The sequence below is a fragment of the Haemorhous mexicanus genome, chromosome 1 (assembly GCF_027477595.1).
Source record: "Haemorhous mexicanus isolate bHaeMex1 chromosome 1, bHaeMex1.pri, whole genome shotgun sequence".
Lineage (NCBI taxonomy): Eukaryota > Metazoa > Chordata > Aves > Passeriformes > Fringillidae > Haemorhous > Haemorhous mexicanus.
In genome coordinates, this window is record NC_082341.1 from 50,762,387 (window position 1) to 50,834,475 (window position 72,089).

Genomic DNA, 72,089 nt, shown 5'->3' on the forward strand with positions numbered 1-72,089 from the left:
TTTTTTTTTTTTGAAACAGTTCCAGGAAATACATGGCCTTAACTTGGAAGTATAGCATTAAATATTTTTATACAGCATGAGTTCTCATTACCTAATCATATGATTTGTAGAACTGAATTGGAAAGTAGGAAATAAACAAAGAAAAATATTCAAGCTATAAAAAATGTGAGTTTAAAATTTTCTTTGTATTTCTGATTAAAACGATGAGGTAGCCAAATGGTCACCCATTATTTTCAAAAGCATCTGGACATAAAAAACGGATCAATTTTGGCGGGACTTGGATGTCCGGTATTCCTGAAAAGCTTTATTTCACTGCTTCCCAAGCCTGATTCAATCCCCTTAAATGCAGCTGTATTTCAGTTGCTCAGTGAAACTGTCCATGTCATGCATATAGTTTACAAATAATCTGCAGAAAAAGCTAGCTAGATTTAAAGATCTTTTTTCTGTAAATGGCCTTCAACTGATTTCTACAAACACACAGCTGGGATTTCTGCTGTCTTCTTCAGGCCACTTCCTGCAGAGACCTCTCCCTTAAATTTGTCTCGTTTTACTAAGAACGCTTCTGGTGATCCAAAGTCAGCACTGGGATTGTCCAACTGCATGGAATTACTGTCTGCTAGAGCTGCACACTGAGGGCTTCTGTGTGCAGCATCATGTGAGCCCTGCTAATGTCACCCTGTTGGTATAAACTGAGCTAAGTGGACCTTAAGGGACAAGATTGTGCACTGATTTTGTAATAGAAATGAGGTACTAAGAAGGAGGCGGGAGGATTTCAATGTTTCTGCCCCCAGCTGAAGCAACACTAAATCTCGGTCCTTATCTGAAAAACAAGGTGAATTAACCCGTTTGGCATTCATATGCCAAAAAGGTCAGTAATACACTCAGAACTGTCAAAAGAGTAACAATTCCAATCATTACTTTCTAAAAAGAATTCATTTGAAGAAGTCAGGAAGACAGATGAAACATGCAAATATCCTACCCTGAGAATCATTCTGTTGATCTGCACAGGTTTCTTATTATATTCCCATCTAATGCATTGGTCATGTGTGCTTGTGATGACACAAATACTTGCAAAGCTTACCAGATAAATCATGTTCTCTTCAAACAGCAAAGCATTTCTTGATGGTTGCACTTGCTAATTCCATTTAGACTCAGTGTTCTTAAAGGTCTTTTCCAACCAAAGTTCCAACCACCATTCTCTAAGTCGCACATCCTGATTGTCCTGGTTTAGGGCTAAATTTGGCAGAAAACCTCACAAAGGGCCACTGCACCCTCCCCCCCACCGAAAGCCCACCCACACAGCCGCTCCCTTCAACTGGTTTGGGGAGAGAAGTGGGAAAAAGCTGTTGATTTAACAGGCAAAGCACTTCCCAGCACAAAAAAATGAACAATACCGGATGACAAAACTCATTTGCCGCACTGAAGAGACGACAAATCAGAAAGTCTCTCCTGTGGGTGCTCACTCTGTTATAAACCCCTCCAGCAATGGGGAAGGCTGCTGCCCAGGGTAGGCCCCAGTAGGCCACAAAGTGCAAGTTCCCAGTGCTTCCCAGGTCCCAGTCCGGAGCAGATTCGAAACGTTCCAAGAAAAGGGAAAGGAAAAAAAAAAACAGTCCAGGGAAAACTCTGCCTCAGCCAGCTAACCCAACTAAAAAGCAAATGCGTGCTCTGTTCTGCTCCGTCAGTGCCCAGACAACACAGTGCAGCGCAGAATGTGGAAGAGTGTTGCTTTTTAAGGAGTGCAGCCTCTGATAAGAAACTCAGTGCTTCTTCTTCTCCCCACCTTTGCTCTCAGAACCAGTCTTGAAGGCAGAGAATATCATATCCAGCATTAAGAGAACAGATGACTGGGGATACAAGCATCATAAAGTCACCCTAGGACACCGCTCCTTTGAGATATGTCACCAGACTATGCTAAGACCAAGTTTTGGAACTGCTCATTAAAATTCTACGCTCACAGTGAAGCTGAGGAGGAAACACAGCTCACTACAGTTACCTTGTGGCATGCCAGTGCTTCCTTTCAATCACAATGGTCTTCGTTTTTAAGTCCCTGACATCACAGGCATCATGAAACATCCTTTGTGCAGGAAGGAAGAAAATATTCTTCTCATTGATGCTGATGGGTTAGCTGACATGCAAAGCAGTTAATTCAAAGTGACAGAGCAATCAAGTCAATAGGAAAACTCACCACAGTTTTGTTTACTCCCCTAAATCCTTACTATCCCAAAATACAAGAACAGCTGTAAAAGCCTTGTGGCTACCTAATTTTTTCCTAGACCTACATGGTGGGGTAAGAGATAAACAATCCCAAACTATGGTAATCCACAACAAAGCATTCTTGACCTCATATTCAGGTTCTGCATAGCGAGCTCTTCCTCCTGATCAAGTTATTCCATCGCAATACTTTGGGGAGTATCTCAGAGGGCTGGCTGTTGTTTGGTTTGAAAGCATCTTGATCATTCAGGAACCCAGTAGCAAGGACAAAGTTTAAAAGAAGATAGTGCTATGCATTGATTTTCATCTAGGACAGAGATATTTCTACAACACAGAAGGCTGACCTAATGCTTCACGACAACGTGGCTGAAGTGGCATCCTGGTCCCCATAGGTTTTTCTCTTTACTTTTAGCTGCTTTCTTACCAGATTAATGAGCTGAACTAGCTCAAAAAAGAATCAGATAAGTGCCAGAGCTTTCAAACAAACAAACAAACAAACAAACAAAAAAAAAAAAACAAAAAAAAACCCCCAAAACAGATGCAAAAGGGTGATTTGTAAGTGCATTTGAAAACAGAAGTTTTTTGTACTTTTCATAGATACATGGCATTCTCTAGAATGATATTGCTCCAATGCTTTGGGTTTGGTTTTGTTTTTGTTTTTTTCCTCAATTCTAAATGTTACACATTCTTTTTTGGCCATTTTAGTAAACTGATTTTCTGATCCATGTGAAAGACAGTCCGAAGTTCCCCTCATTTGCCTCACGACCGTCCCCAGGACAGACATCGGGACCCTGAGGACCCTGACTGGAATGCTGGCATGCCGGTCAGAGAGGAATGCCAGAAATCCTGAGGCCCCTGAGCAGAATTCTGGCCTGCCAAGTGATTGTTGGCAGCTGTGTCTACAGTGACTGCTTCTAGCAGGGCCTGCCAAGGGGCGAGGCGACCTATGGGCCTGCACGTGCTTCGCGACACCAGCCCAGGAATTTTCCCACCTCTTGGCCAGATGAACTTGCTGGGGCAACTGTGGTAGCCGCCCCATGGAAAATCCTTCATCTGCTCCACTACCACCGTGAGGGACGCAGATTGAAGCCCCCCTCCCAAGGACTGAGGCTGAGACGCCCGTAATTCTGATCCAGGGCTGCTGGCTTGACTGAATCAGGATGCCTGCTAAGTGTTGCCTGCAGATGTGTTCGCGGGACCTAGACTGGTTTCCTATAGAAACCAGTCCTGAAACAATAGCTCCCACTCACTGCTGATATTGATATTGACTTCTCCTGCTGAGAACATGGACTGTCTGTACCCGTCTTCAATACCATTTTTCCCCTCAGCAATTTCAATAGACTTGCTCTTTATTGTATCTGCTCCCCCTCAGCCATTTCTAGATCTGTTTCCCCCCTCAGCAATGGACTAGAATAGAACCTTGAGATAACCAGGACTCTGAGATCTCCCCTAGGAGAACTCCATCGGCTGGGCTGCGAGGACTTCATCTCTCTCCATTTGGTAGCTATACTCTCTCTCTCTTTCTCCCCCTCTTTTCTATTCTTTTCCTCTCCCTAATTCCTTGAAGGCATTTGCTGTGGTCATTCTAGAAAGGTGCATTTGTTTGGAGTGATACTGCAATCCCTTTTCCATCTTGTCTTTTGCCCTCCGAGATCAGTTAAGAAAACATCATCCCCCCTTGGTAGGAGCGGATCAGAACAATATGTTCTTTCCAGCTGAAATTGGTTCTAGTCAATAGAAGCACACTGGTAGGTAAAAGTAGACTATAAAAGATAACCTTCAGAATGTATTTCCCATGTCTTCCCACTCAAGCAAGTGAAGAAAGCAGACAGATCTTCAGATAACATGCTATGCGAATTGAAAGGAATCTTCTTGGAGGCAACTGTGAAACTCACGCAATGAAATACAGATGAGAGAGATGAAAGGGTCACATATGATGTCAAATCTATTCTTTTAATGTTTGAATGAAACAAGATTTCTTGAAGTACAATCCTACAAAATGAAGGTGAACTTGCAGAAGCAATTGAACTGGGTCTCCTTTAGAAACACAATGTTTTCTAATTAAACTGAGCATTCAGGAAGGCAACCTTGAAATCAAAAGGATTTAGAAAAATACAAAATACCAAGACTGGCAGTTCGTTATCTTTCACGGTCTCTTTAAGATAAGATTGATTTGAACTTCCACTTGTAGTAGGTCTGAAGACATTAGGAATGATGCAATATGAAAAAACCAAAACAAAACAACTTTCTCAAAAAGCTTTGAGAAACCAGAGAAATGATGATTTTTAGTGGTTAGGTAGTCCTTTAAAATTTGTCTTGGGGGAAAGAGATAAAAAACTGACTGAGATCAAATGACTGTGGAGTATATTCCAAAACAGTAATGAAGAAGGTAAGGGGCAAGAGCCTGTTAGAAAAATACTATGCTGGCTTCATCTGTTGAAAGCATTCCAGAATGGTTGAAATTATGAATCATATCTTGTGGGATTAAAAAAAAAAAAAAAAAAAAAAAAAGAGGAAGAAAACAGAAGGAAAAAAATATTTTGAACATATTTTTCCATTCCAAGATGGTATAATGGCTTTATTTCATTTTGTTCCTATGACCGGTTAATAGCTTATGAAATGTTTAGCAATAGAGAGTGAGAGTCTTCACACTAGCCATACCATTTGGATGTGTCTCTTTTACTTTCTAGAGCAGCAGATATGGTTTAGCACTCCACAATTCAGTCCCCAAAAGTGAGTAAGTGTGGCAGATTTAACCTAACTGCCCAGTCCACCAAAATGCCTAATTATCTTGAAAAATGCTTTGCTCTATCTCATGATCTGGACATGTCTCTCTAGCTCCACTTTGAGCTTCTTGATCTTTCATCTACAGGATGAGATCCAATTTAGCTTAGCAAGGATGTAGCCTTTCCAAACCATATCTTTTACCGTCTGTATTCTTACAAGTACATTTCTACCGCTGGGACCAGTTTGGAAGATCCTAGTTGTTTTATTCCTTAGATTATGTTGCTGCATTAATTAGCTCTTCTTTGAAGTTTTTTCCCTGCTCAAGTATAGGGTCAGTGCTGAAATGATTGTGATGCTAACTCCTTATGATCTATTCTGCAGGCTTACAGAGTATGCAGCAAAGTTTTCTCTTCTTCTGAGGACATTCTACTCTTTTGATGAGAAATGCTGAAGGTCTGACTTCAGTTGCAAAGGTATCTGATTGACAGATTGCAAAATTGTTAAGTCTAGTAACAGCAGGAAAAGCGTGCTCTTGCTCTGTATGTAAATGTCGTGTCAGCTGCTGTTGGGATAAAAAGCATGAGCATAAGCAAAGATATCTGCATGGATAGAAAAGAAACAAAGAAGATATTTGTTGTGATTTCTGCACTAAGGAGCAAGAAGAAGCATGAAGCGCTAATTTCAGTGGCTAAGACAGTATCGTCCTTGGGCCAGTTCTCTTCAACATCTTTTGAACCACTTGGACTCGGCACTTGAAGGAATACTAAGCAAGTTTTCCAGAGACGCTACATTGGGAGGAGCTGTCAACTAACTCCCTTGAGGCCAGTGAGACACTGCAGAGAGATCTTGACAAATAAGAGAGATGGGCAATTATGGCTGGCCGGGAGTCTATGCCCAAATCACGAAAGGGGCGGGACTGCTGGGGAAGGCGTCCCAAGCTGTTGTATTTTCCAGCATCAGTCTCATGACATGCTTATGACAGTGGGAAGATGCCAGCAGCTCACGTCCCCAGCAGCAGAAAAAGAACTTCATGTTACAACTTACTTGAAAAGCTTTTTGACCAATCCCACAAAGCAAAAGCATATTGACAGTAGTTCTTTCCGATCCCTAGAAGCACACAGAACTTTGGTTCAAAGAACGCTTGCTTCTTTTGAATAAAAGACCTGCTTGTAAGCCTTAAGATAGAATGCACAGAGCTCCATTATTAAGCTTAGAACTTCCTAACATCTGGCTAGATCTACTTTGCTGTAGCTTAGGGAGTTCTTCTGATCAAGCTTTAATACACAGGCCATTGTTCTATTTGTCCTTACTTCTCTACTTCTTCTATCATTTTTCTGCTGACAAACCTTATGACTACTGCTTAGCTCCAAGCACAGTTCTGCTGTCTCTGAGGCCTGCCTTTTGCAGCTTTCCCAAAATCCTCTGTTTTCAAGGATTGCCACAGGCAATCCCCAACCTTAGGGAGTTGTGCGATGGCAAGTGCTGGATTCAGCACCTGGAACAGGGCAATCCTGCTGTGTGTGTGTATAGACTAGGGAGCCAGAGGCTGGAGAGAAGCACTGAAGAAAGGAAGCCAGGCTCCTGGCCAATGGCAAGCTAAATGTGCATCAGCAGTGCCCTGGCAGCCAGGAGGGCCAAGCCTGTCCTGGGGTGCATCAGGCACAGTATCGCCAGCTGGGCAAGAGAGGGCATTGTCCTGCTCTGCTCTGCTCTGCTCTGTTCTGGGGCAGCCGGACCTTGAGTGCTTGGGGGCAGTTTTGGGTACCACAATGAAAAAAGACATGAAGGTATCAGAAAGTTCTCCAATGAGGTTTACAAGGACAGAACTGGAGGAAATAGCATGCAGCTGAGTCAGGGGAGGCTCAGGTCCGGTATCAGGAAAAAGTTTTTTAACCAGAGGATGGCTGGGCACTGGAAGAGTCTCTCCAGGGTGTGCTCACAGCATCACACCTATCTTGAGTTCAAGAACCTTTGGGACATTGCTCTCAGGCATCTGGTGTGATTCTTGAGGAAGGTCCCATGCAGGGCCAGAAGTTGGACTTGATGCTCCTGACGGGCCCCTTCCAATTCAACTGATTCTACCACTCTATGATTCTGTCCTGGCCACTCAAGGTATATTGCTTGATCTCACCAGATTTTGACCTGCTCTTGTTGGTCAGAATTTGTCCCTACTGCCTAATGATATTTATCACAAAAGACAAAGTGCCTTTCCTCAATTTTCTCAAGAAAGTTGAACATGCACCCTAGAATCCTAAAAAAGTCTTTTCCTTGAAACAACACTGTCTCCTGCCCAGTATTCTTTCCAGATCTTAAGGAGAAAGAAGGCAAAATCAGGGGATGTATTACAATGAAGCACTGTCAAGTTTCCGGACCTTTAGCAGTATATTTGTACTTCCACTATTCTTTTCTATAAAATCATGGTTTTGTAGAGCATGTCATTTTCTAGCAAGACACATTTTTGCAGCTGAGCCCATCAGTCTCTGTGAGAATATATTGTCAAAAGCACAAAACATATGAATAGGCAGTGGCAAGTGAGGGGAAAAAAAAGTATGGGAAGCAGCTCCGTGATACTACAGTAAGACAAGGAGGAGGAGGTGTTCCAGTTGACAGAGCAAAGAATCCCCCGCAGTCCCTGGAGATATCCTAGTGAAGCAGGTTGTCTCCCAGCAGTCCCTAGAGAACCATGGAGGAACACATACCTACAGTGCAGCTGCTGGAAAGCTCCATGCCACAACAGGTGAAAGTGCCTTGAAGGAAGCTGCAGCTTGTGGAGGGAGGGCCAGAAAACCATCCTTGACCTCTTCTTTAGTGGAAGAGTATGTGCAAATGTTTAACAGCTGCTAACTGGAATCTATCCTCTTTCCAGTTCTTGTCGTAGGTAAGTAGGACAATACAAGAATTAGAAGCCTAAACTGTTTTGCATGAGGCTCCCATTCTCTCTGCCACGCCCTTAAAATTTACTTTGAGATGAAATAAAACTCATGATCAAGTTCCTAAGGCTTGATGGTCAGGCTTCTCAGAAAACAGGCAGTGCAAAGAACTCTTATCACTGTCATTTTTTTTTCATAGAACTAAAAAAGTTAAAGTACTGTTTTCTAAGAACTTACGAAAATCAACTGGTAGAGGTGGTGAGAGTGAAGAGTATAATTAAGCTGGAAAGAGACTATCATGTAGCTACCTCATCTGCATAGAAGTTTTTTTACCAGGAACTCTGGACTTTTAAACAGATTTAGGACACAATAGTTATCTCTGGGAATGTTTTAGTATGTATAGAACATTCATCTTTAAATAGCTCGATCTGTTTTACCGTTATGACTTACGTTTTAAATTTTATTTGAGGAGAAATATTTGCCATTCAGATCATTTCGAGTTCTGAAGCATTTCAGTTGTTGACAGTTTTTGCTGTCTCCTGAGGGCAGGAAAATAGTCCTGGAACCAATACTGAAAGAAACTAGATGGAAAACTTAGTTTTCCTCATTCTTTTCTGTCTATTCTATGAGGCACAAGAGCAAAACCACTGCTATGAGTGAGAGTTGCCTTACCACTCATGGATGACAACCTTGTAGTGAGTAGTCTGTTATTTGCACACATTTCTGATGCTGGTGGTTACCTGTTGTGCAGAAAGATCTGTAAACTATTTTCACGGAAAGACATTCCTGAATTGCTTCACTTATCTCTGAAGCAGAGAACTAAGCTGGCACTCTACTTCGGAGATCTTCCTGTGCTCGCCCCCAAACCCGTTTCCTTCAAATGCAATTTACTTTCAACCAAAGCACTTCATTACTTCATCAGGTAATCTCTTGTTCTTAATGTTCGGGGTAGTGTTCTAAAAGGGTAAGAACATATTCTAGTAAGAAGGTAGAACCTCTTTCTTAAGTAGTAGACATCACTGGGCTTTGGTTCATGCACCAGAACAACAGCAAGGAATGTCGTTTGCAATCAATAGATGGGTTGGGGAAACCGGCCACAAGTTTAGGAATCTTTCTCCAATTAATTATGCTTTAAAATTTGTCTCTTAGCATTTCAAGTGTTTTTTTATTAAAACAATCAACTATTTATTACCTGTTCCACAACGAAGCACAATCAGCAGTGCTTGTGCATCCTTCACCAATTCCAAGAAGAAGAATGGTCTGAGCCTCCAGTATAGCTCATTACCATAAGCTGAAAAAAAGTTCTTGGACAGCTTTCTTTTGCATCCTTCTAAACCTTATGCAGCACTTCCTGGTCAATCTTACATTTTCTTTTCTCCAGGAGATGGTAAGAACTCGAGTACCTTCATGACAACCGTCGCGGGTCGCTTGCTGTGCTGGCAGAGTTCCTTTTTGAGAAAATGCCTGGAAAAGCTTTTCGCTAAGGTCTAGGCGGCAGGAGACGCAGAAGACGGGCATAGGCAGCTGTCCGAAGGTGGGTGCCGGTCCCCGGCGGCTTTCGGCAGAAGCCGCGGTTCGGAGCGCACCGCGACCGGCAGAAAGCTCTGGGCGCGAAAAAGCCGCTTCTTCGCCTCCGGCAGCCGGAGAGCTCGGCCGATGCTGAGACGTCAAGAACGAAGCCGCACAGCACTGGGATTAAGTGAGCAGCTCTCAAACTGAGGGAAAACGATAACTAACCACTTTCCAACAGTTTCAACTTGCATTACCATAGGTAGGGAAAAAGTTCTTGGACAGCTTTCTTTTGCATCCTTCTAAACCTTATGCACCACTTCCTGGCCAATCTTACTTTTTCTTTTCTCCAGGAGATGGGAAGAACTCGAGTACCTTCATGAAAACCGTCGCGGGTCGCTTGCTGTGCTGGCAGAGTTCCTTTTTGAGAAAATGCTTGGAAAAGCTTTTCGCTAAGGTCTAGGCGGCAGGAGACGCAGAAGACGGGCATAGGCAGCTGTCCGAAGGTGGGTGCCGGTCCCCGGCGGCTTTCGGCAGAAGCCGCGGTTCGGAGCGCACCGCGACCGGCAGAAAGCTCTGGGCGCGAAAAAGCCGCTTCTTCGCCTCCGGCAGCCGGAGAGCTCGGCCGATGCTGAGACGTCAAGAACGAAGCCGCACAGCACTGGGATTAAGTGAGCAGCTCTGAAACTGAGGGAAAACGATAACTAACCACTTTCCAACAGTTTCAACTTGCATTACCATAAGTAGGGAAAAAGTTCTTGGACAGCTTTCTTTTGCATCCTTCTAAACCTTATGCAGCACTTCCTGGTCAATCTTACATTTTCTTTTCTCCATGAGATGGGAAGAACTCGAGTACCTTCATGAAAACCGTCGCGGGTCGCTTGCTGTGCTGGCACAGTTCCTTTTAGAGAAAATGCCTGGAAAAGCTTTTCGCTAAGGTCTAGGCGGCAAGAGACGCAGAAAACGGGCATACGCAGCTGTCCGAAGGTAGGTGCCGGTCCCCGGCGGCTTTCGGCGGAAGCCGCGGTTCGGAGCGCACCGCGACCGGCAGAAAGCTCTGGGCGCGAAAAAGCCGCTTCTTCGCCTCCGGCAGCCGGAGAGCTGGGCCGATGCTGAGACGTCAAGAACGAAGCCGCACAGCACTGGGATTAAGTGAGCAGCTCTCAAACTGAGGGAAAACGATAACTAACCACTTTCCAACAGTTTCAACTTGCATTACCATAAGTAGGGAAAAAGTTCTTGGACAGCTTTCTTTTGCATCCTTCTAAACCTTATGCAGCACTTCCTGGCCAATCTCACTTTTTCTTTTCTCCAGGAGATGGTAAGAACTCGACTACCTTCATGACAACCGTCGCGGGTCGCTTGCTGTGCTGGCAGAGTTCCTTTTTGAGATAATGCCTGGAAAAGCTTTTCGCTAAGGTCTAGGCGGCAAGAGACGCAGAAGACGGGCATAGGCAGCTGTCCGAAGGTAGGTGCCGGTCCCCGGCGGCTTTCGGCAGAAGCCGCGGTTCGGAGCGCACCGCGACCGGCAGAAAGCTCTGGGCGCGAAAAAGCCGCTTCTTCGCCTCCGGCAGCCGGAGAGCTCGGCCGATGCTGAGACGTCAAGAACGAAGCCGCACAGCACTGGGATTAAGTGAGCAGCTCTCAAACTGAGGGAAAACGATAACTAACCACTTTCCAACAGTTTCAACTTGCATTACCATAAGTAGGGAAAAAGTTCTTGGACAGCTTTCTTTTGCATCCTTCTAAACCTTATGCAGCACTCTCTGGCCAATCTCACTTTTTCTTTTCTCCAGGAGATGGGAAGAACTCGAGTACCTTCATGAAAACCGTCGCGGGTCGCTTGCTGTGCTGGCAGAGTTCCTTTTAGAGAAAATGGCTGGAAAAGCATTTCGCTAAGGTCTAGGCGGCAAGAGACGCAGAAGACGGGCATACGCAGCTGTCCGAAGGTAGGTGCCGGTCCCCGGCGGCTTTCGGCAGAAGCCGCGGTTCGGAGCGCACCGCGACCGGCAGAAAGCTCTGGGCGCGAAAAAGCCGCTTCTTCGCCTCCGGCAGCCGGAGAGCTCGGCCGATGCTGAGACGTCAAGAACGAAGCCGCACAGCACTGGGATTAAGTGAGCAGCTCTGAAACTGAGGGAAAACGATAACTAACCACTTTCCAACAGTTTCAACTTGCATTACCATAAGTAGGGAAAAAGTTCTTGGACAGCTTTCTTTTGCATCCTTCTAAACCTTATGCAGCACTCTCTGGCCAATCTCACTTTTTCTTTTCTCCAGGAGATGGGAAGAACTCGAGTACCTTCATGAAAACCGTCGCGGGTCGCTTGCTGTGCTGGCAGAGTTCCTTTTTGAGATAATGCCTGGAAAAGCATTTCGCTAAGGTCTAGGCGGCAAGAGACGCAGAAGACGGGCATACGCAGCTGTCCGAAGGTAGGTGCCGGTCCCCGGCGGCTTTCGGCAGAAGCCGCGGTTCGGAGCGCACCGCGACCGGCAGAAAGCTCTGGGCGCGAAAAAGCCGCTTCTTCGCCTCCGGCAGCCGGAGAGCTGGGCCGATGCTGAGACGTCAAGAACGAAGCCGCACAGCACTGGGATTAAGTGAGCAGCTCTGAAACTGAGGGAAAACGATAACTAACCACTTTCCAACAGTTTCAACTTGCATTACCATAAGTAGGGAAAAAGTTCTTGGACAGCTTTCTTTTGCATCCTTCTAAACCTTATGCAGCACTCTCTGGCCAATCTCACTTTTTCTTTTCTCCAGGAGATGGGAAGAACTCGAGTACCTTCATGAAAACCGTCGCGGGTCGCTTGCTGTGCTGGCAGAGTTCCTTTTAGAGAAAATGGCTGGAAAAGCATTTCGCTAAGGTCTAGGCGGCAAGAGACGCAGAAGACGGGCATAGGCAGCTGTCCGAAGGTAGGTGCCGGTCCCCGGCGGCTTTCGGCAGAAGCCGCGGTTCGGAGCGCACCGCGACCGGCAGAAAGCTCTGGGCGCGAAAAAGCCGCTTCTTCGCCTCCGGCAGCCGGAGAGCTCGGCCGATGCTGAGACGTCAAGAACGAAGCCGCACAGCACTGGGATTAAGTGAGCAGCTCTCAAACTGAGGGAAAACGATAACTAACCACTTTCCAACAGTTTCAACTTGCATTACCATAAGTAGGGAAAAAGTTCTTGGACAGCTTTCTTTTGCATCCTTCTAAACCTTATGCAGCACTCTCTGGCCAATCTCACTTTTTCTTTTCTCCAGGAGATGGGAAGAACTCGAGTACCTTCATGACAACCGTCGCGGGTCGCTTGCTGTGCTGGCAGAGTTCCTTTTTGAGATAATGCCTGGAAAAGCATTTCGCTAAGGTCTAGGCGGCAAGAGACGCAGAAGACGGGCATAGGCAGCTGTCCGAAGGTAGGTGCCGGTCCCCGGCGGCTTTCGGCAGAAGCCGCGGTTCGGAGCGCACCGCGACCGGCAGAAAGCTCTGGGCGCGAAAAAGCCGCTTCTTCGCCTCCGGCAGCCGGAGAGCTGGGCCGATGCTGAGACGTCAAGAACGAAGCCGCACAGCACTGGGATTAAGTGAGCAGCTCTCAAACTGAGGGAAAACGATAACTAACCACTTTCCAACAGTTTCAACTTGCATTACCATAAGTAGGGAAAAAGTTCTTGGACAGCTTTCTTTTGCATCCTTCTAAACCTTATGCAGCACTCTCTGGCCAATCTCACTTTTTCTTTTCTCCAGGAGATGGGAAGAACTCGAGTACCTTCATGAAAACCGTCGCGGGTCGCTTGCTGTGCTGGCAGAGTTCCTTTTAGAGAAAATGGCTGGAAAAGCATTTCGCTAAGGTCTAGGCGGCAAGAGACGCAGAAGACGGGCATAGGCAGCTGTCCGAAGGTAGGTGCCGGTCCCCGGCGGCTTTCGGCAGAAGCCGCGGTTCGGAGCGCACCGCGACCGGCAGAAAGCTCTGGGCGCGAAAAAGCCGCTTCTTCGCCTCCGGCAGCCGGAGAGCTCGGCCGATGCTGAGACGTCAAGAACGAAGCCGCACAGCACTGGGATTAAGTGAGCAGCTCTGAAACTGAGGGAAAACGATAACTAACCACTTTCCAACAGTTTCAACTTGCATTACCATAAGTAGGGAAAACGTTCTTGGACAGCTTTCTTTTGCATCCTTCTAAACCTTATGCAGCACTCTCTGGCCAATCTCACTTTTTCTTTTCTCCAGGAGATGGGAAGAACTCGAGTACCTTCATGACAACCGTCGCGGGTCGCTTGCTGTGCTGGCAGAGTTCCTTTTAGAGAAAATGGCTGGAAAAGCATTTCGCTAAGGTCTAGGCGGCAAGAGACGCAGAAGACGGGCATACGCAGCTGTCCGAAGGTAGGTGCCGGTCCCCGGCGGCTTTCGGCAGAAGCCGCGGTTCGGAGCGCACCGCGACCGGCAGAAAGCTCTGGGCGCGAAAAAGCCGCTTCTTCGCCTCCGGCAGCCGGAGAGCTCGGCCGATGCTGAGACGTCAAGAACGAAGCCGCACAGCACTGGGATTAAGTGAGCAGCTCTGAAACTGAGGGAAAACGATAACTAACCACTTTCCAACAGTTTCAACTTGCATTACCATAAGTAGGGAAAACGTTCTTGGACAGCTTTCTTTTGCATCCTTCTAAACCTTATGCAGCACTTCCTGGTCAATCTTACATTTTCTTTTCTCCAGGAGATGGTAAGAACTCGAGTACCTTCATGACAACCGTCGCGGGTCGCTTGCTGTGCTGGCAGAGTTCCTTTTTGAGATAATGCCTGGAAAAGCTTTTCGCTAAGGTCTAGGCGGCAGGAGACGCAGAAGACGGGCATACGCAGCTGTCCGAAGGTAGGTGCCGGTCCCCGGCGGCTTTCGGCAGAAGCCGCGGTTCGGAGCGCACCGCGACCGGCAGAAAGCTCTGGGCGCGAAAAAGCCGCTTCTTCGCCTCCGGCAGCCGGAGAGCTCGGCCGATGCTGAGACGTCAAGAACGAAGCCGCACAGCACTGGGATTAAGTGAGCAGCTCTCAAACTGAGGGAAAACGATAACTAACCACTTTCCAACAGTTTCAACTTGCATTACCCTAAGTAGGGAAAAAGTTCTTGGACAGCTTTCTTTTGCATCCTTCTAAACCTTATGCAGCACTCTCTGGCCAATCTCACTTTTTCTTTTCTCCAGGAGATGGTAAGAACTCGAGTACCTTCATGACAACCGTCGCGGGTCGCTTGCTGTGCTGGCAGAGTTCCTTTTTGAGATAATGCCTGGAAAAGCATTTCGCTAAGGTCTAGGCGGCAAGAGACGCAGAAGACGGGCATACGCAGCTGTCCGAAGGTAGGTGCCGGTCCCCGGCGGCTTTCGGCAGAAGCCGCGGTTCGGAGCGCACCGCGACCGGCAGAAAGCTCTGGGCGCGAAAAAGCCGCTTCTTCGCCTCCGGCAGCCGGAGAGCTCGGCCGATGCTGAGACGTCAAGAACGAAGCCGCACAGCACTGGGATTAAGTGAGCAGCTCTCAAACTGAGGGAAAACGATAACTAACCACTTTCCAACAGTTTCAACTTGCATTACCATAAGTAGGGAAAAAGTTCTTGGACAGCTTTCTTTTCTATCGTTCTTAGCCATTTGCAGCACTTCCTGGTCAATCTTACATTTTCTTTTCTCCAGGAGATGGTAAGAACTCGAGTACCCTCATGACAACCGTCGTGGGACGCTTGCTGTGCTGGCAGAGTTCCTTTTTGAGATAATGCCTGGAAAAGCTTTTCGCTAAGGTCTAGGCGGCAAGAGACGCAGAAGAAGGGCATACGCAGCTCTCCGAAGGTAGGTGCCGGTAGCCGGATTCTTTTAACAGAAGCCGCTCTTCGGCGGGCTCTCTTACCTTCATAATGGGTTTTGCTGGAGGAAGCCGCTTTTTCGTTTCCGGGAATACCTAGAGAGGAACACTAGCTAAAGACGTGATTGGCACCATTATGTCGAGTTTTGCTCGTTCCAGCAGGAATAACTGTGTTCTTCCTTACGCTAGATGGCGCTGCTTATCAAGGTTTGGCTGCTTTTAATCATTTGGGGTGCTGGATGTTCAAACGACTTATCGTAACTTCTTCTATTTTAAGTCAGGTGCTCACTGACGTAGATCCTATTAGATATAGCACACTGCAAATAAGAGCTGAAATAGATTTATTGTTATTAGCACATGGGTACGAGTGTTAGGAATTTTATAAGGAATATGTTGCATGAATCTTTTGGACCATTCTGCAGCCATTCATACGAAACTCACACAAGTACAAGACAATATGAAGAAATTGACTGGGAACGAGTGGGGTTTGCATCAATGGTTTGAGGGATGGGAAAGAACTGGGTGGTTGAAAGATCTCGTAAATGGAGCTTTGTTTTTACCAGTAGTCATGATTTCCTTGCTTTGTGTTATTCCATGCATCGTGAAACTGGTGTGCCTCTTGCTAAAAATGACATTGGAAAAGATCTGGCTGGTGCAAGAAGAAGGGGCAATTGTGACAATGTATCTGAACCGCTTAGACTACGGGCTGCACCAGCCATCCAGCGTGGAACGGTTCTTCTCAGAATTTTCTCAGGGCCCTCTGGAATTCATCAAGACATAAGCCTTGCTAAAACAAGAGAGGAAAAGCTGAGAAACTAAATTCCAAGACCACAAGAACTCCAAATTGGGGGGGGGGGGGGGGGGGGGGCAAAGTACCTGGACTGTAAGGAAACACATCTTCTGAGAGGTGCACGCAGAATGCGTGGACAAGACAAAGGCACCAATAAGAAAAGCGTGACTAGCGTGTGCAGAGAGTCAGAATGAGTAAGTGCATCATGTAAACCATACACGGCTTCTGCTTAATCCTCTTGGTCCATTGTGCAGGAGTCCTGAATTTCCCATAAGGGATACTTACTAAAAGGGTTCTGATTTTAATGCTAGAGTTACTGTCTATACGATGATTCATGGGAATAGTTCTTTCAAGTCCTTCCCTTGCTGACATCAGTCAGTTTCATCTTTTCCTGAATGTACTGCTGGCTATACATAAGTGATGAATAGAAGGGAATGAGTTTTAGGGATATGTTGCAAGGAAATAGATTGGTAGCTCTGCTTCCATTTCCATTGTCTAAGAAGAATTCCCAATATTTTTGGCCCTTTCATAGACCTCTGACTCGATTAGCATCAGCAGGGAGGGACATTTAATTGGTTTTTCTCCTTTTTAGAGAGAAGCTAATGAAAAAGTTTCACCAGAATCAGAACAGGCTGCGTAACAAGAAGAGCGTCATGAAAAGGCACCAATCCTATCCTCTTAGTATTGCTAGTTGTGATTGGACTTCAATGAAATGTGTCAACTCTCTGTTCCTGGGTATCACATCAGTAACAGGTACTTCACCTGCTGTACTTCTCTCCTAAAGCTAAGAACAGAATCCCAAATAATCTTGATTCCAAGGTCTCAATTCACCCTGTGATGCTGACAGGTGAAATAGGAGTGGAAAATGCACCAGTAAATGAACTTGAATAGCCTATCTAAATCAGCGGCCACTGATTTCCTGAAGGCCTTATCAGGTCAGTTGCCCCTATTTTTCTTGGGGTTCTTTTATTCTTTGGTCATGTTTTTCTTGGGATTCTTTGAATCCTTCCCCACCAGTTCAGCCTCTGCTCTCAAATCCTTTGCTGTCATTTAAAGTATCTCAAGAGCCTGGAAACCTGTTGTCTTTATTTATCAACCCATTATTCCCTTCCAAAGGTTGTTTGCCTCAAGTCTCATTCTTGCTGATTTTCTGCCAGTTCATTGTCAGATGGCAGCAGGTGTTCTGTAAGAGCAAGTACACAATCCTATCGCTTGCTTTTCTTTTGATTTGGCCTGTCTAGAAAATGGAATGACTGAACATCTCCAACAGCATTTTCTCTCCCCATTGTGTTTCACCGCAAGGGCAGATGCCAATCCATCTACCTAAACTCTTGGTGGTGAAGAAACTAGTGGTATGCTGTTGCATATAGGTAGAACTTTCCGAAAGGAAGGCCTTGTAAAACCATGGCTGAGGCCCGTTACTTTGGCTAAGTAGAAAATGACTAGGGGAAAGTGAGACAGCTGAATTAGAGGTCGATCAAGAAGTTCTAGAAGCATTGCGTGTTCACAGCGTGGGGTATGACGGTTGGTTGAATTATGTTTGTTGCGGCTTAAAGCTATGCAAGTGATAAAGGCCTGACTGCTTCAAAAGCCTGGCTTTTGCAAGAAAGCGGCTCTCCTTTGCACCTGCCTGGGGACTCTGCGTCACTACGGACCCTCACGCCCAGTTTGCCAAGGAGATGATGAGTAGGAATGTTGCAGAGCTGCTGTGTGCATATGAAAGGAATGGCAGAGAGTGAAGCCATGGACAATTTCTGGGCTTTAGTACAATGCTGCTGCATTGGTGCCAGTTTAGTCGGTTTTCCATCAGTGGCATTTCTGTCTAGAAGTACACTGCCCAGAGTCTTTCTAGCATTTGATGCCATTTCCTTACTGCCATTAATACCTTCCTTCAGTTTCAAGGATGAGAGAATCTTTACAGGATTTTGAAGATCCCTGTTAGGAAACACTATGCCAGAGGAGTCATCACTCCCTTTTCTTTTGCCTCCTTTGTAATTTTTATAGACTCATTTCACATTTCTGCTAATGGCAATAAGAATACTGAGACTACTTAGCAGGGTTGACGCTCTCAGCTGCTTTCCTCTTTCCTACTGCTTCATACCGGATGTGACTTGATGGCCTCGTTTTGCAATCAGCATTTTGCTGTGGTTTGCTAAAACCTGGCATGCACTGCCAACTCACAACTTGTGTGTTGGCATTTCAGGGGCTTTGATGGGTTCCTTTCTGAGATTGCCATGCACTGGACTTTCACAGTCACAAAGACTTCATCCACCATCGGTCAAATTTCAGTATTTAATACTCTTTCCTGGAATGTAGGCAACCTAGCAGCAAGTACTAAATTCGCTGCAAGCCCTGTCTTCCCAAAGGACCATTCAAAAAGTTTGCTTTTCCCCTCTGACCAATCTGACAGTATTTTGATGAAGAATTTGGTACCTTAAATGAACCTCTTGGAAGGGATCTCATCACAGACAATATCTCAGGCTTTCTTGAAATACTGGCTCCTTTGGATTTCAATTCCATTCAGAGTGCATTTAAGATTTTTTCTTTTTTCACTGAAGCCGTTCAACGATGCCTCTTCTCTTATAAAATGTGATGCAGGTGAGAAAGATGGATCCCCATGAAAGGTTATATAGATGCCAAAGTTCATGCCCAATGGACTGTGCTGATGGAAATCCAATACTAGTCTAGTATTTTGAATCCAAATAATTCCTCCCAGTCAGGACCGACAGGATTGTTTGGCTTTGAATCTGAGCACGTGGACAGTAGTGGATGGTCCACAGGTTGAAAACAGTGTAGATTCTCCTCCTTTTTTCATTGATGGCTCAGAGACTGAAAAGGCAGCTACAAAATGGTAAGTACATCCCTCCAGATTCAAAAATTGTTCTTCTTATTTTGCATCTCCACCATAACAACAGATGGTTAGAACTAAATTACCAATGGGAATTTTATAGCTTCTCAGAAATGAAACAGGAACTGGCCAATGGGCCTTAGCAGTAGCTACAAGTTTTTCAGCACAAGGCATCTCAAAAGTATTTTAACCTTACAGTACTTTTCTGTCTTATGCTTTCATCTCACGGATGCAGGCAAAAAAAAAAACAACCCCAAAAAACCAAACCCCCACCAAATAGCTAATAAGCAAAATCAGTGACATATATAGAAGCAGAAGCCATGGTTTTTAACTTCCAACCTTGTCTTCTCAACACACTCTCTAAAATGGAATTGTTTCCCTTTCTGCCTTGAAGCATTTTGCAGCAAAAAACACTCTAAGGTCCTGATAGGTGTTTTGTTCAAAAATCACTTCTGGTTTTCTGTCCATAATCAGAGTAACATGGCTGCGCTGGCAGCTGGCCAAAGGAGGTAGGAAGAGAAATCATCATCCACAACACTGGGGCTAAAGAAATTTCTACAGAAAATTACACGCCCTATTACTTGTTCACGTGTTGGGTTGAACGTTCAGAATCTGTTTCCACTTTTTCCCATTCATAGAATGTTCTATTTCACAGAATGCCAGCCCGTCAAACATCAGTCCTGCCAGAAAAGCCTGCCATAGGGGGCTGTCATATGGGGATCAGCTAATGTCCACTGACTCTTACCAGTATAGTGCTTGTCACCGTTTCAGATCAAGAACTCCTGAATAGTTTGGATTCATGCTCTTTGAGGGGTTGAAAACAAGAAAAGAATGACTAGACATTTCCATGATCAAATCCCCTGATGGAATAAAAATAGGAGCATAATAAATGTATCCATTGTTCTAAGAAGGGAGATGAAGGGTCCAAAAGATTACTTGCATACTTCCTGTTCTAAATCCCTTATTATCCGGCAAATTGCAAAAGATTCCAGGCTTTTGCCAAAATGCAAATCAGATTAAAATGTGAAGCCTTACAGTTTACTGGATATAAAACTTCATCATCCATTTTTAAATCTTTGAGATTGTCATGTACTTCCTATTAATACCCTGAGGTTTAGAGCTGTAATTCAGAGAGATAAGAATGCTATTTTGAATTCATTCTATTAAATCATCTTGTCGGCACTCTCTCCTCTTGGTTTTCACTTCTGAAACTCTGTACGGAAGAGTGCATTAATGCAGAGAGCTCTGCATCAATTCTTTACAACAGTTTCCCCTGTAATTCTTCTTTCAAGGCAAACCTGTAAAAATCCACACTTTCTTACCCCACCACTTCTAAAATTCTATTGAGAAGCAAAAAAAAACCCCATCAAACAATGAAATCTCTGCTCCAAATTGTATTTAAAAAGCAGTCCATTAACTGCTTTCTTAGCAGATACTTTAGCTTGTAATCATACAGCAACCTTTCTTGCTCTTCTAGATTAGAACTAAATTCTTAAAGCGTATAAGGAAACATAGGTTTACTGTATCTGATTCTTTCCAGTTTATTGTATCTGCTCCCCCTCAGCCATTTCTAGATCTGTTTCCCCCCTCAGCAATGGACTATAATAGAACCTTGAGATAACCAGGACTTTGAGATCTCCCCTAGGAAAACTCCATCGGCTGGGCTGCGAGGACTTCATCTCTCTCCATTTGGTAGCTATACTCCCTCTCTCTTTCTCCCCCTCTTTTCTATTCCTTTCCTCTCCCTAATTCCTTGAAGGCATTTGCTGTGGTCATTCTAGAAAGGTGCATTTGTTTGGAGTGATACTGCAATCCCTTTTCCATCTTGTCTTTTGCCCTCCGAGATCAGTTAAGAAAACATCATCCCCCCTTCGTATGAGCGGATCAGAACAATATGTTCTTTCCAGCTGAAATTGGTTCTAGTCAATAGAAGCACACTGGTAGGTAAAAGTAGACTATAAAAGATAACATTCAGAATGTATTTCCCATGTCTTCCCATTAAAGCAAGTGAAGAAAGCAGACAGATCTTCAGATAGCATGCTTTGCGAATGGAAAGGAATCTTCTTGGAGGCAACTGTGAAACTCACGCAATGAAATGCAGTTCCGACAGATGAAAGGGTCACATATGATGTCAAATCTATTCTTTTAATGTTTGAATGAAACAAGATTTCTTGAAGTACAATCCTACAAAATGAAGGTGAATTTGCAGAAGCAATTGAACTGGGTCTCCTTTAGAAACACAATGTTTTCTAATTAAACTGAGCATTCAGGAAGGCAACCTTGAAATCAAAGGGATTTAGAAACATACAAATATTAAGACTGGCAGTTCATTATCTTGAACAGTCTCTTTAAGATAAGATTTATTTGAACTTCCTCTTGTAGTAGGTCTGAGGACATTAGGAATGATGCAATATGAAAAAACCAAAACAAAACAACTTTCTCAAAAAGCTTTGAGAAACCAGAGAAATGATGATTTTTATTGGTTAGGTAGTCCTTTAAAATTTGTCTTGGGGGAAAGAGATAAAAAACTGACTGAGATCAAATGACTGTGGAGTATATTCCAAAACAGTAATGAAGAAGGTAAGGGGCAAGAGCCTGTTAGAAAAATACTATGCTGGCTTCATCTGTTGAAAGTATTCCAGAATGGTTGAAATTATGAATCATATCTTGTGGGATTAAAAAAAAAAAAAAAAAAAAGAAGAAGAAAACAGAAGGAAAAAAATATTTTGAACATATTTTTCCATTCCAAAATGGTATAACGGCTTTATTTCATTTTGTTCCTATGACAGGTTAATAGCTTATGAAGTGTTTAGCAATAGAGAGTGAGTCTTCAAACTAACCATACCATTTGGATGTGTCTCTTTTACTTTCTATAGCAGCAGATATGGTTTAGCACTCCACAATTCAGTCCCCAAAAGTGAGTAAGTGTGGCAGATTTAACCTAACTGCCCAGTCCACCAGAATGCCTAATTATCTTGAAAAGTGCTTTGCTATATCTCATTATCTGGACATGTCTCTCTAGCTCCACTTTGAGCTTCTTGATCTTTCATCTACAGGATGAGGTCCAATTTAGCTTTGCAAGGATATAGCCTTTCCAAACAATATCTTTTACCGTCTGTATTCTTACAAGTACATTTCTACCGCTGGGACCAGTTTGGAAGATCCTAGTTGTTTTATTCCTTAGATTATGTTGCTGCATTAATTAGCTCTTCTTTGAAGTTTTTTCCCTGCTCAAGTATAGGGTCTGTGCCTAAATGATTGTGATGCTAACTCCTTATGATATATTCTGCAGGCTTACAGAGTATGCAGCAAAGTTTTCTCTTCTTCTGAGGACATTCTATTCTTTTGATGAGAAATGCTGAAGGTCTGACTTCAGTTGCAAAGGTATCTGATTGACAGATTGCAAAATTGTTAAGTCTAGTAACAGCAGGAAAAGCGTGCTCTTGCTCTGTATGTAAATGTCGTGTCAGCTGCTGTTGGGATAAAAAGCATGAGCATAAGCAAAGATATCTGCATGGATAGAAAAGAAACAAAGAAGATATTTGTTGTGATTTCTGCACTAAGGAGCAAGAAGAAGCATGAAGCGCTAATTTCAATGGCTAAGACAGTATCATCCTTGGGCCAGTTCTCTTCAACATCTTTTGAACCACTTGGACTCGGCACTTGAAGGAATATTAAGCAAGTTTGCCAGAGACACTACATTGGGAGGAGCTGTCAACTAACTCCCTTGAGGCCAGTGAGACGCTGCCGAGAGATCTTGACAAATAAGAGAGATGGGCAATTATGGCTGGCCGGGAGTCTATGCACAAATCACGAAAGGGGCGGGACTGCTGGGGAAGGCGTCCCAAGCTGTTGTATTTTCCAGCATCAGTCTCATGACATGCTTATGACAGTGGGAAGATGCCAGCAGCTCACGTCCCCAGCAGCAGAAAAAGAACTTCATGTTACAACTTACTTGAAAAGCTTTTTGACCAATCCCACAAAGCAAAAGCATATTGACAGTAGTTCTTTCCGATCCCTAGAAGCACACATAACTTTGGTTCAAAGAACGCTTGCTTCTTTTGAATAAAAGTCCTGCTTGTAAGCCTTAAGATAGAATGCACAGAGCTCCATTATTAAGCTTAGAACTTCCTAACATCTGGCTAGATATACTTTGCTGTAGCTTAGGGAGTTCTTCTGGTCAAGCGTTAATACACAGGCCATTGTTCTATTTGTCCTTACTTCTCTACTTCTTCTATCATTTTTCTGCTGACAAACCTTATGACTACTGCTTAGCTCCAAGCACAGTTCTGCTGTCTCTGAGGCCTGCCTTTTGCAGCTTTCCCAAAATCCTCTGTTTTCAAGGATTGCCACAGGCAATCCCCAACCTTAGGGAGTTGTGCGATGGCAAGTGCTGGATTCAGCACCTGGAACAGGGCAATCCTGCTGTGTGTGTGTATAGACTAGGGAGCCAGAGGCTGGAGAGAAGCACTGCAGAAAGGAAGCCAGGCTCCTGGCCAATGGCAAGCTAAATGTGCATCAGCAGTGCCCTGGCAGCCAGGAGGGCCAAGCCTGTCCTGGGGTGCATCAGGCACAGTATCACCAGCTGGGCAAGAGAGGGCATTGTCCTGCTCTGCTCTGCTCTGCTCTGTACTGGGGCAGCCTGACCTTGAGTGCTTGGGGGCAGTTTTGGGTACCACAATGAAAAAAGACATGAAGGTATCAGAAAGTTCTCCAATGAGGTTTACAAGGACAGAACTGGAGGAAATGGCATGCAGCTGAGTCAGGGGAGGGTCAGGTCCGGTATCAGGAAAAAGCTTTTTAACCAGAGGATGGCTGGGCACTGGAAGAGTCTCTCCAGGGAGTGGTCACAGCATCACACCTATCTTGAGTTCAAGAATCTTTGGGACATTGCTCTCAGGCATCTGGTGTGATTCTTGAGGAAGGTCCCATGCAGGGCCAGAAGTTGGACTTGATGCTCCTGACGGGCCCCTTCCAATTCAACTGATTCTACCACTCTATGATTCTGTCCTGGCCACTCAAGGTGTATTGCTTGATCTCACCAGATTTTGACCTGCTCTTGTTGGTCAGAATTTGTCACTACTGCCTAATGATATTTACCACAAAAGACAAAGTGCCTTTTCTCAATTTTCTCAAGAAAGTTGAACATGCACCCTAGAATCCTAAAAAAGTCTTTTCCTTGAAACAACACTGTCTCCTGCCCAGTATTCTTTCCAGATCTTAAGGAGAAAGAAGGCAAAATGAGGGGATGTATTACAATGAAGCACTGTCAATGTTCCAGACCTTTAGCGGTATATTTGTACTTCCACTATTCTTTCCTATAAAATCATGGTTTTGTAGAGCATGTCATTTTCTAGCAAGACACATTTTTGCAACTGAGCCCATCAGTCTCTGTGAGAATATATTGTCAAAAGCACAAAACATATGAATAGGCAGTGGCAAGTGAGGGGAAAAAGCAGTATGGGAAGCAGCTCCGTGATACTACAGTAAGACAAGAAGGAGGTGGAGGTGTTCCAGTTGACAGAGCAAAGAATCCCCCGCAGTCCCTGGAGACATACATCCTAGTGAAGCAGGTTGTCTCCCAGCAGTCCCTAGAGAACCATGGAGGAACACATATCTACAGTGCAGCTGGTGGAGGGCTCCATGCCACAACAGGTGAAAGTGCCTTGAAGGAAGCTGCAGCTTGTGGAGGGAGGGCCAGAAAACCTTCCTTGACCTCTTCTTTAGCAGAAGAGTATGTGCAAATGTTAAACAGCTGCTAACTCGAATCTATCCTCTTTCCCGTTCTTGTCGTAGGTAAGTAGGACAAAACAAGAATTAGAAGCCTAAATTGTTTTGCTTGAGGCTCCCATTCTCTCTGCTACTCCCTTAAAATTTACTTTGAGATGAAATAAAACTCATGATCAAGTTCCTAAGTCTTGATGGTCAGGCTTCTCAGAAAACAGGGAGTGCAAAGAACTCTTATCACTGTCATTTTTATTCATAGAACTAAAAAAGTTAAATTACTGTTTCCTAAGAACTTACGAAAATCAACTGGTAGAGGTGGTGAGAGTGGAGAGTATAATTAAGCTGGAAAGAGAAAATCATGTAGCTACCTCATCTGCATATAAGTCTTTTACCAGGAACTCTGGACTTTTAAACAGACCTAGGACACAAGAGTTATCTCTGGGAATGTTTTAGTATGTATAGAACATTCATCTTTAAATAACTCGATCTGTTTTACCCTTATGAGTTACATTTTAAATTTTATTTGAGGAGAAATATTTGTGATTCAGATCATTTCGAGTTCTGAAGCATTTCAGTTTTTGAGAGTTTTTGCTGTCTCCTGAAGGCAGGAAAATAGTCCTGGAACCAATACTGAAAGAAAGTAGATGGAAAACTTAGTTTTCTTCATTTTTTTCTGTCTATTCTAAGAGGCACAAGAGCAAAACCACTGCTATGAGTGAGAGTTGCCTTATCACTCATGGATGACAACCTTGTAGTGAGTAGTCTACTATTTGCACACATTTCTGATGCTGGTTGTTACCTGTTGTGCAGAAAGATCTGTAAACTATTTTCACGGAAAGACATTCCTGAATTGCTTCACTTATCTCTGAAGCAGAGAACTAAGCTGGCACTCTACTTCGGAGATCTTCCTGTGCTCGCCCCCAAACCCGTTTCCTTCAAATGCAATTTACTTTCAACCAAAGCACTTCATTACTTCATCAGGTAATCTCTTGTTCTTAATGTTTGGGGGATTGTTTTAAAAGGGTAAGAACATATTCTAGTAAGAAGGTAGAACGTCTGTCTTAAGCAGTAGACATCACTTGGCTTTGGTTCATGCACCATAACAAAAGCAAGGAATGTCATTTACAATCAATAGATGGGTTGGGGAAACCGGCCACAAGTTTAGGAATCTTTCTCCAATTAGTTGTGCTTTAAAATTTGGCTCTTAGCATTTCAAGTGTGTTTTTTTTTAAACAATCAACTATTTATTACCTGTACCACAATGAAGCACAATCGGCAGTGCTTGTGCATCCTTCAACAATTCCAAGAAGAAGAATGGTCTGAGCCTCCAGTGTAGCTCAGGGAGTCTGTCATCAAGCCAGAGTCCTCCAGGCATCTTCTCAACCTGGAGAAGAGCAGACTCTGAGCAAATGTTAGAGCAGTCCTCCAGTATCTGAAGGCAGCCTAGCAAAAGGAGGCAGATGAGCTACACAAGGGCATGGAGCGATAGGAAAAGTGTTGATGGCTTTAAAACCTGAAGAGTATATGTTTCCTTTGGGTATTGGGAAGAAATTCCTTGCCAGGAGGCTGGTGAGACACTGGAACATGGTGTGGGTGACCCATTCCTGGAAGTGTTCAAGGCCAGCTTGAATGGGTCTTTCAGCTTAAGGCAGCCTAGTGGAAGGTGTCCCTGCCAAAGACATGGGGGGGTGAATTTAGGTGAATTTTAAGGTCCCTTTCAATCCCAACCATTCTGTTATTCTGTGGTAATAGTCATTCTGTGCAGTAGCAGTAACTAGCTGAAGATAGAAAAAACAGACTACTGATTCTGAGAAACTGCCATCCAGTTTAACTGTTTTGGACTCACATAGCAGCTCCTTTTAGCATTATTATAAGTAGGTACAGTCTCAGCACTTAAATATCATCCACACAAATATTTTATAATTTTTAAGGATTCGGACATTTGGGAATTTCCTTTCTCTCTTTCTTTCCTTCTTTCTTTCTTTATTTTTCTTTCTTTCTTTTTTCTTCCTTCCTTCCTTCCTTCCTTCCTTTCTTCCTTCCTTCCTTCCTTCCTTCCTTCCTTCCTTCCTTCCTTCCTTCCTTCCTTCCTTCCTTCCTTCCTTCCTTCCTTCCTTCCTTCCTTCCTTCCTTCCTTCCTTCCTTCCTTCCTTCCTTCCTTCCTTCCTTCCTTCCTTCTTCCTTCCTTCCTTCCTTCCTTCCTTCCTTCCTTCCTTCCTTCCTTCCTTCCTTCCTTTCTTTCTTTCTTTCTCTCTTACCCTTTCTTTCTTTCATTCTTTCTCTCTTTCTTTCTTTTTTCTTTCTTTCTCTCTTTCCTTCTTTCTTTCTTTCTTTCTTTCTTTCTTTTCTTCCTCCTTTCCCTTCCTTCCTCCCTCCCTCCCTCCCTCCCTCCTTGCACTGTGATTTCAATTTGTAAAATGTGAAGTAATTTCTGTAATTGACTCTTACCTGAATATCATTTCGAAGCTTAGAAATGGATCAAGAAGAAAATTGTGTAAAGACAGAGCATTTAAAAGATATTACTATGAGATTTAGAGGTAGCTATTGAAAATTCAAAAAGACAACATTGAAATGATGCAACGGATGATTTTAAGGGATTTTTTTTTTTTTGTATTTCTGTGATACCAATTAGGATCTCGGTTTTTTCACCTTCGAAAAATACATCTTGAAAATTGTTACTTTGAAAACCAAAAATATTTCCAAAACAAGGAAATGGATTGATGCAGATGAAAATATCATCTTCTAAATAGTCATCATCTAGTCCAAAGGATTCTCCTCACACAGTAAGCTTTATGGAGGTTTCTATTCTCACACAAACACAGAAGAATTTTTCAACTGACTAGAAAATCTGTAAAAACAAATGAACCTTGGAAAAAAAAGTTCAATAAAGAGCAGGAAATTATATGCATCCACCCTTATGATATGTTGGTTACTAAATATTGCCTCTGGTTTGTGGGTGAGTACACTTCCCATTCACACACACAGATACACCTCCCCCCACCACACACAAATGTCTGATAATGGGTCTCAAAGAAGGGATTATCTTTTTCCTATTCAATAGGCATTGTTTCTAAAACTCAAGGCGTATTCTTCTGGGATTCTCCTACTGCCTGGATTTAATACCTACAAGATAATATGCCGGTGTCTATTGGCATGGGGTGGGAGGGGACATGGAGAGCGCGGATTGGAAAACAACTAAGAGCTTAAATAAAAAAGAAGAGTACTTCAGGAATCCATACAAAGGCAAAATAGGAGGCCATAATCAGGGGCAGTTTGCTGTGCTGGGACAGTTTCTTTTGGAGAGAATTTGCGGAAAAGCTTTTCGCTAAGATGCGGACGTCAAGAGACACAGAAGACGGGCGTACGCAGCTCTCCGAAGGTAGGTGCCGATCCCGGGCGGCTTTTGGCAGAAGCCGCCCTCCAGAGGGCACTGCGTCCGGCGCAATGCTGCATGGGCGAAAAAGCCGCTTCTTCGCCTCCGGTTGCCGGAGAGCTCGGCAGATGGTGAGACTCCAAGAACGAAGCCGTAGAGCACAGGGATGAAGTGCGATGCTCTCAAACTGAGAGAAGACGATAATTAACCACTTTCCAACAGTTTAAACTTACATTACCATAAATAGGGAAAAAGTTCTTGGACAACTTTCTTTTGCATCCTTCTAAACCTTATGCAGCACTCCCTGGCCAATCTTACTTTTTCTTTTCTCCAGGAGATGGGAAGAACTCTACTACCTTCATGAAAAACGTCAGAGGACGCTTGCTGTTTTGGAACAGTTTCTTTTTGAGAAAATGCATTGAAAAACTTTTTCGCTACGGTGTAGGCGGCAAGAGACGCAGAAGACGGGCATGCGCAGCTCTCCGAAGGTAGGTGCCGGTCCCGGGCGACATCCGGCCGAAGCCGCGGTCCGGAGCGCACCGCGACCGGCAGAAAGCTCTGTGCGCGAAAATGCCGCTTCTTCGCCTCCGGGAGCCGGAGAGCTCGGCCGATGCTGAGACGCCAAGAACGAGGCCGTAGAGCACAGGGATGAAGTGCGAAGCTCTCAAACTGAGAGAAGACGATGATTAACCATTTTCCAACAGTTTAAACTTTCATTACCATAAATAGGGAAAAAGTTCTTGGACAACTCTCTTTTGCATCCTTCTATACCTTTTGCAGCACTCCCTGGACAATCTTACTTTTTCTTTTCTCCAGAAGATGGGAAGAACTCGACTACCTTCATGAAACACGTCAGAGGACGCTTGCTGTTTTGGGACAGTCTCTTTATGAGAAAATGCATTGAAAATTTTTTTGCTAAGGTGTAGGCGGCAAGAGACGCAGAAGACGCGCACACGCAGCTCTCCGAAGGTAGGTGCTGGTCCCGGGCGACATTCAGCCGAAGCCGCGGTCCGGAGCGCACCGCGACCGGCAGAAAGCTCTGTGCGCGAAAAAGCCGCTTCTTCGCCTCCGGTTGCCGGAGAGCTCGGCAGATGCTGAGAGGCCAAGAACGAAGCCGTAGAGCACAGGGATGAAGTGCGATGCTCTCAAACTGAGAGAAGACGATAATTAACCACTTTCCAACAGTTTAAACTTACATTACCATAAATAGGGAAAAAGTTCTTGGACAACTTTCTTTTGCATCCTTCTAAACCTTATGCAGCACTCCCTGGCCAATCTTACTTTTTCTTTTCTCCAGGAGATGGGAAGAACTCTACTACCTTCATGAAAAACGTCAGAGGACGCTTGCTGTTTTGGAACAGTTTCTTTTTGAGAAAGTGCGTTGAAACACTATTTCGCTACGGTGTAGGCGGCCAGAGACGCAGAAGACGGGCAAACGCAGCTCTCCGAAGGTAGGTGCCGGTCCCGGGCGACATTCGGCCGAAGCCGCGGTCCGGAGCCCACCGCGACCGGCAGAAAGCTCTGTGCGCGAAAAAGCCGCTTCTTCGCCTCCGGCAGCCGGAGAGCTCGGCAGATGCTGAGACGTCAAGAACGAAGCCGTAGAGCACAGGGATGAAGTGCGATGCTCTCAAACTGAGAGAAGACGATAATTAACCACTTTCCAACAGTTTAAACTTACATTACCATAAATAGGGAAAAAGTTTTGCACAACTCTCTTTTGCATCCTTCTATACCTTTTGCAGCACTCCTCTTACAATCTTACTTTTTCTTTTCTCCAGAAGATGGGAAGAACTCGACTACCTTCATGAAACACGTCAGAGGACACTTGCTGTTTTGGAACAGTTTCTTTATGAGAAAATGCGAGGAAAATTTTTTCGCTATGGTGTAGGCGGCAAGAGACGCAGAAGACGCGCACACGCAGCTTTCCGAAGGTAGGTGCTGGTCCCGGGCGACATTCGGCAGAAGCCGCGGTCCGGAGCGCACCGCGACCGGCAGAAAGCTCTGTGCGCGAAAAAGCCGCTTCTTCGCCTCCGGGAGCCGGAGAGCTCGGCAGATGCTGAGACGCCAAGAATGAAGCGGCACAGAAGCAAAATTGAGTACGCAGCACTCAAACTGAGAGAAGAATAATTAACCACTTCCCAAAAGTTGAAACTTACATTACCATTAGTAGGGAAAAAGTTCTTGCACAACTCTCTTTTGCATCCTTCTAAACCTTATGCAGCACTCCCTGGCCAATCTTACTTTTTTTTTTCTCCAGGAGATGGTAAGAACTCTACTACCTTCATGAAAAACGTCAGAGGACGCTTGCTGTTTTGGAACAGTTTCTTTTTGAGAAAGTGCGTTGAAACACTATTTCGCTACGATGTAGGCGGCCAGAGACGCAGAAGACGGGCATACGCAGCTGTCCGAAGGTAGGTGCCGGTCCCGGGCGACATCCAGCCGAAGCCGCGGTCCGGAGCGCACCGCGACCGGCAGAAAGCTCTGTGAGCGAAAATGCCGCTTCTTCGCCTCCGGTTGCCGGAGAGCTCGGCAGATGCTGAGAGGCCAAGAACGAAGCCGTAGAGCACAGGGATGAAGTGCGAAGCTCTCAAACTGAGAGAAGACGATAATTAACCACTTTCCAACAGTTTAAACTTACATTACCATAACTAGGGAAAAAGTTTTGCACAACTCTCTTTTGCATCCTTCTATACCTTTTGCAGCACTCCTCTGACAATCTTACTTTTTCTTTTCTCCAGGAGATGGGAAGAACTCGACTACTTTCATGAAACACGTCAGAGGACGCTTGCTGTATTGGGACAGTTTCTTTATGAGAAAATGCGAGGAAAATTTTTTCGCTAAGGTGTAGGCGGCAAGAGACGCAGAAGACGCGCACACGCAGCTCTCCGAGGGTTGGTGCTGGTCCCGGGCGACATTCGGCAGAAGCCGCGGTCCGGAGCCCACCGCGACCGGCAGAAAGCTCTGTGTGCGAAAAAGCCGCTGCTTCGCCTCCGGGAGCCGGAGAGCTCGGCAGATGCTGAGACGCCAAGAACGAGGCCGTAGAGCACAGGGATGAAGTGCGAAGCTCTCAAACTGAGAGAAGACGATGATTAACCATTTTCCAACAGTTTAAACTTTCATTACCATAAATAGGGAAAAAGTTCTTGCACAACTCTCTTTTGCATCCTTCTATACCTTTTGCAGCACTCCTCTGACAATCTTACTTTTTCTTTTCTCCAGAAGATGGGAAGAACTCGACTACCTTCATGAAACACGTCAGAGGACTCTTGCTGTTTTGGGACAGTCTCTTTATGAGAAAATGCGAGGATAATCTTTTCGCTAAGGTCTAGGCGGCAAGAGACGCAGAAGACGGGCACACGCAGCTGTCCGAAGGTACTTGCCGGTCCCGGGCGACATTCGGCCGAAGCCGCGGTCCGGAGCCCACCGCGACCGGCAGAAAGCTCTGTGCGCGAAAAAGCCGCTTCTTCACCTCCGGTTGCCGGAGAGCTCGGCAGATGCTGAGACGCCAAGAACGAAGCCGTAGAGCACAGGGATGAAGTGCGAAGCTCTCAAACTGAGAGAAGACTATAATTAACCACTTTCCAACAGTTTAAACTTACATTACCATAACTAGGGAAAAAGTTTTGCACAACTCTCTTTTGCATCCTTCTATACCTTTTGCAGCACTCCTCTGACAATCTTACTTTTTCTTTTCTCCGGATGATGGGAAGAACTCGACTACTTTCATGAAACACGTCAGAGGACGCTTGCTGTTTTGGGACAGTTTCTTTATGAGAAAATGCGAGGAAAATTTTTTCGCTAAGGTGTAGGCGGCAAGAGACGCAGAAGACGCGCACACGCAGCTTTCCGAGGGTTGGTGCTGGTCCCGGGCGACATTTGGCAGAAGCCGCGGTCCGGAGCGCACCGCGACCGGCAGAAAGCTCTGTGCGCGAAAAAGCCGCTTCTTCGCCTCCGGGAGCCGGAGAGCTCGGCAGATGCTGAGATGCCAAGAACGAGGCCGTAGAGCACAGGGATGAAGTGCGAAGCTCTCAAACTGAGAGAAGACGACGATTAACCATTTTTCAACAGTTTAAACTTACATTACCATTAGTAGGGAAAAAGTTCTTGGACAACTTTCTTTTGCATCCTTCTATACCTTATGCAGCATTCTGTGGCAAATCTTTTTCTTTTCTCCAGGAGATGATAAGAACTCCACTACCCTCATGGAAAACGTTGTGGGATGCTTGCTGTTTTGGGACAGTTTCTTTATGAGAAAATGCGAGGATAATCTTTTCGCTAAGGTGTAGGCGGCAAGAGACGCAGAAGACGGGCACACGCAGCTGTCCGAAGGTACTTGCCGGTCCCGGGCGACATTCGGCCGAAGCCGCGGTTCGGAGCCCACCGCGACCGGCAGAAAGCTCTGTGCGCGAAAAAGCCGCTTCTTCACCTCCGGTTGCCGGAGAGCTCGGCAGATGCTGAGACGCCAAGAACGAAGCCGTAGAGCACAGGGATGAAGTGCGATGCTCTCAAACTGAGAGAAGACGATAATTAACCACTTTCCAACAGTTTAAACTTACATTACCATAAATAGGGAAAAAGTTATTGGACAACTTTCTTTTGCATCCTTCTAAACCTTATGCAGCACTCCTCTGACAATCTTACTTTTTCTTTTCTCCAGAAGATGGGAAGAACTCGACTACTTTCATGAAACACGTCAGAGGACGCTTGCTGTTTTGGGACAGTCTCTTTATGAGAAAATGCAAGGAAAATTTTTTTCTAAGGTGTAGGCGGCAAGAGACGCAGAAGACGCGCACACGCAGCTCTCCGAAGGTAGGTGCTGGTCCCGGGCGCACCGCGACCGGCAGAAAGCTCTGTGCGTGAAAAAGCCGCTTCTTCGCCTCCGGGAGCCGGAGAGCTCGGCAGATGCTGAGACGCCAAGAACGAGGCCGTAGAGCACAGGGATGAAGTTTGAAGCTCTCAAACTGAGAGAAGACGATGATTAACCATTTTCCAACAGTTTAAACTTACATTACCATAACTAGGGAAAAAGTTCTTGCACAACTCTCTTTTGCATCCTTCTATACCTTTTGCAGCACTCCTCTGACAATCTTACTTTTTCTTTTCTCCAGGAGATGGGAAGAACTCGACTACTTTCATGAAACACGTCAGAGGACGCTTGCTGTTTTGGGACAGTCTCTTTATGAGAAAATGCAAGGAAAATTTTTTTCTAAGGTGTAGGCGGCAAGAGACGCAGAAGACGCGCACACGCAGCTCTCCGAAGGTAGGTGCTGGTCCCGGGCGTCTTTCGGCCGAAGCCGCGGTCCGGAGCGCACCGCGACCGGCAGAAAGCTCTGGGCGCGAAAATGCCGCTTCTTCGCCTCCGGGAGCCGGAGAGCTCGGCAGATGCTGAGACGCCAAGAACGAGGCCGTAGAGCACAGGGATGAAGTTCGAAGCTCTCAAACTGAGAGAAGACAATGATTAACCATTTTCCAACAGTTTAAACTTACATTACCATAAATAGGGAAAAAGTTCTTGCACAACTCTCTTTTGCATCCTTCTATACCTTTTGCAGCACTCCTCTGACAATCTTACTTTTTCTTTTCTCCAGAAGATGGGAAGAACTCGACTACCTTCATGAAACATGTCAGAGGACGCTTGCTGTTTTGGGACAGTCTCTTTATGAGAAAATGCGAGGAAAATCTTTTCGCGAACGTGTAGGCGGCAAGAGTCTCAGAAGACGGGCATACGCAGCTCTCCGAAGGTGCCAGTAGCCACATTCTTTTAACAGAAGCCGCTCTTCGGAGGGCTCTTTTACCTTCATAAATGTCTTTGCTGGACGAAGCCGCTTTTTCATTTTCGGGAATACCTAGAGAGCAGCACTATCTAAAGACGTGATTGGCACCATTATGGAGAGTTTTGCGTTGTTTCTTACGCTAGGTGTCGCTGCTTATCAAGGTTTGGCTGCTTTTAACCATTTGGGGTGCTGGATCTTCAAACAACTTATCGTAACTTCTTCTATTTTAAGTCAGGTGCTCACTGACGTAGATCCTATTAGATATAGCACACTGCAAATAGGAGGTGAAATAGATTTATTGTTACTAGCACATGGGTACGAGTGTTAGGAATTTTATAAGGAATATGTTGCATGAATCTTTTGGACCATTCTGCAGCCATTCATACGAAACTCACACAACTACAAGGCAATATGAAGAAATTGACTGGGAACGAGTGGGGTTTGCTTGAATGGTTTGAGGGATGGGAAAGAACTGGATGGTTGAAAGATCTCCGAAATGGAGCTTTGTTTTTACCAGTTTTCATTATTTTGTTGCTTTGTGTTATTCCATGCATCGTGAAACTGGTGTGCCTCTTGGTAGAAAATACAGTGGAAAGGGTCTGGCTGGTGCAAGAAGAAGGGGGAATTGTGGCAATGTATCTGAACCGCTTAGACTACAGGGTGCACCAGCCATCCAGCGTGGAACTGTTCTTCTCAGAATTTTCTCAGGGCCTTCTGGAATTCATCAAGACATAAGCCGTGCTAAAACAAGAGAGGAGAAGCTGAGAAAGCATATTCCAAGACCACAAGAACTCCAAATTGGGGGGGGGGGGGGGGGGGGGGCAAAGTACCTGGACTGTAAGGAAACACATCTTCTGAGAGGTGCACGCAGAATGCGTGGACAAGACAAAGGCACCAATAAGAAAAGCGTGACTAGCGTGTGCAGAGAGTCAGAATGTGTAAGTGCATCATGTAAACCATAAACGGCTTCTGCTTAATCCTCTTGGTCCATTGTGCAGGAGTCCTGAATTCCCCCTAAGTGATACTTACTAAAAGAGCTCCGATTTTAATGCTAGAGTTACTGTCTATACGATGATTCATGGGAATGGTTCTTTCAAATCCTTCCCTTGCTGACATCAGTCAGTTTAGTCTTTTCCTGATTGTACTGATGGCTATACATTAGTTAGGAATAGAAAGGAATGAGTTTTAGGGATATGTTGCATAGAAATAGACTGGTAGCTCTGCTTCCATTTCCATTGTCTAAGTAGAATTCCGATTATTTTTGGCCCTTTCATAGACCTCTGACTAGATTAGCATTTGTCTTTGATTGACTCCCTAAATTTTAGGCTACTAGGCTTGACCAATGAATGGAAAGGGGAAAGTCACAGAGCTTCAGTGGTTCTCTTGTCAGCAATTTCTCAGGAGCAGGGAGATTTCTTTCCTCAAGTTTGTTACTTCAGCTAGCAGATTATGCTCACGCCAAAAGGAGGTGAGAAGGTTGCTTCCTTAAATGGTCAAATAATTATTCCTGCTATTTGTGACGCTTTTGTATTACTGGAGTTTGTTCCAGAAAGTTGGATTAAATTGCATGCATCCGCTCCTGGGGAAACAGAGCATTTAGCCAATAGCACGTAGGATTTATCAACCTGAGATTGTCTTAACGGACCGGAGGCTTAAAGCACATTAATTCCTGCACAGTAGTTTCAATTCCACTTTTAGGCTCGACAAACCGAATGGTAAACCTGCATCAGCAGGGAGGGACATTTAATTGGTTTTTCTCCTTTTCAGAGAGAAGCTAATGAAAAAGTTTCACCAGAATCAGAGCGGGCTGTATAACAAGAAGAGCGTCATGAAAAGAGGCCAATCCTATCCTCTTAGTATTGCTAGCTGTGATTGGACTTCAATGAAATGTGTCAACTCTGTGTTCCTGGGTATCACATCAGTAACAGGTACTTCAGCTGCTGTACGTCTCTCCTAAAGCTAAGAACAGAATCTCAAATAATCTTAATTCCATGGTCCCAATTCACCGTGTGATGCTGACAGGTGAAAAAGGAGTGGAAAGTGCACCAGTAAATGAACTTGAATGGCCTATCTAAATCAGCGGCCACTGATTTCCTGAAGGCTTAAACAGGTGAGTTGCCCCTATTTTTCTTGGGATTCTTTTAGTCTTTGGTCATGTTTATCTTGGGATTCTTTAAATCCTTCCCCATTAGTTCAGCCTCTGCTCTCAAATCTTTTGCTGCCATTTAAAGTATCTCGATAGCCTGGAAACGTGTTGTCTTTATTCATCACCTCATTATTCCTTTCAAAGGGTTGTTTGCCTCAAGTCTCATTTTTGCTGATTTTCTGCTAGTTCATTGTCAGATGGCAGCAGGTGTTTTGTAAGAGCAAGTGCACAATCCTATAGCTTGCTTTTCTATTGATTTGGCCTGTCTAGAAAATGGAATGACTGAACATCTCCAACAGCATTTTCTCTCCCCATTGTGTTTCACCGCAAGGGCAGATGCAAATCGTCTACCTAAACTCATGGCGCTGAAGAAACTAGTGGCTTGCTGTTGCATGTAGGTAGAACCTTCCAAAAGGAAGGCCTTGTAAAACCATGGCTGAGGCCCGTTACTTTGGCTAAGTAGAAAAGGACTATGGGAAAGTGAGGCAGCTGAATTAGAGGTAGATCAACAAGTTCTAGAACCGTCGCGTGTTCACAGCGTGGTGTATGGCGGTTGGTTGAATTATGTTTGTTGTGGCTTAAAGCTATGCAACTGACAAAGGCCTGACTGCTTCAAAAGCCTGGCTTTTGCAAGAAAGCAGCTCTCCTTTGCACCTGCCTGGGGACTCTGCGTCACTACGGACCCTCACGCCCAGTTTGCCAAGGAGATGATGAGTAGGAATGTTGCAGAGCTGCTGTGTGCATATGAAAGGAATGGCAGAGAGTGAAGCCGTGGACAATTTCTGGGCTTTAGTACAATGCTGCTGCATTGGTGCCAGTTTAGTCGGTTTTCCATCAGTGGCATTTCTGTCTAGAAGTACACTGCCCAGAGTCTTTCTAGCATTTGATGCCATTTCCTTACTGTCGTCTTAATACCTTCCTTCAGTTTAAAGGATGATGCAATCTTTACATTTTGAAGATCCCTGTTAGGAAACACTATGCCAGAGGAGTCATCGCTCCCTTTTCTTTTGCCTCCTTTGTAATTTTTATAGACTCATTTCACATTTCTGCTAATGGCAAAAAGAATACTGAGACTACTTAAGCAGGGATGACGCTCTCAGCTGCTTTCTTCTTTCCTACTGCTTCATACCGTATGCGACTTAATGGCCTCGTTTTGCAATCAGCATTTTGCTGTGGTTTGCTAAAAACTGGCATGCACTGCCAACTCACAACTTGTGTGTTGGCATTTCAGGGGCTTTGATGGGTTCCTTTCTGAGATTGCCATGCACTGGACTTTCACAGTCACAAAGAATTCATCTACCATTGCTCGAAGTTCAGTATTAAATAGTCTTTCCTGGAATGTAGGCAACCTAGCAGCAAGTACTAAATTTGCTGCAAGCCCTGTCGTCCCAAAGGACCATTCAAAAAGACTGCTTTTCCCCTCTGACCAATCTGACAGTATTTTGTTGGAGAATTTGGTACCTTAAGTGAACCTCTTGGAACGGATCTCATCACAGACAATATCTCAGGCTTTCTTGAAATACTGGCTCCTTTGGATTTCAATTCCATTCAGAGTGCATTTAAGATTTTTTCTTTTTTCACTGAAGCCGTTCAACAATGCCTCTTCTCTTATAAAATGTGATGCAGGTGAGAAAGATGGATCCCCATGAAAGGTTATATAGATGCCAAAGTTCATGCCCAATGGACTGTACTGGTGGAAATCCAGTACTAGTCTAGTATTTTGAATCCAAATAATTCCTCCCAGTCAGGCCCGACGGGATTGTTTGGCTTTGAATCTGAGCACGTGGACAGTAGTGGATGGTCCACAGGTTGAAAACAGTGTAGATTCTTCTCCTTTTTTCATTGATGGCTCAGAGACTGAAAAGGCAGCTACAAAATGGTAAGTACATCCCTCCAGATTCAAAAATTCTTCTTCTTAATTTGCATCTCCACCATAACAACAGATGGTTAGAACTAAATTACCAATGGGAATTTTATAGCTTCTCAGAAATGAAACAGGAACTGGCCAATGGGCCTTAGCAGTAGCTACAAGTTTTCCAGCACAAGGCATCTCAAAAGTATTTTAACCTTACAGTACTTTTCTGTCTTATGCTTTCATCTCACGGATGCAGGCAAAAAAAAAACAACCCCAAAAAACCAAACCCCCACCAAATAGCTAATAAGCAAAATCAGTGACATATATAGAAGCAGAAGCCATGGTTTTTAACTTCCAACCTTGTCTTCTCAACACACTCTCTAAAATGGAATTGTTTCCCTTTCTGCCTTGAAGCATTTTGCAGCAAAAAACACTCTAAGGTCCTGATAGGTGTTTTGTTCAAAAATCACTTCTGGTTTTCTGTCCATAATCAGAGTAACATGGCTGCGCTGGCAGCTGGCCAAAGGAGGTAGGAAGAGAAATCATCATCCACAACACTGGGGCTAAAGAAATTTCTACAGAAAATTACACGCCCTATTACTTGTTCATGTGTTGGGTTGAACGTTCAGAATCTGTTTCCACTTTTTCCCATTCATAGAATGTTCTATTTCACAGAATGCCATCCCGTCAAACATCAGTCCTGCCAGAACAGCCCGCCATAGGGGGCTGTCATATGGGGATCAGCTAATGTCCACTGACTCTTACCAGTATAGTGCTTGTCACTGTTGCAGATCAAGAACTTCTGAATAGTTTGGATTCATGCTCTTTGAGGGGTTGAAAACAAGAAAAGAATGACTAGACATTTCTAGGATCAAATCCCCTGATGGAATAAAAATAGGAGCATAATAAATGTATTTGTTGTTCTAAGAAGGGAGATAAAGGGTCCAAAAGATTACTTGCATACTTCCTGTTCTAAATCCCTTATTATCCGGCAAATTGCAAAAGATTCCAGGCTTTTGCCAAAATGCAAATCAGATTAAAATGTGAAGCCTTACAGTTTACTGGATATAAAACTTCATCATCCATTTTTAAATCTTTGAGATTGTCATGTACTTCCTATTATTACCCTGAGGTTTAGAGCTGTAATTCAGAGAGATAAGAATGCTATTTTGAATTCATTCTATTAAATCATCTTGTCGGCACTCTCTCCTCTTGGTTTTCACTTCTGAAACTCTGTACGGAAGAGTGCATTAATGCAGAGAGCTCTGCATCAATTCTTTACAACAGTTTCCCCTGTAATTCTTCTTTCAAGGCAAACCTGTAAAAATCCACACTTTCTTACCCCACCACTTCTAAAATTCTATTGAGAAGCAAAAAAAAACCCCATCAAACAATGAAATCTCTGCTCCAAATTGTATTTAAAAAGCAGTCCATTAACTGCTTTCTTAGCAGATACTTTAGCTTGTAATCATACAGCAACCTTTCTTGCTCTTCTGGATTAGAAATAAATTCTTAAAGCGTATAAGGAAACATAGGTTTACTGTATCTGATTCTTAGATACAGAAGTCCAGCAAGGAGTTCAGACCTCAAAAGAAATGTCTGTACAAGAAGATTCAGCACAACGTTGAGACATATTAGCTATTTTTCAAGAAGAGCAGCCAAACTGAAACTTTTTAGACTTCTATACTATCACGGCTGCCTGCTTCCAGAACCTGACCTAAGTTGCTGGAAACTAGCTGCAATATTACTGTAAACACTGCTGTGAATGTAGGACATGGTCATTCTTCTCTTCCATTGAAAACCTCAAGTGGAGTCGCGTCACTTCTCTTCAAAATTCTGTATTTCCTTGCAAACTGGTCAAATAATGATAAATAAAGTGTTCTGTTCATTCAGTTTAAACCTAATGTTCAAAATGAAAAAAAAAAATCCATTCAGATATGGTCTGCAATAATATAGCAGAGAGAAGAGGAAGCAGACTGGCCTACAAAAGAAAGAAGTGAAGCAGAATTTGGGAATTTGGAAGACCTTATGATGTATTATTCAAACAAATAAATAAATAAAATATAACCTAGCCAAATTCAATCAGTGATGCACAGACAGAGAAAAAGAGCTAATTACTACTAATACTTTTTTCATTCTCAGACAAGAAGTTCAATAATCCTCTTGAATGCACGGAAGATTCTTGGAAAAGACAGCAGCCTTCTTCTTCACAACATATTCCTCAGAACTCCAGGAGACAAATTATTTGAGCTGTGAGGATCTTTCTCTCTGTAAAACTCCCAGAGCATAGCCAATATTCTATTCCTTTAGGGATCCTCGCCTCCCTGGGGGAGTGCTGGATAGTCTACAGGCCCGGTACATCAACCAGACACTCCGCCTTATTTCCCATGGCTACTGCAGCAAGGACATCATCTACACTGGCTTTCTAGCCAAAATAGATGCAAGGCACAACAAAGAACATAGCCAAAACCTTGAGCACAGCTTATGGGTTTTGAATGAAAAATCTCAGGATGGCAATACTGGACCTTCTGATCCAAACCATCAGGAAACATTTCTTTAGAGGTGTTGGGAAAGATGAAAGTTTAACAAGAAAGTCTCACAGATATGTATGCTTGGCAGAAAGATTTTTGAATGTGGAGTCTGAAGAAAGAATAGAGTTGGAAGCAAGTTTTGATCTAGAAGAGAAGAATTGCTGAGCCAGTCTTACTGGATAACCAAGGAAGCAAAGGGTATGTTAGTTAGAAGGGGGTTTTATGACTTAGAGCAAAGGATAAACCCACCCCAAACAAGAAGATGTTTTTACCAAGCAGGAAGATAGCACCGGAAACAAGCCTGCCGATGTGGCAAGCAGAAGAAAGGTCTCCGAATTTTCCACTGCCAAGAAAACTGAAAAAACAATTTTCAGCTTAAACTGTAATGTACTGACTTTTAGTGATTGGAGAACAGTGACATGAATATGGTAATTAGAGTAGCTATCATAGGCTATAGATAATAGTTAAGGCATAGATTGGTTCTACTGTATGAAGATGCTCAGCAAAGTATATAATGCAATGTAACCAAAACCAAAGGGTGTCCAGGCTTGCCTGCAGCTGGAGCTGACAGCTGTGGGCACAGGCTCTGTCGCCCACCACCCTGGACTGCTGCAACGTCTTGGATGGAATAAACTGCATTTTGGAGAGCTGCCTGGAGTCCCGCATCCCTCATTTAGGCTCTTCCATGGAGGTGAAAAAAACTTTTGTGTATTGTACAAAAGAATAGCTATGTAATCCAGAGTTGCATGACCCAATATTTCTACTGCACTGGAACAATTTTTATCAATATTATTGATCCACTTCTTTTCAGTGTGCTTGGTAAAAACCGAAAAGTATCATTTGAAAGAAATTATTGGATGCATTCTAAGTTCTACGGATTAGTTAAGGTGTTGGTATTTCATGGCTTGGTTTTTGGTGGGGAGGGAAGAAGCCAGCCACAGAAGTGACTTTTTGTGGAAAGCCCCTAGAAGCTTCCTCCATGCCTGGCAAAGTGAATCCCTGCTTGGCACTAAGAATAGACATGTTGCTAAGCCAATTACAGAAGCTGGTAGCGCCTTGGTGATATATTGAAGAAGGAAATCAAAACTGCAGCCAGTTAACCTTGAAGTTGGGAAATTTTTAGGTTGGCACCTCTTCTGCTTTGAAAGACAAACCAGTGAGACACTCTGTTGCAGTGTGTGTTCATTATTGTAATGCAGTTCTAGTAGCCCGTTTTATAATCCTTCCTATTTTGTGCTGTTATAGCATATGTTATTATGAATGGATTGTTCCTTTCCCCCCAGTATTGTTGGGTTTTGCCCTAGCTGTCCATCTCCCCAAAGACCTGCCCTTTTGTTCCCTTTTCCTTCTCCCATTGAACATCAACCCCTCCCCAAGCCTGCCCCTTTCTCTAGAAACTTCCCTATCAATTTTGTACCCTTGGAAACCCCATTGGTTTGTTCAAGATATTCTCCTGCCCTGTAGTCCCCCTACTGGTTTTGAAACCAATAGGGGGACTACAGGGCAGGAGAATATCTTGAACAAACCGCCTTGTCTTCCACCCCCAGTTTCTCCCAGTTGGTTAAAGATTGTATCCTCCCCTGGAACCTTTCCTCATTTCTTAGTTGATGTATGCCTTTGAGTCAGTGTCTTTCTGTCCTTGACCCTCCAGGGAGTAAACTGGAAAACATACAGAAGACCTCTCCCTGTTCCTTGTCCCTGCCCTCAGCGCAGTTCTATCCCCAAGGCAGTCCACCTGTGCCATAGAGCAGCTGTGCCCTACAGCTGCAGCCCGGATTCGACAGCTTTCTTGGGGCGGCCCACTCTCGCTGTCGGTGTTGGGAGCTAGTCGGGCTGAAGAAATCGGGCACAGCAGCAAGACTCCAAGTCAGAAATACAGTTTATTAGGAAAAGGGGGATAACCCCAAATCCATGCAGGAATACAAAAGAAAAACCACTGACAGAGTCAGAATAGAAGCTGACGTCCTGCTAGTTAGGGTGGTGGTAGCAGTTTGGATGAAATGGTCTTGTTGAAATGGTGATTCTGTAGAAACCATCTGGTTGCTCTTTTCCTCTGGAAAACCATTGGGTAAGGGCGGCCGTTCCTCTGGCAATGCAGTGGAAAGACTGCTTGTTGTGTCCCAAAACCCAGATTATATCCAGGTTGGGATGCTTAGCTCCTACCCCCTGGGCGGAGCATCTCACAATGGGCTGATATCCTTCTGAGTCATGCTATGGGTCCTTGATTACCCGTTAAACAGAAATGGCTCCTGGAGGGAGTTATCTCTGAGTCATGTGGCAAGACATTGATGGGCCCATTAACAGGAGGTAAGGAAAAAACAATGCCACCGCTCAGCAGTTCTTGAGGGTGGGAATAGAATGCATTTTTATATTGTAAGCTAAGACAATACAGGATGCAGGTTTTTGCATTTGCAGGAAGTTTGTATGGATTTGAAAAGTATCCTCATACCAGAGGCACAAAAGTATTCTCATACCCCTTTTAATCATCTTCAAATGAAGCAATTCTCCCAATAACCTAACGCATGAATGACTTGCGAGTGAGTTGAAGGAATACGCCAAAGATAAGTAGTGTTCAGCTGCAGAGAATTGTTTAGGGACGTCATACCCTAATATTTTAAATCAGAAAGCATGGATGGACGGGTCTTTTTTCCTTAGTTGACTACAGAACCAGCGGTCCTTTGCAGGAGGGTCTTTGGATTTAGGATGACACTGGCAACTAAGAGCATGGCTACATAGAAGGTGCTACTTTTAGACCAGAACATTCAACTACTTAAAGGCAGATAGGAGAGTAGCTGATTAGTGACAGCTCCGACAGGAAGAGTCTGCGGCTTACCCCGTGGGAACAATAGTAGCACATTTCAATTTTAGAAAACCATTCATTTCAGAGGACCAAGCATCAGTAAAAATAGAAGGTCAAGTAAAGACATCCTAGTGCTCTTCTTATCAGAAGCATGTTCCTCCATGTGAGAGTATTTAGGAAAGAACAGTGCGTTCATAAGGAAAGGTGTGCCAGTTACATAACCTGGAGAACAAGGCAAGACAAACTTATACAATATACATCCTCCAATGCAAAATGAAGAAACAATCCTTTCAATTTTCCACGGAATTAATTGCATTTTATTTGCTATTTTCATTTCAGGTGCTAAGAAATGATTTTTTACGACTGAATTTTATGAATTCTGCAAAGCTATCATTTCTAATGTCTTCATACCCGTATTAAACACCGAGGTGACAAAGAGAATGGCAGTGCAAGGAAACCTTGTCCATCTCCCCCTCCTTGTAGCTTTAGACCAGTGAGAAATCACTGAAGCCGGTCACTTCATTTGAGATAAATAGCTTTACCAAGAGAGAATATTATCCAGCCTTGATCTTTCCTTTTGGAGCTGATCCACTTTGTAGTCATCAATTCTTGACTCAGCTGGGGAGAAACAATGGCATTACGGCCATGGATGTTAGAGTGCGCTGATGGGAAATGAAGTTCTCATCTTCAGGTCCTTGCTTCAGTAAATATTTCAAATTCATCAGAAAGAAAATTCGAAGACCAGTAATCCCCACTCAAATGACCTTATTTGAATAGTCTGCAAGCATAAGAGACATCAGGTAGGTGCTTTCATCTGTTAGGGGCATACCCAGCCAGTACATTATTGTCTCGTTAGGGGGCAATAATTTTGGAAATCATTGAATTTTTTGTATTGCAAGTGAATGGTCAACACATTTTATTACTGGATAAGGTAAAATCATGTCTTCTGCATCCTTTCAGAGAGGAAGCTTACCTGGATCTAAAGCTGCTCAGCTCCATGATGGGATGCTTTGTCTTCAAAGGGAACTCTAGTCTTCGTCCTTTTGGATTGCTTCCATAGCTTTTCACTCACTCTTCAGGTACATGTTAAAATGTCCTCTTATCCCATGCAAATTTTTATGGGCATAGTCACTGAATTGGTAAGTATTCCATTAAGTCCACAGGCCCTGTTGAGATGGATGCACAGCTCTCAAGGGTGTTAGCAGATGTTATTCTGAGGCCACTCCTGATCATGTTTGACGGATCATGGTGACTGAGGAAAGTGAGCAAAGACTGGATGAAAGCAAATGTCACCCATCTTGAAAAAAGGCAGCTAGGAGGACTCAGAAAAGCACAAGCCAGCCAGCCTCATTTTTATCCCCAGGAAGTTAGTTGATGGAGTAGCTATTCCTGGAAAGCATTGCCAGGCACATGAAGGAGGACAAAATAATGTAGTCAGCATGGATTTACCAGGGGAAATTGGTGCTTGACGACTTTTTAAACTCCTCTGGTGAATGAACTTGCCTGGTAGATGAAGAGAATATCGTCTGCCTGGACTTCAGGGAAGTTTTTGACATTTATCTACATCGCATCGCAATGTAGGAAGGAATAGTGTAAAGAGCAGGGAACAAGTGTCTTTTCAATGATGCTCAGTGAAAAGACAAGAGGCAGTGGGCACACACTGAAATACAGGAGATTGCCTCCGAACATCACAAACTGATTTTTTACTGTGATGGTGACTGAACCATGGCACAGAGTGTCCAGAAAGATGGTGGAGTCTGGATCACTGAAGACATTAAAAGTAAGCCCAGATATAATCCTGGGCAACAGGCTCTAGGTATCCTGGTTGAAGCAGGGGGATTGGACTTGGTGAGCCCCACAGACCGCTTCCACCCTCATTCATTCTGTGCTAGTGAATTCTCTTAGATATGCCTTTCAAGGACTGGCATGACAAAGCTCTGTGCAGAGCGAGATTCAAATGGACATGGGATTTAAGTTCCTTAAGTAATGTTCAAGATGAATGTAAAACTCCGGGATAACTGTCTCTTCCATAACTGAATCCCTTTCATAAGAAAATTCCCCAGCTCTAGAAAGATCTTCTAAGACGCATGCTTAAGACTGACACTGGCTGAGCAAATTTCTCCCTATGAGTGTCTAAGACCAGTTAGGATCTTCACCGAAAGTGTTGTCAACGTAGTCACTGAAGGCATGTTTTTAAGAAGCGACAACTTACATCAGAATGACAAACATCGGTCCTCAAAATGTATTACTGTATGGGAATTATCTACTTGGATTCCAAATAAAAATAAAGAGTTGGTCTTTATTTAACTTTTTCATTGCAATATTCATAAGGGAAGAAAAGGACCTATGTCCTTAACTTTCTTAACTCTAACAAAGATGTAAAACATTCCTTGTAAAAAGCGTATCTTAATTATCAGTCTATCAAACAATTTGAGTTGGGAAAAAAGTTCGACAATTGTGTAGATAGTTGCAAAGAAGCCAAGAAAATAGGAAAGAAACAAAAACAGAGAAAAAGAGTCATCTTGAGTCTGCTAGCTAATTCTAGAAGTAGTCTGCTAGAAAAAGGAAACCCCAGTTGAATTTCAAATGTGTTCATGCAATTGATTCAGTAACTGGTCAATGTAAAAACCAATCCTTTCGTACAACTTCCCTCAGCAACAAAAACTCCAACAGGTTGACACCACCATCATGCCTGTCCCAGACATATTGAAAAGAGAAATGATGATTTCCTTGAAAATCTTTTTGCGGAAAAGTTGCAAGGCATTGAAGGGATTCTCCACATTCTCATTCCTCCATGTAGCGTGAAAGCATATTTGATAAAACATGCAACAAAACATATTTTATCAATATCAACAAAGTGATTTACAAGGTAAAGTAAAATGGATGACTTAGGAATTGATCTCTTTTGAACATGAAACTTCATATCCACTCTCTGTGAAGTTTCTTACAAAAAATGATGGAGCTGAGGCATGAATCTGCCACTACGAGGGTTAAACAAACATAGACACTCCCCTTCACATGCCCCCCCTTCCGCACACACCTAGGCATGCACAGAGATCAGCATAGCAGATCATGAACACCTTGGAAAAGACTGAAATGCTAAATGCCACTCTTTGTGGGCAAAATAGCTGGTACACTATTTCAAATATCTGGTACTAAAATTCTGTTTAATATCTACCTCATATTTAAAACACAGCTTTTCATTGAATTCTGTTTGCAGAATATTTTCCTTTCATTTGTTCCTTTAAAATTACTGAGTTCTATGTCTAGGAAGATTTTCTTCTACAAATAGAAAGAATTAGATGATGTCTTTTCAGAAGAAAACATTGGTTTATACAATTTTAAACCATCGTGGTATGGAAGAATTTATTTGTCCCTCACTAAGGTAGAATAAGTATTTTGATCCTAGATCATTTACAGTGAAATACTTGACATTTTTAAGATGCTTTCAATCAATTTTGATCCTCATTGCTTATTCATTGTAAACAGTAATTTTCAGTGCATGGAAAGTGTGTGTGGTACATCGACATTAGTTCAAACACCAATTCCAACTAATGGCCAGGCTGAACTACAGTAAATAATGTCCTGAAGGACATTTTGCCGCCTTCTTTGGCACTTCATGAAATCCTAATGATTGGGATGAAGTGTTGAAATACAGAGATTTTCTCTCAGAGGGTGTCCCATGTTGAAACCCATCACGTGTGTTTGATATTGTAGTTCTTATCGCTTTTAAAATGTGATATCTTCTGCACAGTTTTCATGAAGCTTTCTGTTACAGTAGTGAAAATCACAGAGAAATGCAATTTTGTACAACGTTGAACTTACCCCAAGAGCTGAGAGAAAATTTGCTCCTGTACTTCAATCTGAGTTTCTTCTATATTCAAGCTTTGTTTATCTACCATCAGGGGTCGCATTCGTTGCTGTTCAAAGCCCCATCCAAGCTGACCTTGAATACGCTCAGGGATGCGACATCCACTACTTCTCTGGGCAACCTGTTCCAGCGTTCCCGCACCCCAACAGCAAAAAATGTCTTCCTTTCATCTAATCTAGATCAGAAATACTAAATCTAGGCATATGAACTTTGAGGAGAGGCTTGAAATTCTTTTGATTTGAAACACATTTGATAGGAATACTAACTTACAGATGACTGAAATATGTTGATGGCCATTTGAGATTGACACTTTTTGAAAAAGTGCATGGAATTGAAAATTAAAACCAGTAAAATGAAAAACTTCCTGCCTTTTTCTTTTTTCTCTGATATTCAAAATTGCATAGGTCAGATATCTGTGCTTCATGCAGATCTCTCAGATACTCTCAGACAAAAGCTTTTCTTTCAGACTAAATTGCAGATTAGGTAGAACACTAGTACTAGTGAAGGTTTTTCTGGGCATAGGGGGATTTGGGTGCACAAAAGGTTTTATCCAAACTGGAAAATTCATCCCAGCTGCGTTCTGTTCATCATTCTTACTGCATCAGGCCTGAAGATTCTGTGAAAAGTATCCTGTGGACCTTGAACATAGCTCATGTGAAAGAGATGAGAGGTGATGGAGAAGTTGAGGGAGAGAATCAAGAGCATATGGCCCAGTACAGGCACCAGAAAGTACTTTTTCATGTGGTCCACAGCCCAAACAATTGTTTAGCACCATTTGAAGGCTATGTCTGACAAAGAGGGCTGAAGCAGGTCTTCAAAATATCCAGTAGATCAAAATCCATGGAAGCAAATGACCCTGGCCAGTCACCTTGCTGCTGATAATTCACCCTCCATACCAGCTGATCAGGCCTAGCAATGCTGCTGCAAAAGTATTGTGAAAAAGGTAGGCACATTTTCACAGAGGCAGGGGAAAATGCCCTTGGATGATGATTCCAAGGGATAACTTGATGGAGCAAGTTAGGTACCCTTATCTACTGTGCAATATCGAAGTTGGTGAGTTCACCATCTGTAAGCATCACTTTAAAAAAATAAATGTTTGATCCACAAAACAATATTTCCTATGTCCTGTCTACCTGCTTCAGTTCAGCCAATGAATAGGCTATGTTCCATCAGCAAAGTGTTCATGATCATATGCTTCTTTAAACTGTGATAATTCTTTTTTTTTTTTCTAAATCAGACACTGTCTATTCCTAAGATTCAGATGTCCATGGGTAGGGGTGTAATTAAGTTCACTGTTAAAAAATATCCTTCTTGTTATCTTTTTAATAAATTACTGAGATGTAACATCAGTCTGAGAGCTGAAAGAAACCCCTTCATTTGCTGTTTGCCAAGTATCATCTATGCGATACAAATTCTATTTGACCCATCCATTGCCATCTAATACTACTAGTAATGCCTTCACAACCTTTACTTCATGGTTAGGGATTTTGGAGAAGTGAAAGATTTGAACATAAGCAAGGGCATTTGTTCAAGATGCTCCAGAAAGAGCTGCTGTCTGTTCTCCTCCTTGCTGCCTATGTTGGCAGGAAGCTGCAAAAAACCCAAAGATAACTAGAAAGAGTGTTACTTTTAGTCTAAATTTGGAAATGATGTTTGGAATACCCTGTTAAATGAAAAGGTGCTCTTTTAAAAGATGGCATCTTCAGGGGAAAAGTCAGTTTAGAGAGGTTTTGAGACAGTTGCTTCTGGAAAAAAAAAAAAAAAATTGAGGTATCCAAGGTCTTTAGCCATACCACTTGGAAGATTGATTCAAAACACAGTTCCTTCATCTAGGAAGAACAGAGGACCATAGATGCAGCCCATTTCAAAACGGAGTTCTTTATGTGTCAGGTTGGGATTTACTGGACATCATTTCTTGTAAAGTCGAGGGACTGCAGTTAGCTCTCCAATAATTTCCTTCCCTGAAATTCATCTGCATTTGCTCCTTTCTCCAGCGTTCCCATTTCTTAGTGCTGGTATACTCCATCTATGCATTAGAATATTCAACTGGAGTGTGTGTCCGATATTTTCTAGTTCAAATTGGCTGGAACGCAATGGATAGTTCCAGTTGCTTGTATACACTAGTTTTATTTTGACAAGTTTTCTTTGAACAATGTTGAAGCAGCAGTAGCAAATCGGAAGTACAGCTTGCAGCAGGGAAAGACACTTCTGCTTGCTCAAGTTTCCTGTAGTCAGATAGATGCCAAAAGGCTTTTCATAGTACTACTACTGTCTTGTAGGAATACTTGATCTAATCCTACCTTTGATACAATTACGAATGGGCTACTTTTCCACAAGGCGGAACATTTTTCTTTTAATAATATGTTTTTTGTAAGTTGGAAACATGAACTTGTGCACCAGTCAGGTGGAAGGTACTCTTACTTCTTCATAAGTTTCACAACATTATTTAGAAAATATTGACTCTGTGTAACTTCAAAAGAAGAATTCTGGGCATCTTCATTCTATTGATGTGATTTTTTTTCTACCATGCTGTTCTTGTTTTCTATGGAACTCATTTTTACCAATAGAAATATTTTTCCCAGACACCTATGGAAAATACCTATGTTTACTCAATATTGCAGCCTCAGTACACTGTTTAGAATTATTTCAACATGGTCCCAAGCATATCCAACAGCTAGACAGCAGAGGTTAGCAACAGTGAGTGGGAATAACTTCTGAACCATTTCAGTAGATTTTCCAGGAAGGGCTTGCTTTCTGCCGCTGCAAATTTTCCCAGAGATATTGTCTGGTGAACAGTTGCATCAAAAGAGTATTTTTGCACAAACCTTGGGCCAAGCTCTGTCTCAGATTTACTAGTGAATGCAAAGAGGGTGAAAGTGCTGCTTCAAAGCCCTCTGTGTGCTTTCCGTACCAAAACGGAGGTGACCCCAGAAATAACTTTTTGATCTCTCTTCAAAACACGAGGCACGTCACCACCTCATTCATCTTTTTCTGGGACTCAGCATCTAAAGACCAAGAAGCCCTCTTGCTTGCTAAAGTGTGTTCAGCAAAAAAACCCTTGTCCCATCAGCAAATTGGAACACAGCTGCATTCCAGTCAATACCAATGCTGGCAGGGCAATACTCTAGCCCAGTAGTAACATGCCACTGTTAGAAGACTGTGTAAAAATCTTTGTGTACAAAGTAATGGGAGGGAAAAATAGAATTGGGAAGAACTGCACATTGTTCTGGAAAAAGCCTCCTGCCACAGTCTTACAGACGTCATTTTCTGGTATCATTTTTAATAGCTGGAGTTTCTTAAATTTTGTACAAGATAAAATCTTACTGGACCTTGAAGTTTCCCTACTAGAAGTACAGCCATTTCTTAGTAGAATAGAAGTAAGCCCTTTGAATATGTACAAATGGCCTTTCAAAATACATATGCTATAGCCCACTGTGAAAGGAATTAGCTATAAAAATAGAAATTCAAAGGTTTAAAAAGGTTTTGAATAAAGTAAGTCTAAGGTGATAGAAGAAGAAGAAAACAGCAGTTTTCTTCTTCTGCTGAAAAAACAACTCCGAGGACATTGTACTCTACAGGTGTATTATATCACTTTCTGAAAAACGGAGTAGGTTTGCTATTTCAAAAGGTTTTCATTAGGAAGGAAAAGATTCCTTTGGAAAAAAAAACTTCAAATTGACTTGACATGAATGTTATGACACTTCACTTCACCAATCATGAAGAAAAATTCTCATCACTTGATATGGAAATCATGACGGTAACGGAGACAAGGATGTCTAAGCTGTGCCATCAGGAACATAAAAAAGCATTAGAATGCTGGTAAGACTGAGCTCCTGAACTAGTCAGAAGAGAACGCACCCAAAACATTTTCCTTTAAGAGTCTTCAGGATGAACAGCAGATCAAATGTTTTCCTGTGAAGTATTTATGAATAGAATTAACCTTTAAAAGAACATTGTTTTCAAAAACCTGTGTCCAGTATCTCTTAGAATGATACAGAGTTCTTATTACTAGAAAAAAGAAAAGCACTTTTTTCCAAACTGTTGTGCACTTTTAAACGATCTACAATAAAAAGAGTACTTTTTCATGCTGGGCATGATGTTCATTACAAAAAAGCCTTGTCGCACGCTTGGTACTCTAGTGTCTTGATTAGCATCGTTTTTTATTCATTGACTCTTTTTCACCTTGAAATAATGGCGTCTTTGTACTTATGCAGCATCCAGGAAGAATTTCTTGGGTGTCATTTTGTACTCGATCCTAAATGGCAGGTTCTGCATTCTGCCATCCGTCTGGCTTTCCCGTTTGATGCAGCTTCTGAGAGGTCTTTTCAGAATTGAGGACTACCTGCAAGAATGATGCTAAATACATGCATTTTACCTCTTGGTTAATGCAAAACTGTTTTTCCTTTACAGCACAATAATAATAGGAAAAGAATGATGGTGGATTCAATTCTTACAGTAATACAAAGAGGACTATTATCATCATTAGAAACCAAGCAAGTCATATTTATTGCTCATGCAGTACAACCACTAATGCAAATTACCCTGTAAATTCAAAATGAATCTGTATCACAGGAGTGGATTGAATGCGTCTATTGATATTTTGCTTAAAGAAGAAAATTAATTCTTTTGACAGCCAACTCATAATTGCAACCTAACTTTCAACTCCAGCTTTCAAACAGTGGAAACACGTCTGTTTATAAAACAATACAGTACAGTACACAAGACCAAAACAGGTCATAGACATTCAAATGAAAGAAAAGATCAAAGGACAGATTAATTCACATCTGCAAGCCCTCAAGAGCGTACAGGTCAAAAGTCCCCAGAAAACTAGGCCAGTGGCACAAATTCTCTATGTTGGCACCAGCAGAAGCAGCTGCTCTCTTTATAGGATGCAATCTTGCTTACATCACCCTTCAAAGCAATCTTCTGTCCCCCTGCCCAATACGCCTTCTGCTCTACTCCTTGGACTTCACGTTTGCATTTCTACAGAGTCCTGCAAAGTGACTCAAAGTTCAGGTAACAGATTTCCAAGATTTAGAAATATTGTGTTAAGTCTATTTGTTTCCTATTTCATCCCGTCTAAGCATACTGTAACTTTCTGAAGTGAACTATGTCGAGTATGTCACGTGTAGTTTACATGTTAGTTCTGCTTGACATTAAAACTTCTCACAGACCCCTGGGATGCCTTACTGCAAAAATATATAGCTGCAAAGAGTGGTTGCGCAAAGTTAGAAGGGCCAGAAAACCATGTAAACAACCTAACAGTAGAGGCTTGAATTTCTGAATATAATCTTGCACCATCTAAAGTCAAAATAGAATATTGAAATGATTTTCATCTAATAATGAGTGTGGGGAAGAAAGAATCCAGATAGGCTTTTTTTTTTTTTTTTTTTTGAAACAGTTCCAGGAAATACATGGCCTTAACTTGGAAGTATAGCATTAAATATTTTTATACAGCATGAGTTCTCCTTACATAATCATAAGATTTGTAGAACTGAATTGGAAAGTAGGAAATAAACAAAGAAAAATATTCAAGCTGTAAAAGATTTGAGTTTAAAATTCTCTTTGTATTTCTGATTAAAACTATGAGGTAGCCAAATGGTCACCCATTATTTTCAAAAGCATCTGGACATAAAAAACGGATAAATTTCGGCAGGACTTGGATGTCGGGTATTCCTGAAAAGCTTTATTTCACTGCTTCCCAACCCTGATTCAATCCCCCTAAACGCAGCTGTATTTCAGATGCTCAGTGAAACTGTCCGTGTCATGCATATAGTTTACAAATAATCTGCAGAAAAAGCTAGCTAGATTTAAAGATCTTTTTCTGTAAATGGAATTCAATTGATTTCTACAAACACACAGCTGGGATTTCTGCTGTCTTCTTCAGGCCACTTCCTGCAGAGACCTCTCAATTAAATCTGTCTCGTTCTACTAAGAACGCTTCTGGTGATTCAAAGTCAGCACTGGGATTGTCCAACTGCATGGAATTACTGTCTGCTAGAGCTGCACACTGAGGGCTTCTGTGTGCAGCATCATGTGAGCCCTGCTAATGTCACCCTGTTGGTATAAACTGAGCTAAGTGGACCTTAAGGGACAAGATTGTGCACTGATTTTGTAATAGAAATGAGGTACTAAGAAGGAGGCGGGAGGATTTCAATGTTTCTGCCTCCAGCTGAAGCAACACTAAATCTCAGTCTTTATCTGAAAAACGAGGTGAATTAACCCGTTTGGCATTCATATGCCAAAAAGGTCAGTAATACACTCAGAACTGTCAAAAGAGTAACAATTCCAATCATTACTTTCTAAAAAGAATTCATTTGAAGAAGTCAGGAAGACAGATGAAACATGCAAATATCCTACCCTGAGAATCATTCTGTTGATCTGCACAGGTTTCTTATTATATTCCCATCTAATGCATTGGTCATGTGTGCTTGTGATGACACAAATACTTGCAAAGCTTACAAGATAAATCACGTTCTCCTCAAACAGCAAAGCATTTCTTGATGGTTGCACTTGCTAATTCCATTTAGACTCAGTGTTCTTAAAGGTCTTTTCCAACCAAAGTTCCAACCACCATTCTCTAAGTCGCACATCCTGATTGTCCTGGTTTAGGGCTAAATTTGGCAGAAAACCTCACAAAGGGCCACTGCACCCTCCCCCCCACCGAAAGCCCACCCACACAGCCCCTCCCCTCAACTGTTTTGGGGAGAGAAGTGGGAAAAAGCTGTTTCTTTAACAGGCAAAGCACTTCCCAGCACAAAAAATGAACAATACCAGATGACAAAACTCATTTGCCGCACTGAAGAGATGACAAATCAGAAAGTCTCTCCTGTGGGTGCTCACTCTGTTATCAACCCCTCCAGCAATGGGGAAGGCTGCTGCCCAGGTTAGGCCCCAGTAGGCCACAAAGTGCAAGTTCCCAGTGCTTCCCAGGTCCCAGTCCGGAGCAGATTTGAAACGTTCCAAGAAAAAGGAAAGGAAAAAAAAACCAGTCCAGGGAAAACTCTGCCTCAGCCAGCTAAACCAACTAAAAAGCAAATGCGTGCTCTGTTCTGCTCTGTCAGTGCCCAGACAACACAGTGCAGCGCAGAATGTGGAAGAGTGTTGCTTTCTAAGGAGTGCAGCCTCTGATAAGAAACTCGGTGCTTCTTCTTCTCCCCACCTTTGCTCTCAGAACCAGTCTTGAAGGCAGAGAATATCATATCCAGCATTAAGAGAATAGATGACTGGGGATACAAGCATCATAAAGTCACCCTAGGACACCGCTCCTTTGAGATATGTCACCAGACTATGCTAAGACCAAGTTTTGGAACTGCTCAATAAAATTCTACTCTCACAGTGAAGCTGAGGAGGAAACACAGCTCACTACAGTTACCTTGTGGCATGCCAGTGCTTCCTTTCCATCACAATGGTCTTCATTTTTAAGTCCCTGACATCACAGGCATCATGAAACATCCTTTGTGCAGGAAGGAAGAAAATATTCTTTTCATTGATGCTGATGGGTTAGCTGACATGCAAAGCAGTTAATTCAAAGTGACAGAGCAATCAAGTCAATAGGAAAACTCACCACAGTTTTGTTTACTCCCCTAAATCCTTACTATCCCAAAATACAAGAACAGCTGTAAAAGCCTTGTGGCTACCTAATTTTTTCCTAGACCTACATGGTGGGGTAAGAGATAAACAATCCCAAACTATGGTAATCCACAACAAAGCATTCTTGACATCATATTCAGGTTCTGCATAGCGAGCTCTTCCTCCTGATCAAGTTATCCCATCGCAATACTTTGGGGAGTATCTCAGAGGGCTGGCTGTTGTTTGGTTTGAAAGCATCTTGATCATTCAGGAACCCAGTAGCAAGGACAAAGTTTAAAAGAAGATAGTGCTATGCATTGATTTTCATCTAGGACAGAGATATTTCTACAACACAGAAGGCTGACCTAATGCTTCACGACAACGTGGCTGAAGTGGCATCCTGGTCCCCATAGGTTTTTCTCTTTACTTTTAGCTGCTTTCTTACCAGATTAATGAGCTGAACTAGCTCAAAAAGGAATCAGATAAGTGCCAGAGCTTTCAAACAAAAAAAAAAAACCAAAAAACCAAACAAAAAAAAAACCCAAAACAGATGCAAAAAGGTGATTTGTAAGTGCATTTGAAAACAGAAGTTTTTTGTACTTTTCATAGATACATGGCATTCTCTAGAATGATATTGCTCCAATGCTTTGGGTTTGGTTTTGTTTTTGTTTTTTTCCTCAATTCTAAATGTTACACATTCTTTTTTGGCCATTTTAGTAAACTGATTTTCTGATCCATGTGAAAGACAGTCCGAAGTTCCCCTCATTTGCCTCACGACCGTCCCCAGGACAGACATGGGGACCCTGAGGACCCTGACTGGAAGGCTGGCATGCCGGTCAGAGAGGAATGCCAGAAATCCTGAGGCCCCTGAGCAGAATTCTGGCCTGCCAAGTGATTGTTGGCAGCTGTGTCTACAGTGACTGCTTCTAGCAGGGCTTGCCAAGGGGTGAGGCGACCTATGGGCCTGCACGTGCTTCGCGACACCAGCCCAGGAATTTTCCCACCTCTTGGCCAGATGAACTTGCTGGGGCAACTGTGGTAGCCGCCCCATGGAAAATCCTTCATCTGCTCCACTACCACCGTGAGGGACGCAGATTGAAGCCCCCCTCCCAAGGACTGAGGCTGAGACGCCCGTCATTCTGATCCAGGGCTACTGGCCTGACTGAAGCAGGATGCCTGCTAAGTGTTGCCTGCAGATGTGTTCGCTGGACCTAGACTGGTTTCCTATAGAAACCAGTCCTGAAACAATAGCTCCCACTCACTGCTGATATTGATATTGACTTCTCCTGGTGAGAACATGGACTCTCTGTACCCGTCTTCAATACCATTTTCCCCCTCAGCAATTTCAATAGACTTGCTCTTTATTGTATCTGCTCCCCCTCAGCCATTTCTAGATCTGTTTCCCCCCTCAGCAATGGACTAGAATAGAACCTTGAGATAACCAGGACTTTGAGATCTCCCCTAGGAGAACTCCATCGGCTGGGCTGCGAGGACTTCATCTCTCTCCATTTGGTAGCTATACTCCCTCTCTCTTTCTCCCCCTCTTTTCTATTCTTTTCCTCTCCCTAATTCCTTGAAGGCATTTGCTGTGGTCATTCTAGAAAGGTGCATTTGTTTGGAGTGATACTGCAATCCCTTTTCCATCTTGTCTTTTGCCCTCCGAGATCAGTTAAGAAAACATCATCCCCCCTTGGTAGGAGCGGATCAGAACAATATGTTCTTTCCAGCTGAAATTGGTTCTAGTCAATAGAAGCACACGGGTAGGTAAAAGTAGACTATAAAAGATAACCTTCAGAATGTATTTCCCATGTCTTCCCATTCAAGCAAGTGAAGAAAGCAGACAGATCTTCAGATAACATGCTATGCGAATTGAAAGGAATCTTCTTGGAGGCAACTGTGAAACTCACGCAATGAAATACAGATGAGAGAGATGAAAGGGTCACATATGATGTCAAATCTATTCTTTTAATGTTTGAATGAAACAAGATTTCTTCAAGTACAATCCTACAAAATGAAGGTGAACTTGCAGAAGCAATTGAACTGGGTCTCCTTTAGAAACACAATGTTTTCTAATTAAACTGAGCATTCAGGAAGGCAACCTTGAAATCAAAAGGATTTAGAAAAATACAAAATACCAAGACTGGCAGTTCATTATCTTTCACGGTCTCTTTAAGATAAGATTTATTTGAACTTCCACTTGTAGTAGGTCTGAAGACATTAGGAATGATGCAATATGAAAAAACCAAAACAAAACAACTTTCTCAAAAAGCTTTGAGAAACCAGAGAAATGATGATTTTTAGTGGTTAGGTAGTCCTTTAAAATTTGTCTTGGGGGGAGAGAGATAAAAAACTGACTGAGATCAAATGACTGTGGAGTATATTCCAAAACAGTAATGAAGAATGTAAGGGGCAAGAGCCTGTTAGAAAAATACTATGCTGGCTTCATCTATTGAAAGCATTCCAGAATGGTTGAAATTATGAATCATATCTTGTGGGATTAAAAAAAAAAGGAAGAAAACAGAAGGAAAAAAATATTTTGAACATATTTTTCCATTCCAAGATGGTATAATGGCTTTATTTCATTTTGTTCCTATGACAGGTTAATAGCTTATGAAATGTTTAGCAATAGAGAGTGAGAGTCCTCACACTAGCCATACCATTTGGATGTGTCTCTTTTACTTTCTAGAGCAGCAGATATGGTTTAGCACTCCACAATTCAGTCCCCAAAAGTGAGTAAGTGTGGCAGATTTAACCTAACTGCCCAGTCCACCAAAATGCCTAATTATCTTGAAAAATGCTTTGCTCTATCTCATGATCTGGACATGTCTCTCTAGCTCCACTTTGAGCTTCTTGATCTTTCATCTACAGGATGAGATCCAATTTAGCTTAGCAAGGATGTAGCCTTTCCAAACCATATCTTTTACCTTCTGTATTCTTACAAGTACATTTCTACCGCAGGGACCAGTTTGGAAGATCCTAGTTGTTTTATTCCTTAGATTATGTTGCTGCATTAATTAGCTCTTCTTTGAAGTTTTTTCCCTGCTCAAGTATAGGGTCAGTGCTGAAATGATTGTGATGCTAACTCCTTATGATCTATTCTGCAGGCTTACAGAGTATGCAGCAAAGTTTTCTCTTCTTCTGAGGACATTCTACTCTTTTGATGAGAAATGCTGAAGGTCTGACTTCAGTTGCAAAGGTATCTGATTGACAGATTGCAAAATTGTTAAGTCTAGTAACAGCAGGAAAAGCGTGCTCTTGCTCTCTATGTAAATGTCGTGTCAGCTGCTGTTGGGATAAAAAGCATGAGCATAAGCAAAGATATCTGCATGGATAGAAAAGAAACAAAGAAGATATTTGTTGTGATTTCTGCACTAAGGAGCAAGAAGAAGCATGAAGCGCTAATTTCAGTGGCTAAGACAGTATCGTCCTTGGGCCAGATCTCTTCAACATCTTTTGAACCACTTGGACTCGGCACTTGAAGGAATATTAAGCAAGTTTGCCAGAGACGCTACATTGGGAGGAGCTGTCAACTAACTCCCTTGAGGCCAGTGAGACACTGCCGAGAGATCTTGACAAATAAGAGAGATGGGCAATTATGGCTGGCCGGGAGTCTATGCACAAATCACGAAAGGGGCGGGACTGCTGGGGAAGGCGTCCCAAGCTGTTGTATTTTCCAGCATCAGTCTCATGACATGCTTATGACAGTGGGAAGATGCCAGCAGCTCACGTCCCCAGCAGCAGAAAAAGAACTTCATGTTACAACTTACTTGAAAAGCTTTTTGACCAATCCCACAAAGCAAAAGCATATTGACAGTAGTTCTTTCCGATCCCTAGAAGCACACATAACTTTGGTTCAAAGAACGCTTGCTTCTTTTGAATAAAAGACCTGCTTGTAAGCCTTAAGATAGAATGCACAGAGCTCCATTATTAAGCTTAGAACTTCCTAACATCTGGCTAGATCTACTTTGCTGTAGCTTAGGGAGTTCTTCTGGTCAAGCTTTAATACACAGGCCATTGTTCTATTTGTCCTTACTTCTCTACTTCTTCTATCATTTTTCTGCTGACAAACCTTATGACTACTGCTTAGCTCCAAGCACAGTTCTGCTGTCTCTGAGGCCTGCCTTTTGCAGCTTTCCCAAAATCCTCTGTTTCCAAGGATTCCCACAGGCAATCCCCAACCTTAGGGAGTTGTGCGATGGCAAGTGCTGGATTCAGCACCTGGGACAGGGCAATCCTGCTCTGTGTGTGTGTATAGACTAGGGAGCCAGAGGCTGAAAGGAAGCCAGGCTCCTGGCCAATGGCAAGCTAAATGGGTATCAGCAGTGCCCTGGCAGCCAGGAGGGCCAAGCCTGTCCTGGGGTGCATCAGGCACAGTATCACCAGCTGGGCAAGAGAGGGCATTGTCCTGCTCTGCTCTGCTCTGCTCTGCTGTGTTCTGGGGCGGCCTCACCTTGAGTGCTTGGGGGCAGTTTTGGGTACCACAATGAAAAAAGACATGAAGGTATCAGAAAGTTCTCCAATGAGGTTTACAAGGACAGAACTGGAGGAAATAGCATGCAGCTGAGTCAGGGGAGGCTCAGGTCCGGTATCAGGAAAAAGTTTTTTAACCAGAGGATGGCTGGGCACTGGAAGAGTCTCTCCAGGGAGTGGTCACAGCATCACACCTATCTTGAGTTCAAGAACCTTTGGGACATTGCTCTCAGGCATCTGGTGTGATTCTTGAGGAAGGTCCCATGCAGGGCCAGAAGTTGGACTTGATGCTCCTGACGGGCCCCTTCCAATTCAACTGATTCTACCACTCTATGATTCTGTCCTGGCCACTCAAGGTATATTGCTTGATCTCACCAGATTTTGACCTGCTCTTGTTGGTCAGAATTTGTCCCTACTGCCTAATGATATTTACCACAAAAGACAAAGGGCCTTTTCTCAATTTTCTCAAGAAAGTTGAAGATGCACCCTAGAATCCTAAAAAAGTCTTTTCCTTGAAACAACACTGTCTCCTGCCCAGTATTCTTTCCAGATCTTAAGGAGAAAGAAGGCAAAATGAGGGGATGTATTACAATGAAGCACTGTCAAGTTTCCGGACCTTTAGCAGTATATTTGTACTTCCACTATTCTTTTCTATAAAATCATGGTTTTGTAGAGCATGTCATTTTCTAGCAAGACACATTTTTGCAGCTGAGCCCATCAGTCTCTGTGAGAATATATTGTCAAAAGCACAAAACATATGAATGGGCAGTGGCAAGTGAGGGGAAAAAACAGTATGGGAAGCAGCTCCGTGATACTATAGTAAGACAAGGAGGAGGAGGTGTTCCAGTTGACAGAGCAAAGAATCCCCCGCAGTCCCTGGAGATATCCTAGTGAAGCAGGTTGTCTCCCAGCAGTCCCTAGAGAACCATGGAGGAACACATACCTACAGTGCAGCTGCTGGAGGGCTCCATGCCACAGCAGGTGAAAGTGCCTTGAAGGAAGCTGCAGCTTGTGGAGGGAGGGCCAGAAAACCATCCTTGACCTCTTCTTTAGCGGAAGAGTATGTGCAAATGTTTAACAGCTGCTAACTGGAATCTATCCTCTTTCCAGTTCTTGTCGTAGGTAAGTAGGACAATACAAGAATTAGAAGCCTAAACTGTTTTGCATGAGGCTCCCATTCTCTCTGCCACGCCCTTAAAATTTACTTTGAGATGAAATAAAACTCATGATCAAGTTCCTAAGGCTTGATGGTCAGGCTTCTCAGAAAACAGGCAGTGCAAAGAACTCTTGTCACTGTCATTTTTACTCATAGAACTAAAAAAGTTAAAGTACTGTTTTCTAAGAACTTACGAAAATCAACTGGTAGAGGTGGTGAGAGTGAAGAGTATAATTAAGCTGGAAAGAGACTATCATGTAGCTACCTCATCTGCATAGAAGTTTTTTTACCAGGAACTCTGGACTTTTAAACAGATTTAGGACACAATAGTTATCTCTGGGAATGTTTTAGTAAGTCTAGAACATTCATCTTTATATAGCTCAATCTATTTTACCGTTATGACTTACGTTTTAAATTTTATTTGAGGAGAAATATTTGCCATTCAGATCATTTCAAGTTCTGAAGCATTTCAGTTGTTGACAGTTTTTGCTGTCTCCTGAGGGCAGGAAAATAGTCCTGGAACCAATACTGAAAGAAACTAGATGGAAAAATTAGTTTTCCGCATTCTTTTCTGTCTATTCTATGAGGCACAAGAGCAAAACCACTGCTATGAGTCTGAGTTGCCTTACCACTCATGGATGACAACCTTGTAGTGAGTAGTCTGTTATTGGCACACATTTCTGATGCTGGTGGTTACCTGTTGTGCAGAAAGATCTGTAAACTATTTTCACGGAAAGACATTCCTGAATTGCTTCACTTATCTCTAAGCTGGCACTCTACTTCGGAGATCTTCCTGTGCTCGCCCCCAAACCCGTTTCCTTCAAATGCAATTTACTTTCAACCAAAGCACTTCATTACTTCATCAGGTAATCTCTTGTTCTTAATGTTCGGGGTAGTGTTTTAAAAGGGTAAGAACATATTCTAGTAAGAAGGTAGAACCTCTTTCTTAAGTAGTAGACATCACTGGGCTTTGGTTCATGCACCAGAACAACAGCAAGGAATGTCGTTTGCAATCAATAGATGGGTTGGGGAAACCGGCCACAAGTATAGGAATCTTTCTCCAATTAATTATGCTTTAAAATTTGTCTCTTAGCATTTCAAGTGTGTTTTTATTAAAACAATCAACTATTTATTACCTGTACCACAACGAAGCACAATCAGCAGTGCTTGTGCATCCTTCACCGATTCCAAGAAGAAGAATGGTCTGAGCCTCCAGTATAGCTCATTACCATAAGCTGAAAAAAAGTTCTTGGAAAAATTTCTTTTGCATCCTTCTAAACCTTATGCAGCACTCCCTGGCCAATCTTACATTTTCTTTTCTACATAAGATGGTAAGAACTCGAGTACCTTCATGACAACCGTCGGTGGACGCATGCTGTGCTGGCAGAGTTCCTTTTTGAGAAAATGCCTGGAAAAGCTTTTCGCTAAGGTCTAGGCGGCAAGAGACGCAGAAGACGGGCATAGGCAGCTGTCTGAAGGTAGGTGCCGGTCCCGGGCGGCTTTCGGCAGAAGCCGCGGTTCGGAGCGCACCGCGACCGGCAGAAAGCTCTGGGCGCGAAAAAGCCGCTTCTTCGCCTCCGGCAGCCGGAGAGCTCGGCCGATGCTGAGACGTCAAGAACGAAGCCGCACAGCACTGGGATTAAGTGAGCAGCTCTCAAACTGAGGGAAAACGATAACTAACCACTTTCCAACAGTTTCAACTTGCATTACCATAAGTAGGAGAATTTTATCAAACAACTTTCTTTTCTATCGTTCTTAGCCATTTGCAGCACTCTCTGGTCAATCTTACATTTTCTTTCCTCCAGGAGATGGTAAGAACTCGAGTACCTTCATGAAAACCGTCGTGGGACGCTTGCTGTGCTGGCAGAGTTCCTTTTTGAGAAAATGCCTGGAAAAGCTTTTCGCTAAGGTCTAGACGGCAAGAGACGCAGAAGACGGGCATACGCAGCTGTCTGAAGGTAGGTGCCGGTCCCCAGTGGCTTTCGGCAGAAGCCGCGGTTCGGAGCGCACCGCGACCGGCAGAAAGCTCTGGGCGCGAAAAAGCCGCTTCTTCGCCTCCGGCAGCCGGAGAGCTCGGCCGATGCTGAGACGTCAAGAACGAAGCCGCACAGCACTGGGATTAAGTGAGCAGCTCTGAAACTGAGGGAAAACGATAACTAACCACTTTCCAACAGTTTCAACTTGCATTACCACAAGTAGGGAAAAAAGTTCTTGGACAGCTTTCTTTTGCATCCTTCTAAACCTTATGCAGCACTTCCTGGCCAATCTTACTTTTTCTTTTCTCCAGGAGATGGTAAGAACTCGAGTACCTTCATGAAAACCATCGTGGGATGCTTGCTGTGCTGGCAGAATTCCTTTTTGAGAAAATGGCTGGAAAAGCTTTTCGCTAAGGTCTAGGCGGCAAGAGACGCAGAAGACGGGCATACGCAGCTGTCCGAAGGTAGGTGCCGGTCCCCAGCGGCTTTCGGCAGAAGCCGCGGTTCGGAGCGCACCGCGACCGGCAGAAAGCTCTGTGCGCAAAAAAGCCGCTTCTTCGCCTCCGGCAGCCGGAGAGCTCGGCCGATGCTGAGACGTCAAGAACGAAGCCGCACAGCACTGGGATTAAGTGAGCAGCTCTCAAACTGAGGGAAAACGATAACTAACCACTTTCCAACAGTTTCAAATTACATTACCATAAGTAGGAAAATTTTCTCAAACAACTTTCTTTTCTATCGTTCTTAGCCATTTGCAGCACTCCCTGGTCAATCTTATATTTTCTTTTCTCCAGGAGAATGTAAAAACTCGAGTACCTTCATGAAAACCGTCGTGATGGCACAGTTCCTTTTTGAGATAATGCCTGGAAAAGCTTTTCGCTAAGGTGTAGGCGGCAAGAGACGCAGAAGACGGGCATACGCAGCTGTCTGAAGGTAGATGCCGGTAGCCGGATTCTTTTAACAGAAGCCGCTCTTCGGCGGGCTCTCTTACCTTCATAATGGGTTTTGCTGGAGGAAGCTGCTTTTTCGTTTCCGGGAATACCTAGAGAGGAACACTAAAGACGTGATTGGCACCATTATGTCGAGTTTTGCTCGTTCCAGCAGGAATAACTGTGTTCTTCCTTACGCTAGATGGCGCTGCTTATCAAGGTTTGGCTGCTTTTAATCATTTGGGGTGCTGGATGTTCAAACAACTTATCGTAACTTCTTCTATTTTAAGTCAGGTGCTCACTGACGTAGATCCTATTAGATATAGCACACTGCAAATAGGAGGTGAAATAGATTTATTGTTACTAGCACATGGGTACGAGTGTTAGGAATTTTATAAGGAATATGTTGCATGAATCTTTTGGACCATTCTGCAGCCATTCATACGAAACTCACACAAGTACAAGACAATATGAAGAAATTGACTGGGAACGAGTGGGGTTTGCTTGAATGGTTTGAGGGATGGGAAAGAACTGGGTGGTTGAAAGATCTCGTAAATGGAGCTTTGTTTTTACCAGTAGTCATTATTTCATTGCTTTGTGTTATTCCATGCATCGTGAAACTGGGTTGCCTTTTGCTAAAAATGACATTGGAAAAGATCTGGCTGGTGCAAGAAGAAGGGGCAATTGTGACAATGTATCTGAACCGCTTAGACTACGGGCTGCACCAGCCATCCAGCGTGGAACGGTTCTTCTCAGAATTTTCTCAGGGCCCTCTGGAATTCATCAAGACATAAGCCTTGCTAAAACAAGAGAGGAAAAGCTGAGAAACTAAATTCCAAGACCACAAGAACTCCAAAACGGGGGGGGGGGGGGGGGGGGGGGGGGCAAAGTACCTGGACTGTAAGGAAACACATCTTCTGAGAGGTGCACGCAGAATGCGTGGACAAGACAAAGGCACCAATAAGAAAAGTGTGACTAGCGTGTGCAGAGAGTCAGAATGAGTAAGTGCATCATGTAAACCATACACGGCTTCTGCTTAATCCTCTTGGTCCATTGTGCAGGAGTCCTGAATTTCCCATAAGTGATACTTACTAAAAGGGTTCTGATTTTAATGCTAGAGTTACTGTCTATACGATGATTCATGGGAATAGTTCTTTCAAGTCCTTCCCTTGCTGACATCAGTCAGTTTCATCTTTTCCTGAATGTACTGCTGGCTATACATAAGTGATGAATAGAAGGGAATGAGTTTTAGGGATATGTTGCAAGGAAATAGATTGGTAGCTCTGCTTCCATTTCCATTGTCTAAGAAGAATTCCGAATATTTTTGGCCCTTTCATAGACCTCTGACTCGATTAGCATCAGCAGGGAGGGACATTTAATTGGTTTTTCTCCTTTTTAGAGAGAAGCTAACGAAAAAGTTTCACCAGAATCAGAGCAGGCTGCGTAACAAGAAGAGCGTCATGAAAAGGCGCCAATCCTATCCTCTTAGTATTGCTAGTTGTGATTGGACTTCAATGAAATGTGTCAACTCTGTGTTCCTGGGTATCACATCAGTAACAGGTACTTCACCTGCTGTACTTCTCTCCTAAAGCTAAGAACAGAATCCCAAATAATCTTGATTCCAAGGTCTCAATTCACCCTGTGATACTGACAGGTGAAATAGGAGTGGAAGGTGCACCAGTAAATGAACTTGAATGGCCTATCTAAATCAGCGGCCACTGATTTCCTGAAGGCCTTAACAGGTCAGTTGCCCCTATTTTTCTTGGGGTTCTTTTATTCTTTGGTCATGTTTTTCTTGGGATTCTTTGAATCCTTCCCCACCAGTTCAGCCTCTGCTCTCAAATCCTTTGCTGTCATTTAAAGTATCTCAAGAGCCTGGAAACTGTTGTCTTTATTTATCAACCCATTATTCCCTTCCAAAGGTTGTTTGCCTCAAGTCTCATTCTTGCTGATTTTCTGCTAGTTCATTGTCAGATGGCAGCAGGTGTTCTGTAAGAGCAAGTACACAATCCTATCGCTTGCTTTTCTTTTGATTTGGCCTGTCTAGAAAATGGAATGACTGAACATCTCCAACAGCATTTTCTCTCCCCATTGTGTTTCACCGCAAGGGCAGATGCCAATCATCTACCTAAACTCTTGGTGGTGAAGAAACTAGTGGTATGCTGTTGCATATAGGTAGAACTTTCCGAAAGGAAGGCCTTGTAAAACCATGGCTGAGGCCCGTTACTTTGGCTAAGTAGAAAATGACTAGGGGAAAGTGAGACAGCTGAATTAGAGGTAGATCAAGAAGTTCTAGAAGCATTGCGTGTTCACAGCGTGGGGTATGACGGTTGGTTGAATTATGTTTGTTGCGGCTTAAAGCTATGCAAGTGATAAAGGCCTGACTGCTTCAAAAGCCTGGCTTTTGCAAGAAAGCGGCTCTCCTTTGCACCTGCCTGGGGACTCTGCGTCACTACGGACCCTCACGCCCAGTTTGCCAAGGAGATGATGAGTAGGAATGTTGCAGAGCTGCTGTGTGCATATGAAAGGAATGGCAGAGAGTGAAGCCGTGGACAATTTCTGGGCTTTAGTACAATGCTGCTGCATTGGTGCCAGTTTAGTCGGTTTTCCATCAGTGGCATTTCTGTCTAGAAGTACACTGCCCAGAGTCTTTCTAGCATTTGATGCCATTTCCTTACTGCCATTAATACCTTCCTTCAGTTTCAAGGATGAGAGAATCTTTACAGGATTTTGAAGATCCCTGTTAGGAAACACTATGCCAGAGGAGTCATCACTCCCTTTTCTTTTGCCTCCTTTGTAATTTTTATAGACTCATTTCACATTTCTGCTAATGGCAATAAGAATACTGAGACTACTTAGCAGGGTTGATGCTCTCAGCTGCTTTCCTCTTTCCTACTGCTTCATACCGGATGTGACTTGATGGCCTCGTTTTGCAATCAGCATTTTGCTGTGGTTTGCTAAAACCTGGCATGCACTGCCAACTCACAACTTGTGTGTTGGCATTTCAGGGGCTTTGATGGGTCCCTTTCTGAGATTGCCATGCACTGGACCTTCACAGTCACAAAGACTTCATCCACCATCGGTCAAATTTCAGTATTTAATACTCTTTCCTGGAATGTAGGCAACCTAGCAGCAAGTACTAAATTCGCTGCAAGCCCTGTCTTCCCAAAGGACCATTCAAAAAGTTTGCTTTTCCCCTCTGACCAATCTGACAGTATTTTGATGAAGAATTTGGTACCTTAATAGAACCTCTCAGAAGGGATCTCATGGCAGACAACATCTCAGGCTTTCTTGAAATACTGGCTCCTTTGGATCTCAATTCCATTCAGAGTGCATTTAAGATTTTTTTTTCACTGAAGCCATTCAACAATGCCTCTTCTCTTTAAAATGTACTGCAGGTGAGAAAGATGGATCCCCGTGAAAGGTTCTATTGATATCAAAATTTGTGCCCAATGGACTGTGCTGATGGAAATCAAATACTAGTCTAGTATTTTGAATCCAAATAATTCCTCCCAATCAGGCCCGACAGGATTGTTTGGCTTTGAATCTGAGCACGTGGACAGTAGTGGATGGTCCACAGGTTGAAAAGAGTGTAGATTCTTCTCCTTCTTTTCATTGATGGCTCAGAGACTGAAAAGGCAGCTCCAAAATGGTAAATACATCCCTACAGATTCAAAAATTGTTCTTCCTAATTTGCATCTCCACCATAACAACAGATGCTTAGAACTAAATTACCAATGGGAATTTTATAGCTTCTCAGAAATGAAACAGGACCTGGCTTATGGGCCTTAGCAGTAGCTACAAGTTTTTCAGCACAAGGCATCTCAAAAGTATTTTAACTTTACCGTACTTTTCTGTCTTATGCTTTCATCTCAAGGATGCAGGAAAAAAACAAAACAAAACAAAACAAAACAAAACCAAAAAAAAACCACAACAAAAAAAACCAAAAAAAAAAAAAACAACAAAACAAGAAACTCCACCAAATTGATAATAAGCAAAATCAGTGACATATATAGAAACAGATCCCATGGTTTTTAACTTCCAAACTTGTCTTCTCAGCACACTCTCTACAATGGAATTGTTTCCCTATCTGCCTTGAAACATTTTGCAGCAAAAACACTCTAAGGTCCTGCTGGGTGTTTTGTTCAAAAATGACTTCTTCTGGTTTTCTGTCCATAAGCGGAGTAACGTGACTGTGCTGGCAGCTGACCAAAGGAGGTAGGAAGAGTAATCATCATCCACAACACTGGGGCTAAAGAAATTTCCACAGAAAATTACCTGCCCTATTATTTGTTCACGTGTTGGGTTGAACGTTCAGAATCTGTTTCCATTTTCCCCATTCATAGAATGTTCTATTTCACAGAATTCCAGCCCCTCAAACATCAGTCCTGCCAGAACTGCCCGCCATAGGGGGCTGGCATAGGGGATCTGCTAATGTCCACTGACTCTTACCAGTAGAGTGCTTGTCACTGTTGCAGATCAAGAACTTCTGAATAGTTTGGATTCATGCTCTTTGAGGGGTTGAAAACAAGAAAAGAATGACTAGACATTTCCATGATCAAATCCCCTGATGGAATAAAAATAGGAGCATAATAAATGTATTCATTGTTCTAAGAAGGGAGATGAAGGCTCCAAATGATTACTTGCATACTTCCTGTTCTAAATCCCTTGTTATCTGGCAAATTGCAGAAGATTCCAGGCTTTTGCCAAAATGCAAACCAGGTTAAAATGTGAAGCCTTACAGTTTACTGGATATAAAACTTCATCATCCATTTTTAAATCTTTGAGATTGTTATGTACTTCCTATTACTACCCTGAGGTTTAGAGCTGTAATTCAGAGAGAAAAGAATGCTATCTTGAATTCATTCTAGTAAATCGGCACTCTCATCTTGTCGGCACTCTCTCCTCTTGGTTTTCACTTCTGAAACTCTGTACGGAAGAGTGCATTAACGCATAGAGCTCTGCATCAATTCTTTACAACAGTTTCCTCTGTAATTCTTCTTTCAAGGCAAACCTATAAACATCCACACATTCTTACCCCACCACTTCTTAAATTCTATTGAGAAGCAAAAAAAAAAAAAACCCATCAAACCACTAAATCACTGCTCCAATAAAAAACGCAGTCCATTAACTGCTTTCTTAGCAGGTTCTTTACCTTGTATTAATATGGCAACCTTTTCTTGCTCTTCTAGATTAGAACCAAATTCTTACAGCATATAAGGAAACATAGGTTTACTGTATCTGATTCTTAGATACAGAAGTCCAGCAAGGAGTTCAGACCTCAAAAGAAGTGTCTGTACAACAAGATTCAGCACAACGTTGAGACATATTAGCTATTTTTCAAGAAAAGCGGCCAAACTGAAACTTTTTAGACTTCTCTACAATCATGCATGCCTGCTTCCAGAACTTGACCTTCGTTGCTGGAAACTAGCTGCAATGTTACTGTAAACAATGCTGTGAATGTAGGACATCGTCATTCTTCTCTTCCATTGAAAACCTCAAGTGGAGTCACGTCACTTCTCTTCAAAATTCTGTATTTCCTTGCAAACTGGTAAAATAAGGATAAATAAAGCGTTCTGTTCATTCGGTTTAAACCTAATGTTCAAAATGAAAAAAAAAATCCATTCAGATATGGTCTGCAATAATACAGTAGAAGAGAAGATGAACCAGACTGGCCTACAAAAGAAAGAAGTGAAGCAGAATTTGGGAATTTGGAAGACCTTATGATGAATAATTCAAATAAATAAATAAAAAAAATATTGCCTACCCAAATTCAATCAGTGATGCACAGACAGAGAAAAAGAGCTAATTACTACTAATACTTTTTTCATTCTCAGACAAGAAGTTCAATAATCCTCTTGAATGCACGGAAGATTCTTGGAAAAGACAGCAGCCTTCTTCTTCACAACATATTCCTCAGAACTCCAGGAGACAAATTATTTGAGCTGTGAGGATCTTTCTCTCTGTAAAACTCCCAGAGCATAGCCAATATTCTATTCCTTTAGGGATCCTCGCCTCCCTGGGGGAGTGCTGGATAGTCTACAGGCCCGGTACATCAACCAGACACTCCGCCTTATTTCCCATGGCTACTGCAGCAAGGACATCATCTACACTGGCTTTCTAGCCAAAATATATGCAAGGCACAACAAAGAACATAGCCAAAACCTTGAGCACAGCTTATGGGTTTTGAATGAAAAATCTCAGGATGGCAATACTGGACCTTCTGATCCAAACCATCAGGAAACATTTCTTTAGAGGTGTTGGGAAAGATGAAAGTTTGACAAGAAAGTCTCACAGATATGTATGCTTGGCAGAAAGATTTTTGAATGTGGAGTCTGAAGAAAGAATAGAGTTGGAAGCAAGTTTTGATCTAGAAGAGAAGAATTGCTGAGCCAGTCTTACTGGATAACCAAGGAAGCAAAGGGTATGTTAGTTAGAAGGGGGTTTTATGACTTAGAGCAAAGGATAAACCCACCCCAAACAAGAAGATGTTTTTACCAAGCAGGAAGATAGCACCGGAAACAAGCCTGCCGATGTGGCAAGCAGAAGAAAGGTCTCCGAATTTTCCACTGCCAAGAAAACTGAAAAAACAATTTTCAGCTTAAACTGTAATGTACTGACTTTTAGTGATTGGAGAACAGTGACATGAATATGGTAATTAGAGTAGCTATCATAGGCTATAGATAATAGTTAAGGCATAGATTGGTTCTACTGTATGAAGATGCTCAGCAAAGTATATAATGCAATGTAACCAAAACCAAAGGGTGTCCAGGCTTGCCTGCAGCTGGAGCTGACAGCTGTGGGCACAGGCTCTGTCGCCCACCACCCTGGACTGCTGCAACGTCTTGGATGGAATAAACTGCATTTTGGAGAGCTGCCTGGAGTCCCACATCCCTCATTTAGGCTCTTCCATGGAGGTGAAAAAAACTTTTGTGTATTGTACAAAAGAATAGCTATGTAATCCAGAGTTGCATGACCCAATATTTCTACTGCACTGGAACAATTTTTATCAATATTATTGATCCACTTCTTTTCAGTGTGCTTGGTAAAAACCGAAAAGTATCATTTGAAAGAAATTATTGGATGCATTCTAAGTTCTACGGATTAGTTAAGGTGTTGGTATTTCATGGCTTGGTTTTTGGTGGGGAGGGAAGAAGCCAGCCACAGAAGTGACTTTTTGTGGAAAGCCCCTAGAAGCTTCCTCCATGCCTGGCAAAGTGAATCCCTGCTTGGCACTAAGAATAGACATGCTGCTAAGCCAATTACAGAAGCTGGTAGCGCCTTGGTGATATATTTAAGAAGGAAATCAAAACTGCAGCCAGTTAACCTTGAAGTTGGGAAATTTTTAGGTTGGCACCTCTTCTGGTTTGAAAGACAAACCAGTGAGACACTCTGTTGCAGTGTGTGTTCATTATTGTAATGCAGTTCTAGTAGCCCGTTTTATAATCCTTCCTATTTTGTGCTGTTATAGCATATGTTATTATGAATGGATTGTTCCTTTCCCCCCAGTATTGTTGGGTTTTGCCCTAGCTGTCCATCTCCCCAAAGACCTGCCCTTTTGTTCCCTTTTCCTTCTCCCATTGAACATCAACCCCTCCCCAAGCCTGCCCCTTTCTCTAGAAACTTCCCTATCAATTTTGTACCCTTGGAAACCCCATTGGTTTGTTCAAGATATTCTCCTGCCCTGTAGTCCCCCTACTGGTTTTGAAACCAATAGGGGGACTACAGGGCAGGAGAATATCTTGAACAAACCGCCTTGTCTTCCACCCCCAGTTTCTCCCAGTTGGTTAAAGATTGTATCCTCCCCTGGAACCTTTCCTCATTTCTTAGTTGATGTATGCCTTTGAGTCAGTGTCTTTCTGTCCTTGACCCTCCAGGGAGTAAACTGGAAAACATACAGAAGACCTCTCCCTGTTCCTTGTCCCTGCCCTCAGCGCAGTTCTATCCCCAAGGCAGTCCACCTGTGCCATAGAGCAGCTGTGCCCTACAGCTGCAGCCCGGATTCGACAGCTTTCTTGGGGCGGCCCACTCTCGCTGTCGGTGTTGGGAGCTAGTCGGGCTGAAGAAATCGGGCACAGCAGCAAGACTCCAAGTCAGAAATACAGTTTATTAGGAAAAGGGGGATAACCCCAAATCCATGCAGGAATACAAAAGAAAAACCACTGACAGAGTCAGAATAGAAGCTGACGTCCTGCTAGTTAGGGTGGTGGTAGCAGTTTGGATGAAATGGTCTTGTTGAAATGGTGATTCTGTAGAAACCATCTGGTTGCTCTTTTCCTCTGGAAAACCATTGGGTAAGGGCGGCCGTTCCTCTGGCAATGCAGTGGAAAGACTGCTTGTTGTGTCCCAAAACCCAGATTATATCCAGGTTGGGATGCTTAGCTCCTACCCCCTGGGCGGAGCATCTCACAATGGGCTGATATCCTTCTGAGTCATGCTATGGGTCCTTGATTACCCGTTAAACAGAAATGGCTCCTGGAGGGAGTTATCTCTGAGTCATGTGGCAAGACATTGATGGGCCCATTAACAGGAGGTAAGGAAAAAACAATGCCACCGCTCAGCAGTTCTTGAGGGTGGGAATAGAATGCATTTTTATATTGTAAGCTAAGACAATACAGGATGCAGGTTTTTGCATTTGCAGGAAGTTTGTATGGATTTGAAAAGTATCCTCATACCAGAGGCACAAAAGTATTCTCATACCCCTTTTAATCATCTTCAAATGAAGCAATTCTCCCAATAACCTAACGCATGAATGACTTGCGAGTGAGTTGAAGGAATACGCCAAAGATAAGTAGTGTTCAGCTGCAGAGAATTGTTTAGGGACGTCATACCCTAATATTTTAAATCAGAAAGCATGGATGGACGGGTCTTTTTTCCTTAGTTGACTACAGAACCAGCGGTCCTTTGCAGGAGGGTCTTTGGATTTAGGATGACACTGGCAACTAAGAGCATGGCTACATAGAAGGTGCTACTTTTAGACCAGAACATTCAACTACTTAAAGGCAGATAGGAGAGTAGCTGATTAGTGACAGCTCCGACAGGAAGAGTCTGCGGCTTACCCCGTGGGAACAATAGTAGCACATTTCAATTTTAGAAAACCATTCGTTTCAGAGGACCAAGCATCAGTAAAAATAGAAGGTCAAG